General features: G+C 40.2%; 1 protein-coding gene across 1 annotated transcript; it reads left to right on the top strand.

Annotated features, from left to right (window-relative positions):
* Window positions 1-27,666: 27,666 nt before the first annotated feature.
* On the top strand, window positions 27,667-63,904 carry MMP20 (matrix metallopeptidase 20). Its single transcript, XM_040977224.1, has 10 exons — window positions 27,667-27,805; window positions 34,115-34,362; window positions 37,302-37,450; window positions 38,961-39,086; window positions 39,864-40,025; window positions 41,556-41,697; window positions 49,771-49,907; window positions 50,894-51,050; window positions 62,156-62,259; window positions 63,306-63,904. The coding sequence occupies exons 1-10, from the start codon at window positions 27,680-27,682 to the stop codon at window positions 63,404-63,406; spliced, it is 1,452 nt and encodes a 483-aa protein (XP_040833158.1). The 5' UTR covers window positions 27,667-27,679; the 3' UTR covers window positions 63,407-63,904.
* The last annotated feature ends 1,427 nt before the right edge of the window (window positions 63,905-65,331 follow it).

Genomic DNA, 65,331 nt, shown 5'->3' with positions numbered 1-65,331 from the left:
CCATTGTGATGCTGGAAGCTTGACATAACCTCATGTTCTCATCCTTGCAGCAATTCCAGGGGTTGGTATATATTTTTTGTTTCAGTCAGTGAAAAGGCCTCCGAGGTTAAGTCTCTCAAGCGAGGATTTGAACCCATCTGATGCTCTCCCGTGTTCACACTCTCCTAGCTTCAGTCAACTCTTACCACCGCTAAGGATTTTACCATGTGAACTCCTGCTGAGGAACCTTTGGCTTGGATCATTTTTCTCTAAACATAATATAAGTATAAACTTCCTTTCATGTTCACAGAAATTCTGTGCTAGCTAACTATCCTATTTCACAGTGAAGTTACAATTTTTAGAGCAAATGATTGTCCATATTTCACCATAGACTTACATAATTTCACAGTATTTGGTAAATATGGCTCTGCAACTGTTCTATTTACGAAAGTTTAACCTGTTTTTGTGTCCCTAGGGTTTTGTTTGTCTGTTTTTAATTATTTGTTAATTATTTGTTTTGGCGGCAGGGAGAGATTAACCATCCACTGCTTCATTTCCCAAGACACCCAGGGCCAAGGACTCAATCCTGGTCTCCCATGTTAGCGGCAGGGACCGATCTTTGAGTCACCACCTGTTGCGCATTAGCAGAAAGCCAGAACTCAAACCCCAGCACTTTGATTCAGACTGAAGCTTGCCTAGCAGCATTTTTAACCCCTGCACTAAACACCTACCCCTACTTATATAAATTCTACAAGAGAAACAAAAATCATTTACTCCAGGAACAAGTAAGCTTGCGTTTATAGACAATCTTGAGGAACTGGCAACAGCTGCCCAGATGTGTAGGGAACACAAGAAACAATGACACACTCTGTAAGCCATCGACCCGGGGGTTCAGCAAGAGCCTTGACCACACACCTGCCATTCTTCTTTTAGTACAATGTATGAACTTTGCAGAGAGAATGTCATCAGCTTTTCCTCCCCCAATCGCTCTCTTCCCTTATTGGAGAACCAGTAGAGTCATATTATCCCAAGTAGGAGTAAGCAGTGCAAGATGGAAAGTGTGGCCATTTTCTTGATACTCCAGTAATGGTGGCTCAGGAGACAAACAAGGACCCAGACTCTGGGAAAGGTGATTAGAAGGGCTGGCGGGCAATGCATGAACTGTGGCATTTAGGTGAAGGGAGGCAAACCTCCAGGAGCCCTGACAGCCAGACAATGGCATCCTGGCAGGTAAACACTGTTTAATGTGATGACTGTGTATTGAACCTGGAGTCAGCATTTAGCCCCCTTGGGCCAGCCAGCAGGATGCCTCTAAGTGCTTACTAGGGCTCTTGCATGTGTATATTTTCCTGCTCCAACACATACTTAAGGCAGATGCTGGGTTGTGGTGAGGCTTCTCTTTTATCTATTTACTTGGTCAACTTGTGTTGCCTGTGTGAACAAGCCTCTACTTATTTGATTCCATTTGAAGGATAAAAAAATCATCCTACTGCTCCTCCCTCTGTAATTGTTCCTATTTGCTCTGGAGCTGAAAGGCAGGACTGTTGCAGAGTGGTTAGGATCACTCCAAGAAGCTGCAACAGAGGGGTCCGAGGCCCTTTGCCAGCTGGCAACACAAGAACGACTTCTCCAAAAAGACCTAAGGTGCCCAGAGCAGGAAGAAGGAGACAGAGCAAGATCGAGGCTGCCTTTCCTTGGCCTGTTCCCAAGGCTGGCCTTCTGCCTCTGCAGGGAGACTCCAGAAGGGTCCCACCCCTAGCTGAGAGGAATGACTTTCTGTGCCTGAATCCTTCGTGCAACCACACAACTGGCTTCTGCCGAACCGCTGCTTGCCTTCTGGGAATCTGGAATTTGGCATGTGACAGGTGGAAGCAAGCCAGAGGGAGTGGGAAGGAGCGTGCCACCAGAACCCCGTAAAAACCCTAGGTGCTGGGGCTCAACCTGCAAGTGCCAGTATCCCATATGGGCACCAGTTCATATCCTGGCTGCTCCACTTCCAACCCAGATCCCTGCTTATGACCAGGGGAAGCAATGGTGGATTTTCTAAAGCCATGGGACCCTGCACCCAGATGGAGGATTCAGAAGAAACTCTTGGCTTTGGATCAGCTCAGCCCTGGCCATTGTGGCCATTTGGAAAGTGAACCAATGAATGAAAGATCTTTCTCTCTGTTTCTCCTTCTCTTGTGAATCTGATCAGCATTACAAATAAAAATAAATAAATATCCCTAGGTGCTCGCCCTCTGGTGAGCTTCCCTGATGGGTAACATTTCATGTCCTACATGGCGCATTAAGTACTACAACCAGATGAGGTTCTCTGGGCACTCGCACCTCCTCCCGCAGACTTGACCCCTGTGCTTTTTTCCTTGACTGATGTGGCTCTGCATTTTTCTACTGAAATAAACCATCGCTGTGAGGATGCCTGTGTGCCAAGTCCTGGTGTCCTCCTGGGGAAGCGCAGAGCCTAGAAGTGAGGGGAGGGAATCTTAAGGGCTCTCCTACTCCCCAGATACAAGCCCCGGCACCCAGGACTGGACCACAGTAACTCCACAAACCTAGAACTCAACCCAGATATCCCACATGGATGGCAGGGACCAGACTTCCTGAGCCAACACCTGCCAAGGAAGGAATCCCAGGGTGTGCATTAGCAGGAAGCTGGGATGGGAAGTGAAGCAGGGACTCAAGTGCAGGCACGGAGATACGAAGTGCAAATGTCCCAAAGGCACTTTGCGCACAGACCTAATGCCTGCCCTGATTAAAGAGAACGATAACAACAACACATAGCATAATAGGCTGCACTTAAGGAAAAAAATAAGAAAGAAAAAAATGGAAATTACAATTTCAATGGAAGGAAGTGCCTGAAATCTAACTTTGACTAGAGAACCTAGAAGTGAGAGAGACAGAAAATTAGACATAATAACCGTGCTTGCATTTTAAAACATACCTTACCAGTAAGGATCCAAATGCTTCAGATATAATATGGCAAAGTTGGAGTCCAGAAAACTGAAGAAAGACTGCTCATTTATTCACGTTGATTCTTCGTTAATATAAGGTTAGAAATCGATATACCCTTTAGTTATACTTGCTCAGCAGCTGTCAGCAGAACAATTGTACTGGTTAATAGCAATGTTGGGAACTTAGTTTATATATATATATACTACATCCATGACGTAGGGAACCCACTGGGTCCCATAAGAAAAATAGCCATGCCTACCTTAAAAAAAAGTAAAGTTTGGGGCTAGTGCTATGATGAAGGGGTACAACCAATGTCTGCATTAGTAACATCCAATTTGTGTACCAGTTTGATTCCCAATGGATCCACTTCTGAACCGGCTTCCTGATAATATACTGGGAAGCAGTGAAGGCTGACCTAAGTACTTGGGCCCCTGTACCCATGTGGGAGACCTGGAGGAAGCTCTGCTGGCTTCAGATCAACACAACTCTGGCCATTGTAGCCATTTTACGGAGTGAACAAGTGGATGGAAGATCTCTGTCTCTTTAACTCTGCCTTTCAAATAGATATTCTTTAATAAAAAAAAGATTAAAGTTTGAACATTTTGGAGTGCCTGGCTTGTAGTCATTACTGAGTAAGCCGTAGCTTAGAGGATTGTTATGCTGATAACATTTTAAAAACAGTATTATGAAAGCTCTTTGTGAACTGTTAACACCACTGGTTAGAACTAAAGATCACATTTTGTAAGGACCTCATAGACTTAAGACAAAGAGATTTCACCTGGAGGATAGTTCCACTGGGTGAGGAGCTACTGTCTCGAGTGAAACTCTGGTTCAGGTTCAAAGAGAAAAGTGTCTCAGGAGCTAGCCTTCTCACTGACAGATTCTCTGTCTCTGCCCCAGCTCCCTGGCCTGCAGCTGCTTCACTTCATGTTGCAAACAAACAGTTCATGGCCAAAAAGTGACCTCCGTGACCATCAGGCTTGTCAGGTCAAGCTGCTGGTGGATGCCTCCACCACGATGCCTCCATGTTTTCAAGGTTGTCTGCAAGCATCATCCCCAAATGCCAAGTGTCAGCAGAGGACAATGGAATCTTCCCAACCACAAGCCAAACACAGATATTGAACATCAGTTTCCACCACAGGGGAGAATAATTACAGTTGTACCTCATGGGGTTTTATGAGGCATAAATTAGATGAATTCAGAAAATACCAAACCAGATCCAGCCTATGGCATGCTCTTAATGATATTTAACTTTGAAGACTTGTTATTATATTTCATTTCAATAATTTATAATATGACTTGAGATTAGGTTATAAAATGAGTGCATAATAGCTTAAGTTGAATCAATTTAGTTTTGAGTAATCCTGAAATCATCAAGACCTGAAGAATTGAAAACTGCAAAGCAAAGAATAAATGACTTTAATCTGTCTTCATTTTTGGCCTGAAATTCCATTACCCAGAACAACAAAAACTACTCCTCCTGTTTGATCAAATAGCAAAAACAGAGTTAACAAAGGAGTTAGTTTGTGCAGTGGACAAAAAAAAGTTTTCTTTCTCATTTTGGCCATATGTTTACAATTGGTTTCAGCATCTATTTTTATTGGAAAGAAAGATTTACACAGTAAGAAGGGCAGAGAGAGACAGATCGTCCATCCACTGGTTCACTCTCCAAAGGACTATAATGGCCAACGCTGAGCTGATCCAAAGCCAGGCACCAGAAGCTTCTTCTGGGTTTCTCACATAGGGGCAAGGTCCCAAGGCTTTGGGCCATCCTCTACTGCTTTCCCAGGCCACAAACAGAGAGCAGGAAGGGAAGTGGAGCATCTGGGACATGAACCTGGTGCCCATATGGGATGCCAATGATTCAAGGCAGAGGATTAGCCAACTGAGTCATTATGCTTGTCCCTACTATTGGTTTCATTTCAGTTAATAGTGTGTGTGATACAAGTCCATTTACAGTTTACCCTAGGCATTAATTCTGATTGTGTTCAAAGGTCTTAAAATCAAGCTGTTTTCTCTGCTCCAGTCTTGACAACTCAGGGAGCACTACCATAGAAAATTTACTTGAAGTTTTTTAGGACTCAATTTTATTTTTCTAAATAGTATGCATAAGTCCTGATCTATCTGTTTTACACATTATCCCAAAACTTCTAACATAAGAATAGTTTTATTATGCTGCCTGTCTTTACCACTTTTCCTTCCCAGCTCCCTTTATACTACCATGGAGTCTGCCACAATACTTTTACATTCTAATTATATAAAGCACTTTACTTCTAATTCAACCCTCTTCCTATGATGAAATTTTCATTTACATACAAATTTCTGGTTTTCTTAAAAAGTTTTTTTTTTTTCTCTATGTGGGGAAAAAGGAACACAACTCCACTGCTGGTGAGATTTCAGGCTGGCGCAGCTTCTATGGAAATCAGTATGGAGAACACTCAGGCAACTGAAATCCACCTACCATCTGACCCGGCAATACCGCTCCTAAGAAAATATCCAAAAGACCTGTTGCACGAGAAAGCAACATGCACCCCTATGTTCATAGCAGCACAATCAATAATCACAAAAAGATGGAAACAACCGAAATGCCCATCAACAGATGACTGGATAAGGAAACAATGTTTCATCTAGTCTGTGGAATCCTACTCAGCTATTAAAAAAAAAAAATACATTTCTTCCTGTCCAAATGGGCCCAACTGGAAACTATTGTGCAAAGGAAAATGAGCCAATCCAAAAAGGTCAAATATCATGTTTGCCTTAATATAAGAGAATACAATGTCAAATCTAAAACTTACACCTGTAAATTGTATCTTATCGCACTTTCTAGCTGTCTGCACAACATGCAACAAGCTCTTGCGATGTTACCTATTAATCAATAATTCATGAGAGACTGCATGTGATCATCTAAGAATGTTAATATCCCTCTTATCACTGTTATTTCTACTACCCATGGGTAACGATGATCCAGTTCGCACCGTACTCCCATTTGAACCACATAGGTCATATGCTAGCATTAATTTCTGCAGGAAGATACTGGACACTCTTTTGCACCACCATAGTGTCACATTGATACCCCTGCTATGAGTTTGACAACACACCAGGGAGATGAATACTCACTATTTTATTTTATTTTATTTTTATTCCTTTTTTTTTTGTCTTTCTTGCTTCTCCAGGGTAGACTGTACCTAAGAGAAGGTATAATGGAAGCACAGTGAGAATAAATATGCCCATACGCAGAAACAGAGAGAAGTATATCCCTGTACTTGCAATACAAGGATGATCTCATGGCGAAATGACAGATAAGCCCCTGTGTTGTTGGAAGACACCTCGAAGTGGTCTCAATGATGGACTTCTGAGGGCACTTGAAAGACACCTATTGAAAGACTGGAGAGGAGAACAATGGGGAGGGGTAGCGAAGGGGATGGGAAACCTCAATGCCTATTAAACTGTGTCATAAAATAAAGGATTTTTTACAATTTTTTTTCCCTAAAAGTTAGTGACTGCTTAATTTATCATTGTTTAACTTTCTATGTGCTCATTCCACATTGGTGAGTGGGTGGCAAATGATGCCATTCAAATGCTAACCAATCATTTGAGTTAGAGCTTTCCCTTTTCCACTTGAGAGTAAAACTGCATCTAACTATAATCTAACCAGAAACTTTCTCATCATGCAGTTATATGTCTTACCCTGAGCTAAGCCAAGCAAAAGCCAGGAGCCAGGAGATGCCTATGGGTCTTCCACTTGGGTACAGGGGCCCAAGGACTTGGGTCATCCTCTGCTGCTTTTCCAGGCCACAAGTAGTGAGCTGGATCAAACGTGGAGTAATTGGGACACTAACTAGCATCTGTATGGGATGCCAGCACTGGTGATTAATGCTGCAACAGCTCTGCAATAGAACACCTTTTAAGTACATGTTGTTGACTGTTCATAGCCAGAAGAGTTACAACTCCTCACCTCAACATGCTGACAGATCCTGAAGAAAAGTACTTTTAAAAAAATGGCATAATCCAGATGTCCCCTCAGTTGACCAAATTTAGATATGTAGAAGGACATATATATCCAGAGTAAGCCACATGAAACTCATTACTTGATCAATTTCTGAAATAAATCCTCAGGACGACATGATTTAATCAATAGCAAATTGTTTCTTTATCTATTTTGCCTTGCTTATATTTTTTAAATCTAGCAACTTTTCTAATATCTTTAGAATCAGGCCATCATCTTTCCTTTTGGATTATTACTACACCAGCTACTGGAGTTGTGTTTTTCATACCAAGGCAAGTAAGACTTCTAAATTCCACTAATAATGTCATTCCCTCTCTTAATAGCTTTAAATGTTTTGCATCATTCAGTCTTCTTGAGCATTACCTACAAGGTCCAGCATAACACAAGACTATGACATGCCTCCTTTCATCCTTCACTTACCTGGCTTTGGGTCAAATGCTTAATCCATGCCAAACGTAAAGGAGTTTTCCAGAATGTGGCCACATTCTCTTTCATCTTAAGGCTTTCACATATTTTTTCCTGAATCATCTCCTTGTATCATCCTTGTCTTTATACCCAGCCTTCGAGTTCCCAGACTTCAGGATGCCACCTAGGGCTCCCCTTCTCTCATTGCACATGGTCCCTTCCCAGATTCCTACCCATGTTCCCTCAGCATCTGTCATCACACTTGGGTGGATGACATCTCAGGAAGCCCACACCAACAGTTGAAGTTGATACAATCCATAGGCTTTGTGGCCAAAGAGAATCTGTCGGTCAGACAACCATTGTATACACTATATGAACTCTTTCCTTAAAGAGTAAAGAAGGAGAGATGCGAGGAGAATAATAGATTGGGGTACAAAACCTTGAAATCTAATGAATGACGAAAGTTCAAAGTTAAAAATCGTGATGGTAACCAAACATAGCTTGCAAGAAACACAGCGGTATTTGGAAAACTCCAGGAACTGAGTCACCAACATTTTCAACAACCCATCAATGCTACAATCTGGAGTGTTCTAGCCCTTTTTAGAACCCTGTAATCAGCTCTGGGTCTAACTCGGGATGATGGCTGTTGACCCGTGCACAGGATCCAAAAGAGAGAAAACAGTTGTGCTTTATTTTTGGAAAGTAAGCACTGTGTACAAGAATGAAAGAAAGGAGTTGTTTATTTAGAAACAGAGTACATGAGAATGTAATGCGTTAAAGAAAACTCTCATTCACCAAAATCCCTGTTAGAGCACTGGAATAAACCTCTTGATTAAGCACACTGGGCAAGATTGAGAATTGCCCACATACTGCAGGTGCATGCTCAAGAAAGACTTTCGAACCTACTCCTCAAGGTAGAGCAATGAGAAGTTTACAGCTGTTTTTGAGAAAAAAATGATAGAGATCAGAGTTCAGAGAAAAAAAAAACTCCCAAAAATGACTTAAAAAAAAAAAGGTAAAGAAAGACAGAAAGAAAATTATAGGGCAGATGATAAAGCCACTTCCAGAAAAAGCTTAAGTAATAATATTCATTATTATTAAGTAAAAATATTAAATATTTTTTAGAAAGTTTGGGCTTTTGTGTATCCTTCCTTTCTTGCTTATCTTAAAAGAAACTGTAGGCTGAGCAAACGCTTGCAAAACTTAAACTCACGTCTCTTTAAAAACAGACACTGAAAGACCTTTTGAGACCTTCTGAGTCCTGTGATTCTATGACATTCCGTGGAATCAAGAGCATGATTAAACTCAAAGAACTATAATAAAAACAAACCTTACATGTAATTATAATACCCCAAAGTGCCTGCTTCATCTGTTTTGCTGCTGCTTCTTGTATTTTTTCACCTAAACAGCTTCAAACTGCAAATTAGCATTTTAAAAAGATCCTAGGTTCTCAACAAAAAAAAAAAAAAAAGAAAGAGAGAAAGAAATACTTCTGAATTCAGAACAAGATCCCAAGGGACTACTCTACTCCTGCTACAACTTCTTTGATAAAACAAAAATGTTCTAAATTCTCAGCGTTTCATGTTACATTTTAAGTATGAGGAATCAAAGCTGAGTCAGATTTTATTTCTGCTTTCGGTGAGCTTGTATCTCATTCAGGACAAAAACACACAAGAAAAATGACTGCTAAAATGGAGTTTTCTGTGAAATGTTAGGTAATAAGAAATTCTTGTTTAGGACATAAGAAAGTCTACTGCAAAGCAAAGGCATCATCCTTTGCGGGCTGTTGCATCTGGCTCCTTCATATCTTATCGTATTAGTGTTGGGCAGACAATGCTTTGACCAACAATGGTAAGGTCAAGTGAAAGAAAGAGAAAGGCTCTGGGCCCAGGAGTTGGACTCAGCAGGGCTCCCAGCTGGGTCGGGTTATCTCACACGTGAGGCAGCCAAAGTCAGAGCTCATCATTCAAGATACCTGTGGATGACTTTAAACAGCTCCTACTACCAAAAGATTCTAAAACCAACCAGCTATTTGCAGGTAAATAAGCCACATCCTTTATCATTAACATGTGAAAGGAAAAACTGGAATCATTTAATAATCTGAGTATACAGGTCAATTTTGCTTCCTAGTTAGAACTGCGTTGTAATTAGTGGGTGAGACTGCATTAAACAGAAATTACTCATGGTGCCCTTTCTCTGTCCGTTCAAAATATACTTCTCTCTCTCTAACAGAAAATAGGAGTGGAGGATCCAAGTTGTTAAATTTAAATATCATGCTGGAAGTGTTTAAATTCTATTCTCGAAGGGAATGGTATGTATTTATTTTATAAGTCATGTTTTTAAAATTGCTGTATAATTGTAAAATATCTGCACACCAAAGGTACAGGTTACAAAAGAGAACACTGCCAGCATAATACGAACTCCACATATCCCCTGCCCCTCGTCCACAATGCTATCATGGTTAGCCAGATACTTACGAGTTCATTTTCATTGTTACGGAGTATTTTAGTATCTGATCAAGCCATGATATAGTTATACATTTTAACTATTGGTCATTTGGCTGTTTCCAGTCTCCTAACTCTTTCCATCCAGTTATATTAGCTTTGATCAAAAAAATAATAATAATTTTCTTCCTTTAAAAAAATGGAACTGTTAGGAAAAATTGGCAATTACATGTGACGATTGAAAACCATGTTTTGAAGGGAAACAAAACCAATTACAAAGACAACATGACAAGTAAAAGCTTTAGCTAAGGTTAAGTTTTCCCTGAGTTCAAATTCAAATAAATTCATCAAGTGAGCATACATAACAAGCCGAAGTCCAAGTGCACTGCTGTTGCTGCTGAAAAAAATCAGGTAAGTGCTTGTAATAAATAAATATTTCAAATTGTTGTCTCCTTTAACAATAGAATCATTTTTAATGCTTTATTTTATTTTTGAAAGGCAGATTTTAAAGGTACAGAAGAAGAGACAGAAAGCTTTAAGACTTTTCATTTTATTTTATTCATTTGAAAGGCAGAGTTACAAAGAAACCTATTTTTCCATCTTCTGGTTTGTTTCCCAGATGGTTACAGCTGCCAGAGCTGAGCTGACCTGAAGCCAGGCGCCAGTGGCTTCTTCTAGATCCATCACCTGGATGCAGCGGCCTATTTCTCTATCCCAGAATTTCAACCACTGGAGTCAAAATTCTATTCAACACTCAAGGTAAGGAGGCAGATCAATACAAATAACAGAAGCCAAAAAGCTGAAGGTGAAGAGCAGCCAGGGTCACAGACTCCCAGTACCTGCACAAGCAAAGGCCTGGATCTCAGTGTGGCACGGAAGACCCTTGATGCCCTGTCCCCCACCCACAGCATCCGCATCCTTTGCCACTCCATCTCACCCTTTGGGATTCAGAAGCACTAGCCTGTCAGGTTCTTGCACAAAGCAGGCCAATGTATACTCTCCACCTTCTAAACAACCACTGCTTTCCCTTTTGCCCAGTTCTCTGCTGCCCATCCTAGTGTGTGCTCCAAAAGGAAGGGTGGGAGGAAGGAAGGACTGTCCAAAGTTAACTGGGGTAGGGAAGATAAAGTTTAGATGTTTAAAGATGGATAGGAAGCAAAGTATAAAAGAAGAGAAAACAGAGAGAGCACTCTTAGGATTGCTCCCGAATCTGGATGCATTTGCTCAACAGAACTGAGTACGTTTAAGCAGATTTAAGTCAAAGGGGAGTGATATTGAGAAACTTTGCAGATAGATTCTCTTATGATGTAATCACTAGCAACGTTACACACGTAGACATAATGCATAACGCCACTTAGTGAAGGCAATGGTTCATCTGGCAGTATCTGCTCTCCAGACCTTGTGCTGAGGTTTACTCACACTAGCTCTTTTAATTTACACACACAATATGGTAGGTGTTAATAAACTCATTTCACAAATGCTTCTCAAGCCACATGGGCCTGGCGACTATTTTGAAGTATATACTCACAGATAATTCAAGAGAAAGAAGTAACCTGACCCAATTTCCTACCACTATGTATAAACAGACTCAGAGGATTATAGGTGTTTAGAAAGAGCTGGCCAGGATTCTAGTCTGCAAAAATACTTCTTACATCTCAAACATGCCAGTAATTCCTCCCACCAAATAGAATATTACACTTGTTTAGATTCTGGTTAATCATAAATAAATCATTAACTAGTGAACTATTTACATTTGTTCCAAATGATTAGAAAAAGGTTTGTAAACAAAACTAACATTTTATGTGGGATTTTTAAAAAAGATTTACTTTTATTGGACAGTCAAATATACGGAGAGGAAGAGAGACAGAGAGGATGATCTTGTATCCATTGATTCATTTCCTAAGTGACCACAGTAACTGGAGCTGAGCCAATCCGAAGTCAGGAGTTCAGATCCTCTTCCAGGTCTCCCACGTGGGTGCAGGGTCCCAAGACTTTGGGCCATCCTCCACTGCTTTCCCAGGCCCCAAGCAGGGAGCTTGATGGGAATCAGGGCTACCGGGATTAGAATCAGTGCCCATATGGCATCCTGGCACGTGCAAGGGTAGGACTTTAGCCACTAGGCTACCGTGCCAGGCCCTGTGGGATTTTTTTTAAAGCTCATGGACAATGTATGCTATGAAAAAAAACTACATGGCTTTAAATTCTTCACCAAAATAATTTTATTTATAACTTTCCAAGAGCTTTTTAAAGTACTCTCATGTTTAAATATCAGTGGAGTGCTAAGAAGGCATGTATTGCCATAAGTACTTAGGGAGTACAGCATGGAGAGCTCTGCGGCTTTGCCCTCATGAGGATTAAAATGGCTTAAGAACGTGGTGGCTGCACCATGTCCCTGGGCTTGAGAGGAGCACTGAGCAGGAAGCCCTGTAGTTGCTCCTTGTGCGTTCCTGTGTTCCTGTGACTCCATGGCACTGGGCAATTACCTCAACCTAGGTACGCTCCTTTCAAACCACTGATAACTACATGGCATTCTATTCAAGAGTTTTCTTATCCGAAAGGGCAAACAATTATATTTTATGCTTTCTTAATTCTGTTAGAATCATATCTAAAGATATCAAGTGATTTTTGTAGAACTTAGTCTTGAAACTCTTTTTTATTCTTTGAATAGCACCTTCAAACGTGATCATGAGCACCGATGAACAGCAAAACTGAAAACTTCGAGTCTAATTATTTGAAGTCATTATTATCCCATTTCTCCTCCTCTCCGTATGCATTGTAGGTTTCCTTGAATTCCGCTCCGTTCTCTCATAGCAACTGTGTCCAATGATCCTGCCCCCATGTGATCCTGCTCCCTTCTGTCTTCCTTATTATACTTTCCCTCTTGAAAACTTTTTAAGTTAACTGCTAGTTTCCAGTAACTGCCTTCTTTGCCATCTTGAAGAAACAGAGGACGAGTCCACCTGACTCCAAATGGAATGTTGTAGTACGTCTCCAGAGCTCAATAGCTCAATAGAAAGATTGAATCGTGCCTCTAGCTGCCATCACTATATTATATGACCTTCTTTTCAATTATTTCTAAAAATTATTTATTGACAAATCACATCTGTAAATGTTTATGAGGTACAAATCGATGCTATGATTTTTAGTAAAGTGTGGAATGACCAAATTAAACCCAATTTGGAGCCCATTCATCAGCTCCAATTTTTGATACGTGATGAGAACGATCAAGATCCACTCTGCCACCAATGTGGAAACATAGGTGCCCAGTTATTAGCTGTATTCACCATGCTGTGCAACAGATCTCAAAAGAAATCAGACTTGCTCCTCTTCTAGAGTGGAATAGTGGCTGTCTTGGACTCCCTATTATGTCTACCACAGTCTGTGAGGCACAGCACCACCATCCACTCCTACCAACTACTGCACACACCAAAAATGAGATTAAACCACTTGCATAATAGTCATTATCAGTTGATGGCCACCTTGATGCAATGTCCAGATGCTTCCCACCTTAGCTACAGGATTTATTCCCCTCTCCTTTGGATTGCTGTAACTGTAGACATTCACGTTTCCCCCAGGCCATGTTCCCTTTCTAAGGTAGATCACTTCTGAAGTCTGGTCTGTGGTGGGTGAGAAAATTTACCAAAGACCCTCCAATTCAGGACAACCCTGAAGGACCGTGTTGGATCCACAGCTGCACAGAGGGTTCCAAGACAGTCCTGAATTACAATGCAGCTGAGCTTCCTCCTTGGCAAAAGCCTGATTCCTTCCTGTGCCTTCCCTAAGTGATGGCGCCAACAGGACTCCCCAGTAGCTTCTCACTGTCATTTCCTTCTCATTCTCTGGGACCCCAATCTATGACAAGAGTAAATTGTACTTTAACAAATACATCACAAAAATTAATTTCCTAAGTATTTCAATTTTATTCCACATCATGTTTAACCTGGAATTTTAAAAAACTACCATGTGATATTATTCTTCCATCCTGAATCTTCTTATGGTTCTAGTTTCATCAAGTAATTTTCATTCATTTCAGCAAATACATTTTTGTTAACTTATTAAAATTTTTCAATCCATTCAGAAAATACATTTACTCTATTCCAAATTCCTTGAGGATCTCAATGCATAAGAGCAAGAGACACAATTTGTCCAAGAGTGTGAAAAGTTTTAAATTATAGGTGATATCTAACGTGAGTCCAAATGGACAGGCTAAGGATACTGTTGGAGATGAATGTCCCCAGGAATGATGACAAACTACGACAGGTAGAACAGGATTGGAATCTGTGGCCCATTCAGAGTTGACAAGAAGTTCATCAGAGTTATAACAAGGGTTGCGGCAAGGGGAATGGAAAAAGAGGCTGAATATGGCAAGGCCAGAACGGGAATAATATTGTTCCTTCTCCCTCCCTCAGCCTCATCATCCTTTCCCTCTGCCTCTCTTTATCTCTCTTCTTCTCCATCTCTCCTCTCCCTCTCTTTCCCTCTCTCTCTCTCATCTTCTCCCTCCCTCCGCCTCTCTCCCTCTCTGCTTCATCTTTTTCTGTTGCCACCTGGATTTCCACTCAAAAAGGGCTATGGCCAGAAGCGATCCAAGAACCTTTCCTTTCAAATTCAATAATCATGGAAAAACTAGTCTGATTATTCTGGTTGACACTGGGTGACCCATTACCGAACCAATTAAAAGTGATCAGGTCATTGAGGAATGGGGATTGGTGCCGCACATGTGAGCAGCCTGACTTACATCAAGAAGTTCCCTCTCTTCCAAACAGACCAGGCCAACAGACAGTTTTATTTACATTACATGCTTGAAAGGAGAGTTTCTGAGAGCAGTACAGAGGCTACCAACGACACAGTCTATGTGGGGACAGATTTAAGAAGAGATTCTAGAACCCCATTAGAAATAGCATAAAAGAAAATCTGGGGTTGCAAACGAATGTTTAGGCTTTGTCAGCATAAATGAGATCTTTTTTAAAAAAATTGTGATTGGGGGCATGGCAGCGTGGCCTAGCGGATAAAGTCCTCACCTTGAACGCACCCGGGATCCCATATGGACGCCGGTTCTAATCCTGGCAGCTCCACTTCCCATCCAGCTCCCTGCCTGTGGCCTGGAAAAGCAGTTAAGGACGGCCCAAAGCTTTGGGACCCTGCACCCGCATGGGAGATCCAGAAGAGCTCCTGGTTCCTGGCTTCAGATCGGCACAGCACCGGCCGTTGCGGTCACTTGGGGAGTGAATCATCCAATGGAAGATCTTCCTCTCTGCCTCTCCTCCTCTCTGCATATCTGACTTTGTAATAAAAAATAAATAAATCTTTAAAAAAATTGTGGTAGGAACACTTAACAGGTTTACCATCTTAACAAAATCTCATGTGTACAGGTTTACAAAGCACTGGATAATTATACTTGTTAGATGGCAAATCTCCATCGAAGGAGTTGCTTTCTCCCGCAGCTGCTGACGGTCATCATTGTGTTCTGTTTTAACAGGCTTAACTAGCTTAGATGCTTGATATGGAATCATGCAGTACACAGATCTGGTTTTTTTATACTAGGCTTATTTCCTTCATTTCCACAATGTCCCCCAGAGTACATGCTCCTGTATCTTCTTGATCTACTGTAACTAAGGAGTTACAAAAGAGAACACATACAAGATAAAAGTATACAGAACAAAGTATTAAAAGAAAGTGGTCAGGGAGCTGGCTTTGTGACCCAGCATATCAAGCTGCTGCTTGTGCTAACCATAGAGTGGTTAGCGCCATAAAGGAGAGTGTCTTTGTGTCTCAGCTGCTCCACTTCTAACTTAGTTTCTGATTACTGCCTTTGGGAAGGAAATGGAAGATGGCCCAATTATCTGGGGCCTAGCCACCCATGTGAAAGAAAAGAAGGCATTCGTGGCTTCAAGCTTCAGCCTGGTCTAAACCTGACTGGTGTGGGCATTTACAGAATGAAAGTTTGGGCTCAGTGTGAATGCCTAGTGGCTAAAGTCCATGCACCTAGGTGCTATATGGGTGCCAGATTGTGTCCCAGCTGCTCTGCTTCCCATCCGGCTCCCTGCTTGTGGCCTGGGAAAGCAGTGGAAGACCGTGCAACTGTGTGGGGGACCCGACAGAAGAAACTCTTGGCTCCTGGCTTCGGATCCACTCAGTTCAGCCCTTGTGGCCACCTGGAGAGTGAACCAGTGGACAGAAGATATTTCTCTCTGTTTAAATCTGCCTTTAAAATAAAATAAAATAGGAAGTCTCTCTCCTTCCTTCTTTTTCTCTTCTTCCCTCTCAACTTCCCTTTCCCCTGTCTCCCTCTCCCACTCTCCCCACTCCAACTACGCTCTCCCATCACCCTGCCTTTCCAAGAAATAAACCTTTTTCGAAAAATGATCAGGAATGTGCCCTGGAGAGAGCCAACACCTAAAGGACTAGGTGAAGAAAGTAAACTAAGGAGATTCCAAGAATCAAGTGCAAAATGGATAATATATTGGGATAATATATTGGGATACATTAACTCAGCATATTAATTATAAATTTTTATAAAATGCATTATTCAGTTTTTTTTCATTTAGGATACTTTTTTCCATCTAAACTTAAAATGATATCACATTTCAGATCATTGTAATTTTTTCAGGGGGGTTGAGAGATAGTATAATCCTTACACATTCAGGGATTCAATATGGCTGATATTTTCTCTGAAAATTTGCACCCCTTCAGGTCTACATCCTTTAATTCTTTCTTAAAGTGGATCGAAAAAATATCCTTTTATTCTATTAACAAAAATCTAGCTTTTATGTATAAAATGAGATTTATTATAGACATTTAACAAAGCTCAGCATTTTTTAACTCATTTGGACTTAAATTATTTTGGTTCCTTCCTTTATGGAATTAAACAAAGCCAGAGTTAATTTGCATGAGTATGATTTTATAGGCTGTTTGTATTTTTTTTCAAAAAGTTTTATAAATTTAAAATTTTCAGAATAGTTTCTAATTCTCTTGAGTTTTCGTGTTCTGTTTATTTGACTCTTCCAGCATAGATTGAGCATGAATTCTTTAATCATTTTAGGCATCTACTTTAGTACATATTTACTTAATATGGACACAGCTTCAAAATTAAATAAAAGTTGTACTAATAGCACAAACTTTCACGTAGGAACCCTATTCGGTTTTGCCACTTGTACCAGTCACGGCCTCCATGTAAACCAGCGGTCTATGTGGTCCCCAATTATCCTGGCTTGCCTGTTTCTCTGCCTCTGGAACAGCTCTTCAGTCTTTCTTCAGCTTTCAGGGCTCTGCTATCTTAAAGTCAGAGGCTCATTATTTTGTAAAATATCTCTCAATTTAGATCAGTCTGATACACCATCACCAGCCTCTGGTTATGCAGTTTTTTTCCCAGAACCGTCAAGAAGCTTTGTTTCTTTCCAACATGTCGGTTCCTTACACAATGTCTATTTTTCTGATTACAGGTGATGCTAGGCTTCTTTTGGTGATGAATATGAACTCTGTGAGCTGATACTTTGGAACTTACTGAAAATATCTTTCTTTAGCCATTCATTTTAGCATCTTTTGTCTTTCTTGTCTGAATTACTAAGATGATTTTTAAATGCCGCTTCTTCTTAGTTTATGTTGGATATGTTCACTTTATATTTAATTCATTTTCATTTTATTTGAGAGAGAGAGACAGAGACAGACAGAAAGAAAGAAGCAGAGAGCTCTTCCATTTGCTGGTTCATTTGCCAAATGCCCAAAATAACCAGGACCAAGTCAGGCTGAAACCAGGAGCCCCGAGCTCCATGCAGGTCTCTCTGACATGAGTGAGGGACCCATGTATTAAGTTGTCATCTGTTGGATCCCAAAGTGCACATCAGAAGGATGCTGGATCAAAAGTGGGACTCATGTACCTAGCAGCATCTTAACCCCTAAACCAGATACCCAGTTCAAAATGCTTACTTTCTAAAGCCATCATTTTTTTTATACATGTATATATGGCTTACTTCTGGGAGGAAGAACTGTCTCTTCTCCCCATTATTGGCTTGTTCATTCAGAACTGTACAGACTCATGAGTTCCTGTGTATTCAGTGGATTGCAACCATTACTCTCACATATTTTGATGTTTAAGGTGTCCCACATTAGACCACAAGGGCCCTGACAATCGGGCTAATGTCTTCTAAACACCCTCCATCAGTCTTGGAATACTTCTTTACAACCTGGCACCACAAGTTTGTCTTTACCTATGTGGACTGTTGAAGCAAAATACCACAAGCAAGATAGCTCATAGACAACAGAAATTTATATCTCATGAATCTGTGGCCTGGGAAGTTCAAGATCAAGTGTCTGCTAACTAACAGATGGCAGCATCTTGCTGTGTGTCCCTGTGGTGGAAGGGGCAAGTTAGCTCTTTGGGGTGCCTTTTATCATCCCATTTGCAAGAGCTTCCTTCTAATAACTTAATCAACTCCCAAAGGTCCCCACCTCCTAATACTATCACCGTAAGGGTAAAAAAATTGGCGACAAAAACACTAGTGATGGGGGTAGATCCTTCAAACAGTTAAATTGACTTCACATGTCAACCAAAACTTCACTTTTAAAAAAAAAAAAAAACAGAGTTTCAAACTGCTGGGCAAACTATCAACTTTCAGAAATTGCTGATTCTTACACAGAAAGCAAGTCTATAATTTAGCAAACTGACTTACTGAAAAGATTGGGCAAGTGGAATGTGCTCTAATGGGACTTTTGACATCCTGCTGGCTACACAGGCAGCTATAAACACATTCACTGTTCAACCTCAAAAGCTGACGCTGGTGATCCTTGCATTATAGGCCATGGATTTTTACTGGGATAAACAAGATGCTAACTATTTATACTGACATGCTCGTCTGTCAAGGTTCATGATCTGAGATAAACATAGCTGTCAGTTCTCTGACCAGGCCTCCTCCAACCCTCCCCTCTGTGGCCCCTCGCCTCTACCTATTCCAGTCCAACCTATGCTGCAAGCTCCCTTCAGAGCAGACTCTGTAAATGCAAACCAATCATGTCATTCCTGGAAAAGAAACCTTCCAGTGGTTTCCCATCACAAGTCCCTAATGTCTACGTGCCTTGATCCAGCACACGAGGCGCCCATGACGTTGTTCAGTCCATCCCTCACAGGGCCCTTTAAATAACCTGAGAAAGCCCTCAAAAGCCCTTGTTGCTCCTGCAGCTGCATCAGATAGGTTCTGCCTGATTCTACTCTTCCATCATTTTTGTTCCGCTGACCATTTTCCAGTGCTGCCCTTGGAGCTGCAGTCTGGGTCGGAAGTTGCTCTCCCAACCACTACCTTTGGCCACATCTCATCCAGCAGGAGACTCCTGACTTCTACCCTCCTATCTCAGACACCAGAACTATGGGTAAGCAGGAGCCTCCACCAGATAGGTCTCGGCCTTCCTTTTCTGTCCCATCTCCTGTCATTACCACCCCTCCCCCCCATACACACACACACTTAAGAATGTCCCATCTCGGGCCCGGCGCGGTGGCGCAAGTGGTTAAGGTCCTCACCTTGCACGCCCGGGATCCCATATGGGTGCCGGTTCTAATCCCAGCGGCCCGCTTCCCATCCAGGTCCCTGCCTGTGGCCTGGGAAAGCAGTCGAGGACGGCCCAAAGCTTTGGGACCCTGCATCCGCGTGGGAGACCCGGAAGAGGCTCCTGGCTTCTGCCGTTGCGCTCACTTGGGGAGTGAATCATCGGACGGAAGATCTTCCTCTCTGTCTCTCCTCTCTGTTTATCCGCTTTCCAATAAAAATAAAATAAATCTTTAAAAAAAGAATGTCCCATCTCCTGTCAGTGCCCCCAAAATACCCACTTAAGAACATGTGCTCTTTGATATCTTCTCACCACATACACCCTCGGCTTGGAATGCCTCCCTCCCTACTTCTATTGCAATCCCTCTCCTCACCTCCACCATCTTGCTGGTGAATTCTAACTCTTGGCAATCAGTGCTCAACTACAGCCCCACTCCCATGGAAGGCCCATCCTGACTCCTTTCTCCATTTTACTCCCAGCCTCAGCTGCCCAGGTAGAGATAAGCTTTCCCTCTTCCTCCTGTGTTTGAACCTCTAAATACCTCTATTATTCCGCTAATTATATGCTAGGATAATTTGAGTTCAGATCTTGAATCTCTCCCTGGAGAATCTAAGGGCCTGATAGATAAAGATAGGACTTAGCCATCTGTACCTCCAGCACTGAGCGCAGTGCCAACACGGAGAATAAATGCAAGACCACAGAAGATGAAGAAAGACTGAACAAATGAGTGCGTAAAACAGGACACTACATTGATCCTTGTGCACCTGTTTTTTTCCATTACAAATTTAAAGTGTGCATTGATATAGTCTTCCAAAAACTCACTTACTGTTTTTAAAAAAATATGTTTGGTGGTACTTTAAAAATGTACTGCTATAAGATATTAGTAGGGGAAATGAGGTGAGCTATATAGGAATTCTTTGTATTACTACCTCAGTTCTTGTTTTATGAATTTAAAGCCATTCTGAAATAATATGTTTAAAAAAAGAATTTGAAAAAAGAATTATCAGGCAAAAGACCCTACATCTTTCACACTCATGTTTCTTTTCTCCAAATTTTCTCCCAACTTTCTTGCTTATACACTTTTCTTTGATATATAATAAAAATTTTTTGTAACTATGTATTTGATTTTTGCATGAAGTTTATTCCTTTAATATTTTATGCAATGATAGAAAATCTTTACTAATTATATGTCCATAGGTTGTCACAAATAATGTGACTACTTCCTTATAGGTTATTTCCCATCTTTTGCTCTTATAACTAAACATAAAAGAAACCTTTTGCTTCAATTTTTTACATTTGTTCTCGGTGAAAATTCTTAGCAGTAGAACATGGCCCCAAAAAGTGAACATTTCTGTGACTCTCAATAAATGTTCCAGCATTGCTTTTTAAAAGGATTTTACCAATGTTGAAGTGCAGTCTTTATCACAAAGATCCAGTCAACTTTCATCTAAGATCTCACTATGAGAATAATAAATAGAGTTTTCAAACCATAAAACAAGTAGTGACCCAGCTGTCTGTGTGCCAAGTACCTGAGCATAATTCTTACCTAATAAGTATATATTGAGTATGTAAATAGGAAATGGGGAAATGGTATTTCCTTACTATCCATGGATTAGATACATAAACATTTGCAAACTGTATGTGTCAACAATACAAGAGTCACCTACACCAGTTCTTCCACATACGGGAAGAACCCCATCTAACCCAGTCCCATCTGACACCGTGATCCCCTGCCGGGTTCTCACAGACTTCTAAAACTACTCCACAAATGCCTTAACTAGCTCTTTTCATTGCTAACTGCTGAATCAAAGAGTCTCTTGCTTCCTTCTGTCTGCTCAAAACCACTGTTAATTCAGGGGTATTCTTTCCCCCACCTTTTTCTCTCTCTTCCTTTTTCTGCTAGTGAGAACAAACAAGTTGACTTCTGGAAATAAGTTTTCTGACCCTCTTTGAGTGCCTCATTCTCATACATAGGATAAAACTATTTGTTCTTTTCCTGGACAGGTTCCTGGGAGATTTCTTTGGTTTCAAATACAGTTTTTGTCTGTCTGTTTGTTTGTTTGTTTTTGTTTTTATCCTATCTTACTCTAATATAAATGCTCACCTGGAAATTCACAGTATCAGTTAATGGTGTACTGTATTCTCACCAAAAATTTATAAGCTTAAAAAATAGAATACCATTATAAATCATAATATGCTATAACTTACAGACTAAATAAATAAATGCATTGAGCACCCAGATTTTCAGAGTAAGCATTTGGGACAGTGGTTAGGCCACCAACCTGTGATGCCCACATTGTATGTTGTAGTGCCTGGGTTGAAGTTTCAACTCTGTTTCAAATTCCAGCTCCCTGCTGAGGTGTACCCTATGGTTCAAATAGTGACTTAGGTCCCTACCACCCAAATGGGAGCTCTGGTGTCATTATTGGATCCAGGCTTCAGCCCAGCCCAGCCTTTGCAGGCATTTGGAAAATGAACTAGCAGATAAAAGATACATATATGTTTATTTTTTGAGCACTGCTTGGGATGAACATCAATGAATGCCTCTGTAACCATTTGGAACACAGGTGCTGTGATTTGAACATGTGCCCCAAAGTTCTTGCATTGCAAATTTAATCCCACTGCAACCGGATTGAGGAAAGGAGCTTAGAAGAGGTGATTAGGTCGGGAGAGCTGTGCCATCACTAAAAGATGTATATTCTCCCTGTAGGAGTGGGATCCTTATAAAAGGATGAAGTTGACCAGATACTTCTGTCTGGTACCTGTGCTTCCTCATCACATGATTAATGCCATCTGCCACATAATGACTCAGCAAAAAGGCCTTTTACAAACTCAGCACTCTCTAGTCTGGGACTTCCAGCCTTCACGACTGTAAGAAATTGATTTCTTTTTTCTATAAATCAAAAGCCTGTTGTATTATACTATCACAGGGGAAAAAAATGACACCAACAGGCTTTTGGGTCTGACAGATTCAGATGAAAATCTTGGAAATAGGGCCCGGCGCGGTGGCGCAAGTGGTTAAAGGTCCTCGCCTTGCACGCCCGGGATCCCATATGGGCGCCGGTTCTAATCCTGGCAGCCCCGCTTCCCTTCCAGCTCCCTGCCTGTGGCCCGGGAAAGCAGTCGAGGACAGCCCAAAGCTTTGGGACCCTGCACCCGCGTGGGAGACCCGGAAGAGGCTCCTGGCTTCGGATCGGCATAGTATCGGCCCGTTGCGGCTCACTTGGGGAGTGAATCATCGGATGGAAGATCTTCCTCTCTGTCTCTCCTCTCTGTATATCCACCTTTCCAATGAAAAAAAATAAATAAATAAATCTTTAAAAAAAAAAAAGAAAATCTTGGAAATACCACTTACCATCAATGTGAACTTTAACGAAGGACTTACCTTCTGGAATCCAAGTTCCTTCATGTGAAAAACGCAGTGTTATACGTTGTGTGAAAACTGCCTGTAACGTGCTTTGAGTCACTGCCTGGTGAGTAACAAGAGCTTTGTGAAAGTGTTGGTACTAAGAGTGATGCTCCACCCCTCGGTTGGACCCAGTCTAAAGGTAAATTTAAATCCATTCCTTGGGGACAATCATGGTTTACCTAACCCTATATTTGCTGATTAATTATCACTTAATCAGTATTCATGCATTTACTTATTGGAGAAGTACTAATTGAATACCTATCGTGTGGGGGCACTATTGTATGCCCTAGGGATGCTGCTGTGAGCAGGGTAGACAGAGGCATATCCATTGGGAGCGCACATACTCATGGTGAAGCAGGAACGCTGAACATAAATGGCATCCAGCAGGTCAATGTATGCATTTAACAACAGAACGCTTTAGTTTTTTCCTTCATCACTTCTCGACCTTTTGGCTGAAATCAAATGTATTTTTTCCCCATAACTGTCACTTAATCAATGGTTGGCTTTATAACCAGTAATGTATTAGAGGTAAAAATGTCATGTCAATTTTTTAATAATCCATCACAATACTTACAGGAAATTTTTCCAAATCATGGTGAAATTTAATTCTGAAATCTCCCATTTACAAATGAGTTAGTTCTAAACATCCACTAGTCATTTTAATCCTCCCAGTTTACTGGCAGCATAAACATAACCATTCTGCATTTACAGAGCAGGAGAGAAAACTAACACAATTTACACACTGTGGTGAGCATTTTCTTAGTTGGGTTTTGATTGGTCCTCTCTGCAGGATTGGTCTTTGTTTCTTCAGCTCTTATCCCTGCTGGCTCTCCCAGCCAGGGGCACCAGGCTCCATAGAAATGTCTTCTTTGATAATTTTACTTTAAATTAGCCAGAACTCATTTCTGTACCTTAACATTGAACAACACTGAATGAGAATACCTCTAGAACATTTCCAAGTCAGTGTTTGACTCTAGGTCTAGCCTCACAGAAGGCCAAAGAGTTACTTAAGACAAATGGCCAATCAATCATTTATTTATTTATCAATCTGTCCTATCCTTAGTAGGCACAATCTCAGAAATGTAAATATTGAGGGGTTCTTAAAACTAGAATTCAATTCAGCCATGTTTAGCAAGGATCATTTCTCTGCAGTAATTGCTATTCTATAGAATTAAAGCCTTATCCCCTTGTAATGATGATTCCTGGAAACTTAGGTTCTGTTTAAAGTTTCTGAGAACTCTGTAAGATCTTTAAAGTATGAAATCCACATCATCAAATGTTTCCACTTTCCACTATGTTTTTGAAATTTCTCTGATGAGGTTTTATTTCCTTTTTAGCCATTGACTTGCTTTGATATAGCTTTAGGTTTGAATGATTTGGACTTAATGTGGATTTGATACAAAAATGAGAGGATGAAGGAAGACTTTTCTCTGATGAGAGAAAAATCAGAAAGAGCAAGATTCTGCTGAAAAAGTACCACATACAGCTTTCATTTTCTCTGGAAGAGTTGAAGGTGTTAACTAGCATTAACTCTAAAATGATATGGTTCATCTTAACATATAGGTGACTTATAGGCTAGTGGAATTTTTATTACTCATCAGGATTTTTGCACTTAAAAAGTGAAGGCTGCACTTGAGAACACTGGGATGGACTAGACCCATGCATTAGGATAAATAACGGACCTTCTTCAAGTATCTAGATCAAACTTTACAGGCCATGAGTCACTTTAGTCTGCTCCCCAAAATGGAGCAGAGTGTACTCTTTACAGTTCTACAAGTGAGACTATTTTCTCTCACTCACCCCAAAATTCTAACCATCATTCCCTAGCACTTGCCTTCTTGCAGAACTTCACACCAGGGCTGTGACCTTGAACTGAACAGTGTTTTAGAAAGAAAACAAGGGAACCAAATGAGTACTTGGAGCAATGTTCCAAGTTCTCAGTCCTTGACCTTCACGATCTGCAGCTGCTGGGAAGCTGTAGTAAGTTGTGGGGCTACAGAGGACAGGAGGGTTAGCGTCCACACACAAATTCTTCATGTTTATTGTAATAACGCTTTTCTTTCTTAAGACCAAAAAATGGCAATCAGGATTAATTCCATTCATTCATTCAACAAGCCTGATGAAGTTATTTGTCCTCATTTCATTGAGCAAGCCTTGTAGATCTGTAATTTCATTTCTTTCTCCTTGCAAGACACGTGGTTTCTGCACCTTGCCATTGATAATAGAGATGATGTTTACAGATGTAGCAAACTTTTGTTGAGTGCATGAGGCTATTCAATATACTCCACTCTTCAGCTGTAGCTCTGTTACTTTCTCTTTCACATGGAAAAGTATTTAAAATGTAACAGAGTAAAAGAGACACCACTAGAGGACTGACTTTGAATCTAAATGTGAAGGTAGTGAGGCTAACAGTGCAGTACGTGATAGCACAGTTGATGCTGGGATTCCATATTGAAACACCATGTCAAGCGCAAGTATTCAGTTTCTGATCCAGCTTCCTGATAACACACCCAAGAAGGCACCAAGTGAGTGCCCAAATATTTGCGTTCCTGCAACCAATGTGAGAAACTAGGTTGGAGTTCTGTCTCCTGGCTTCAACCTGGCTCAGTCCAGCATCCTATTGTCAAGACAAATTTTACAGTTTCATTGGGAGCCCATCTTTTGTTCCAGAGTAGGGATGTATACTGCGATGTATCTTCACTTTCCGCTATGTTATTCTCCATTATACAGTTCCTCTAGATGAGTATATGTATATGCATGCTTATCTATATGTCTATTCATCTTGCATTTTGTAGGAAAGTTGCCTTTTAGCAGAGAGAACATGTAATATTTGTCCTGTGGGGATTGGTTTTTCCACTGAGCATTAATGGTCTCTAGCCGGCATCATTTGGTTGCAAGTGATAGAATTTTATTCTTTGTAATGGCTAGGTAGTATTCCATAGAGTAGACATTTCATGGTTTCTCCATCCATTCCTCTTTTAACGGACATCTGGGTTGTTTCTATGTCTTCACAATTGTAGATTGTGCTGCTATAAATATAGAATTACAGGTCACTTTCTCATATGCAGATTTCATTTCCTTTGGATACATTTCCAGAAGTGGGATAGATGGGCCCTATGACAGGTCAATTTTTAGTTCTGTTAGCACTCTCCATACTGACTTCCAAAGTGGTTGTACTAGCCTACACTCTCACCAACAATGAAGGAGGATGCCTTTCTCCCCACATCCACGCCAGCAGGTGTTGTTAGTAGAATTCTGAATGCAGGCCAATCTCACAGGAGTTAGGTGGAACTTCAATGTGGTTTTCTTTGGTACTTCCCTGGCAGCCAGGGAACCTGACCATTTTTTCATATGTCTTTTTTTTTTTTTAATTAATGTCATTGTATAGTGTCAGATCACTATCAAGCAATGAAATATCTATAAGAAAAAATGGTTTTTACTACTAGGTATATCACTCCTAAAAAACAAGGCCTTGGATAGTAAAAGCAGTATTACATACTTTCTGTGACTTGGGGTGTCCTTGGTATATCTTACATGTCTTTTTCAATGTATTTCTGACCTCATAATTAGTGGTTTTGCAGCCTTAAAATGTGTCAGAATTCCCTGGAGGACTTGCTGAAACACAAGTAAATGTGTTTCATTCCCAGGGTAAATCTGGGTGGGACCTGACATTTTGTGTTTCCAGGTGATAGTGACACTGTTGGTTGGGCTAGGACCCCCAGTTAGAGAATTACTGGTGCAAGCATCCATACAGCCACTCAAAAAATATTCTTACAGCCTGAAGCCTACCAGATCCCTGGCACCAAAATAAAAAGATAAGCAGAGCATTATTTTGCAAGAGCTAATGTCTAATGAGCATTTTGCTAAGGGCTTTGTTATGACATGGTTTACTTCAAATCTACCAAATAGCCAATTCCCCCTTATTTTACAACAACAACAAAAAAATTCCACACCTGAAAGCAATGAATGTGTTTGCTCGAAGTCATATACACAATTGTCAGGATCGGAATTTGAACCCAGGTCTCACAGATGCAAATGGTGCTAGCAGATACCACACTAAAATTCTATGCTACATGACATCTAGGAGTTTGCACAGGCCAGTGTTTATTATCCAAAAATTCATGTTCACGGGAAATAAATGAGTAATTCGCCCAAGGTTTCACAGCTAGGAAAAATTTCAAATAAAATCTAATCTCAATTGGTCTAACCTCAAAGCACTCTTCCCACCATCTAATACCATTTCCCCAGACCATCTCCAAGACAAAACTAGTCTTAATCAGAGTCAAGAAAAAGAAATGACCACATGAATCAGAGGTCACTGCGATGGACTGTCCTCTTTAGGAACCCATTGAAAAGTGCTGTAACTGTACACCAGTTACTTTCCACTCAAAGTCAGCGCAGTATAGTGTAGCATGACCTTGATGGTTCAGGATCTTAGTGTCTCAGAATTGTCACTGTGAACTGCATTTGTTACTGGCAAATGTTGAAGTGGATGCAAAGGATATAGGAGATTGGGTTGAATGTGTGCAGAACCCAGTATTACTGTGAGGACAAGTTTAGTGAGGACCTGATCATTTTCCTTTTCTGTCATCAGAATGGACAAAGACCCCCACACTGAGACAAATCCAGTGTCTTGGTTGAGTTGCATTCAGATCGATCAAGTTTACTCCAATGAATACACATAGCTGATAAACTTTAGGAAACGTGACTGTTCCTTTTCTAAGGTAAATCATAAAGGATGAAGCATTCCTGACTCCTGTGGCAGCCTGGTGTTACCCCATCATCAGGGGGAGAAATGGGCTGTGTAATTACCATTTGAGACATGAATCATCCTTGCACGGAGGATCCAGACCTGCTTGACTCTATATAAGGAGCCCAAGGTCGAAGTGCAAATGTGCACTGTCTGCCATCCCCGAGCTGATATAATTACCAAGCTACCTTAAGGAGATGAAGGTGTTCCCTGCATCTGGCCTCGCTGTCTTCCTCATCATGGCTTTGAAGTTTTCCACTGCAGCCCCTTCCCTGTTCACAGCCACCCCCAGGACCTGGAGAAACAACTTCCACCTTGCACAGGTTTGTGAATCTTTACCCAATTCACTCTTCCTCCTTCTGCCCCCAAAAACCTAAAAGGGGAAATTGAGAGAAGCAGTAAAAAAAAATCTGTTATTCCTTGTAAGTCACCTGCTAGGTCCATTGAGGTCTCTGCGATGCTCTCTCCCACTCTTTGAAGAGTGGTGTCTGGTACATATTTAGATGCACATGCTGCATGAATGATAAATAAATGAATAACTCTTGTGATAAATCTGTCATAAATTTGAAGTGGTTTCCAAAAAGCACATAATTAAAAAAAAAAAAAAACAGAAAAGCATTGGAGGAATTACATAGGAGGAAAAACAGGAGCAGACAAGTAAACACTGAGCTGGAAGGTTCTCCTGGAAGTGAGTTTGTGCATGTGACTTAGCAGTCACAGCTGGCAGATTTCCTGTGCTCCTAGGAATGGCCCTCATATTCTGGGTCATCGTGATCAAAATGTAAAGCTGACCTTGTGTTTCCTGGGTGCTGAGCCACTTCCCATTTGAGGGCCTTTCCTTTTCAATACACATGCCCAGTCTACCCTTACTTTCTTATATTTTCTTTCTTTTAAAATATTTGTTGTATTATTTATTTGAGAGTCATATAAACAGGGAGGCAGAAAGTTCCCATCTGTTATGTGTGTGACAGCAACCCCAGTAATATTTTGCCTTGCCAGATCTATGTTAACAGGAAGCTGAGATCCAGAAGTGGAGCCAGGAGTTGAACCCAGGCACTCCAATATAGAACTCAAGCCTTTTAACTCAGAGGCTAAATACCCGCTCCATCTAATTTCTTCTTTTACCAGCTCTCTAATCTGACAAAGAAAGAACCTGCTCTAGATAATCCATGTATACATTTTACAAAGACCACATGACTCAAAATTATCTCAAATGTTCTGTGTTCTGAAAGAAGATGGCAATGTTTATTCTTTAAAGAAAAAAGGCATTTCTAGGGATAGAATTTCAAACATTAGTGAAATATGTGTGAAAGAGATAGTTTTGCATGCAGGCTTCTTTTTCTAGAGTCTGTCAAAATAACAGCACGTCCGTGATTCCCAGCTCTAGCTCGGGGTGGTTCTCTGCTGGCCAGGCTGCACCAGAGACCCGTGCACTGTGGAGGCAGAGAGCATAGCCGAGCTGAGGCTCACCTGTACACACCATCCTACTCCCACCAACTGGTCATACTACTTGTCTTTCTAATTGGCCAGTTCCCCTGTCATTCCAGCCCTTCAACATTTTTACACCAGCCTGTGTGTGAAGTTCATTGGAAATCTACATGCCTGTAGAGTTATATTTGCTTGGACTTGAGCTTACTCTTAGATGAATTCTAAAATCTCTCGGGATCCATTGAAAATGTGTATTTTATTGGTGCTTCCTAGTTTCGATTCGGTTGTCCCCACATGTAATTCTTCCCACCGACTCTGATTCGGTAGTTGTACTACATGAAGAAGGAGAGGACAGAGCAGGTCTGAGGTGCCTGAGACCTGGGTTCTAGCCCTTGCTTCAGGTGACCTGCAGTCCATGGCCAGAGCTGGATGTCCCGCTGACGACTGCACTGACTGAGCCCCCTTTGCGGCCACAGTGGCAGCACAGAGCCTGCCATGGCAGAAATACTGATGGTCAGCTCTCTAGAAGGTGTCTTGCCCTAGAATGTAGCAAGAAATTCAGAAAGCTTTCCTTGCTAGCCTAACCAGTCACAGACTGGCAAGGAGTATTCTTTCTAGCTCAATCTCTGAGAACATTCATGCCTGGATATAGCAAGGCAGGCCAGATTTGTAACGCTCCGTTCTCCCTCTAAGATTCATGGGCTGCAGCATCTATATCTGGAGAGAAAAAAAGGTCCTTAGTTAATTGGCTTCACACCCTCTGACCCCTCTGACAACCTTACATTCTGATTTGACAATTTGCTTAAAGGTTTTGAAAATGATGGAATAACAATGCCTACCTCCTCTCCTAATCCAGGGCTTCATTCCAGGATTGTTAAAAAAAAAAAAAAAAAAGTTCACATTTTCCATGGCTCAGAATGGGGCCATGTCCTAAAAAAGAATATTATTATAGAATGAATATTCATCACCCATCAAACACCGCAGCCTAGTACCTGCTACCACCCAGCTTCAGGAGACAAAATTGTGCCCGATCGCTAGCCTGGGCAAAGGTCACAATCCCAAGTTTAAACTATGGTTTCTACTGAACAGATATTGCTTTTGGCACTGTGAAAAACTCAAGAAATCATTATGTAATATCCGTGGGAAGGGACTCTCTGCAGCATCATATGACGTTTCAATGTTGGTTTCTTTAACAATGTCTTTAAAAATAACATACATTTTACCACAGCATTATAAAGTATTTATAACCAAAGAAACAGAACATGCAAATAATTCCTTCTAAATACCAACTGCTATGTTCAGATGTGCCTCTACTACTTTATTTTCTATTATAAAAACATTTTTCAGCTGATACGTTCTTCAGAGCACAGGTTCTGTTTTTCTCACTGTCTATTCTGTCTTATGAGAATTTTTATGTATTTTCATAAACTAAAGAGGCAAAATATTCCAAAACACATGTAAATTATAATTTAATTTGCTATTTTCTTTGTTGGGTACATCCTTTCCTTAAAAATAATGTTCCCTTGAGCATCATTGTATATTAGCCTATTCTAAAAGATTTTTTTTTCTGAAGAGTTTCTAGAAATAGAATAAAGGGTAAGAAAGCATCTTAACTTATTTTCATGCACTTAAAAACAGGTTGAGGACCTCCTGGTATGGTAGAAATAAACCCCATTTTATAGATGGGAAAGCTGACACAGGAGTAATATCTGTGCTTATTAGCGACCCGCCTGGATTATACTTCAGGATTTTTCGGATAGGATCCAAAGTGATCACAAATCTATTGCTGTGACTTAACCAAAGAGAGATGTTGAATAACTGTACCTCAAACTTCACCTTGTCTTGAAACATACTGTTAATTTTAAACTCCTAACCTTCACAAAGAACATTGCAGACATGCACTTAATACTTTGTGCTCTCTTTTTTTAAGTTGGGAATCATTTCTATTTTTATTTTTACTTCATTAGAAGGTGCTGTTTTACTCCTATCTTCTATGACCAGCCTGGTCTAATAGCGGATGCATACAATAAAGAAAGAAAGCATTTAGTTATAAAAATGCATATGCTGATAGTCGATACATTGTAAAAACTCAATCATTTAAAAAAAAAGACATTTGTGGGAGCAGCTGATGTGGCACTAGTGATTAAACCCCTGCTTGAGGTACCCACGTACCACATTGGACTGCCTGGTCCCAACTCAGACTGCTCTGTACTTTTAAACGTTTTTACCTATTTATTTGTTTGTTTATTTAAAAGAAAGAGTGAGAGAAAAAGAGATGCTAACAGAGATCTTCCCTCTGCTGGATCTTTCTCTAAATGGTCACAACAGACAGGACAGAGTCTGTCTGAAGCCAGGAGTCAGGAACTTCCTCTCGGCGTCTCACCCACCTGACAGCTGCTGCTGCTTTCCCAAGAAAATTAACAGAGCTGGGTGGGAAACAGAGGTGCTGGCAACCAAACCAGTGCTCTTTATGGGATGTTAGCATCGCGGGCAGTGGCTTAGCCCTCTACAGCACAACACCATCCCCTGCTCCACATTGCTGATCCAGTTTCTGGTTAATGCATTGGGAGATCGTATATGATGGCCAAGGCACTCATGGGAGCACCAGATGGGATTTCGGGCTCCTGGCCCAGCTCCAGGTATTGCAGGCATTGGGGGAGTGAATCAACAGATCAAAGGTGTCTCTATCACTCCTTCTCTTACTCTGCCTAAGAGAAAAGGAGAAGGAAGAAAGGAAGGAAGAGGAGAAATAAACGAACCTGGGGCAGATGCGGTGGCAGATGCTATGCTGCTTGGGACACCCGCATCCCATATCAGAGTGTTTAGGTTCAAGTTTCAGCTTTGCTTCTCATCTAGCTTCCCACTGAGGCTCATCTCAAGTACTTGAGTCTCTGTCATCCATATGAGAGGCTCTCATGGAGTCTCAGCATCCTCGCTTCGGCTTCCTCCAGCCCTGGTTATTGCCAGCATTTGAGAAGTGAATAAGTAGAATGAAAGATCTCTCTACTACATTGTAAATGTGGCAAATATATTTTCCACTTAGCTTGCTTGCCCATCTTCCATTATATCACTATATTAGGTAAAACAAAAATTAGAAGTGCAACACATAACCTAACAAGGGAATGAAAATACTTATGATCATAGCTGTCTCCAGATGTGGAGTGGGAACATCACCGTCATTCCTGTGTTATCACAGCATCGATCTGCCCAACAGGATACAATGCTTCCTAATCAGAGCTGGAAATGCGACCACATCATCACATGCTTTCTCAGGGTGTCTAGGTTTCAGGGCCTCTCCTTTTTCCTCCCCCCTGGGTTCTCATCTCACCTGAGCCTTTAAGGGATGATCAGTGGGAAGCTGAGCTCTGACACCCACAGGTCACAGGGTGAGGTGAAGGATCGGTTGGCCCCACAGTAAGGAAATGGAGCTCCCATTACAGACAAGTGAGTAAGCCTCAGTCTGTTGCCTTTTTCCTGAACAATAACAGCACATTTTCATTTTAGAAATCTGCAGCACACCTAAAAAGATAAAGAAAAATTAATTGGCACCCATAATTTCACCTCACAGAGATGACCAATACTATCAGTCAGATACACCTCATTTCATTATTTACTATAGGTGTTTTGTTTATTTACAGAATTTTAATTATCACCTGTATAAAGATTTCCCCCTTCTGTTTCTCAGTACATTATCACTACATTAATAGCATTCTTCCATGGCATTAAATATCACTTTTCATACATGTGACCTTATTTAAGGCTTAGTATCATAGCACATGAATATACAAGGGTACATTTAAAAGTTCTTACAAAATATAATTTAAAATTTTCGATTTTGTGTGAAAAGTGAAATCAATGCATAATTTTTTCAGAATACACAATTGTCATAAACTTTTTGAAGACTCTCTTGTAAGAACATAATCTAGCAAATCCCTCTTAAAAAGCTTACTTTCACTTCTTTATTATTTGTATATGTATTATATACAAAACAATAATATGCATGCACCTAGTACATGTAATATATTAAAATGTGCATATTGTCAACATATAGAGAAGAAATAAAATTTATATTAAATAAAACTATGCTAATATAAATATGAGACTATATTAAAAAAAACAGATCTGAATCAATTTTTAATTTCTCTGTATTTTCTTGAACTAAGTTGGGTAGGTGAAATCACTGGGCTGAAGGCAAGTCTTCACCTTGCATTTGCAGAACCCCGCCCCAATCACCAGCCCAGCCCAGACTCTTGGTATCTTAAACACTGTATACTAAGGGGTTTTGAGCCTTCATGCACAGATGAAAACCATGTGATTTATGGTTCATCTTATTTCCCTCAGAGGGCACAAAGCTTGCCCTAGGAAGCCTACCCCATGGAAACAAACTCCAGCCCACTTGCTGACTCACCTGAGTTGATTTCAAGCTCAGCTGAGAAGCAGGATGACCTCTGCCTTTTTAGAGGACAAGAAGCTAGAATTCCATTCCTCTGTAGGTCACAAACATACTTCTCTTCCATTATGTATAGGGATAATATGACACCCTTCACCTGCTACCAAAGGATCCAGCTAACTGCGTTCATGCTGGGGAAAGAGCCTCAACAACAAATAACCAAACTATTGGAATGATGTCCACTTTCTCTTCCTTCCATTATTGTTCTCTTTTAAAAGCAATATTACTACAGAAAGATCATAAATGCATATAACTACAGAAAGATCATAAACTGCAAATGTATAAAAAGAGAAAGACTAAAACCTCCAGTATGCAAAGCAAATATGTCTAATGTTTTTTAGATGTGGAAATATATTCTTTGTGCTTTTTTTTCCCACTTTTTTATTTGTTTATTTGAGAGGGAAACAGACAGACAAAAGTGCCCATAATGGATAGGACTGGGCCAGGCTGAAGCCAGGAACTGAATCTACATCCCATGTAGGTATTAGGGAGCCAACCACTTGAACCACCATCTGCTGTTTCTCGGGCTGTATATTAATTAGCAGGAAGTTGGAATGGAAATCAAAGCAGAGACTCAAAGCCAGACACTCTGAAATGGGATGCAGCATCTAAACCACTAGGCTGAGCACTCACATACATGCACACACACTCCGTACTGTTCTTAGTAGATGAAGGCTGTTGTCTCCTGTCTTATCTGGCCATGACTATTTCTCATAATGCACCTTAGACATGTCAACCCACCTCTCCATTTCAGGCTTATCTTGACAAGTATTACACAAAGAAAGGAGGAACCCAGGTTGGTGAGATGGTTGCAAGAGGAGGCAATGCCATGGTTAAGAAGATAAAGGAGCTACAAGCTTTCTTTGGCCTCCAAATCACAGGCAAGCTAGACCAGAACACAATGGATGTGATCAAGAAGCCTCGCTGTGGAGTTCCTGATGTGGCAAACTACCGCCTCTTCCCAGGTGAACCCAAATGGAAAAAAAATACTTTGACATACAGGTAATGAGATGGAGTCTCCAAAATTCAGAGAGAAATACCCCTTCTCTTGACTTCTCTTCTTAAAACAAACAAAAAACAACAACAACAACAAACTTCCTTCTGAACTGCATAAAAATCTTGAGTGCCCATGACCGTAAGAAAAGAGCTTCTTTAAGTCTAACCATTAGTGACACTGGGCAATCCACAGAACGGGTGGCACCTGCGCCATACGGTCTTCAAGCATCATGCCTGCGGATGCAGCGCTGAAGACTGCCCCCTATGTAGTCTTGGTCCAGGCCTTGTAAATGTTAGCGGTCTTCCAGACAGCAGAGCAGAGCCAGCAGATGGCAGCAGAGAGCAGACAGAGCTGGTGCGCGGCGGCATTCCCACAGCCACAGCCCTCCACTCCACGTGTACTGCAGTGCGAGAAGGACTGGTAGGAACTGAGTCCGAAAAGACAGCCTCAGGGGCAATTAGCATGTAACTTCAGGAGTTCTGATTTTTTCCCTGGACAGTGGAGAGCAGGGATCAGGATCGGGTTGCATTTTTGAATGAGCACATCCATATGATATCCCGAAACAGGAAAGGTCAGATGGTGCCACAGTCCAGGCAGTGGGTGCGCATGCTTCATGTGCTGGAACTGGCACCTAACAGCTCGCAAGAGCCAAACGTCAGGAATTTCGAGCAGCTTGAGCTGCCACCTGCAATGCCAAATGCCAGCTGCTCGCCTTCTGATCCAGTTCCCTGCTACTCTACCTGCGAAAGCAGCAGGAGATGATCCAAGTGTGGGTGTCCCTGCCACACAGGAGGGAGACTCAGACTGGCTCCTGCTTTCAGCCTAATCCAGCCCCGAGGCTTTTCAGGGAATGAACCAGCAATTGCAAGATAATCTTTCTGTGCCTGTCAGTCTCTCTCTGTCTTTCATATAAATTAAGAAATCATTTTTTGAAAAGTCAGGAATTTAGCAGCCAGCTAAGTTGCCAAGAGTTTTATGAGCTGCTGCCAAACAGACATTATTAAATTCTATGAAGTCTCAATTAAATAAATCACATTTTAAAAAAAAACAAAAGCAATCAAAACATATATCATCCTGCTTGGCTACATGCTATTGTTATCTATGTTCATCAGACTACCCACGTTGATTTTATCTGGATGCTGGAAACCCAGTGCGGTAGCACACTCCTGTTCATCTTTTTGACAGCTTGAAATTAACCACAATGAGAGTGCTTACACCACAGAAGGCAGCGAATCATACAAATCAAAAGAGGTTCCCCGCCACACCATCAAGGGCAAGCAGCCGGACTAGATCTGGAGAGGCAAGCACGGAGTAGGTGTGCTCAAATGAAGTTGTGAACAAAGGGAGGCACCAGAGGATTAAGCTAGGCGACTTACTGCTTGCTGTGAGCCTACAAAACCTAGAGGAGGCGCCCTAAGCAAAAAAAAAAAAAAATAGTCAAAACCATTTGAGTTCTTCTCTTCCTCCCCACCCCAAACAAAAAGAAAGAGTAGGCAATTACATATAAGTCCACAACATCTTTTCACATTTTCTTAAAATAAACTGCCTTACAAAGTCTGTGACTATACAGATTTACACAGCCTATACACAGGCAAACACCAATGGAATTGATCAAAATCAGGTGGGACTTTGGAACTGTAACATTCTGTAATAAATGGGGCACCTGCAAGAGCCCAGCCCACTCATGGTGCCTATCTGCTCCTGCTCCCCAGTAGCTCCCGTGGGCTCTCCCTCAGAAAGACATCAGAAGCTAACCCTGACCAGATCTCAGATACTTGCTATAATTCAGAGTACTAAAATGTAGATACACATGTGATATAGTTCTTTTTAATATTTATTTATTTTTATTGGAAAGGCAGATTTACAGAGAGAAGGACAGACAGAGAGAAAGATCTTCCATCCACTGGTTCACTCTCCAAGTGGCTGCAATGACCAAACTGAGCCAATCCAGGAGCTTCTTCTGGGTCTCCCATGCAGGTCACTTGCCTTAGAATAACCTGGGATACATGTTAAAATACAGGTCGCTGGACCGCTCCTGTGCATTTTACAAACTTCCAAAGTAGTTATTACAGACCTAAAGTCTGAGAGCCACTAAGCCGACTCCCTAGCAACTAGATGGCATGCTCTTTGATGCATCCATTTATCAGGCATTTGCTGAGCAGCCACTGTAAGAGGCCACTGGGGAGAGAGGGGACGAGCTCACAGACCCTCCTAAAGTTGGCCCTCACACACCTCACTTCTCACTTCGGCTCCATTATTCCTCTCCAGCTCACGGTCCCGGTTGGGAGTTCCTGGGTCCTCTTCATGCTTTGCTTGCTGCCAGAAATCCCAGCCCTATGAGAGAACCGTTAACTTGGCTCCACTCAGTTTGCCTTTTGTAGTGGTTTAGTGCCTCTAGATGTCATTGCCACACTAGGACGTGCTGAGAGGCCCAGCCTTGTGCAGCCCCAGTGAACATCCTGTGGATTCGCTGGCATTTCCCCTTTAAGATACAGCATTCCCCAACAGCCCTGGGGAAATCCTGATGCTTTGGAATGGAGGTTTGCACAGCCTCAAAATAACATATCTATATGATTTTTTTTTAACCATTGAAAACTTTTAGTCCCTTTGGGGATAAGAGTTTCCTTCCATGTTTAGGAAAATAGACCCCTTAGTTTTATTCTTTAAAATTACTTGTAGTGCAGTAATATTGGAAGCTACACGATTTCAGTGCCAAATTAACTCAACTGTTCCTGTTCCTCAGTCATTCACCCGGTTGTTTCAACATGCAGCATTTCAACATATACGGAAGCAAAATAAAAAATGTTATTACATCGCAAAATCTAAATTGCAGATTTCTGTATAACATTATTTTTTTTTTTAAATACAACCTAGGACGTAATGCCCACCTTCCTCCCTTTGGAGCAGCGACTGAAAGGAAAACCAGTGTCCTCTCTTTTCGCAGGGTTTCCAAATACACATCTTCCATGGCTCCTGTGGAGGTGGACAAAGCGGTAGAGATGGCCTTGCAGGCCTGGAGTAGCGCCGTCCCGCTGAACTTTGTTAGAGTCAACGCGGGGGAAGCGGATATTATGATATCGTTTGAAACTGGAGGTACCGTGCGACTTCTAGCTGCCACTCCAGGGAGCATTGTCCCAGTGCCCGTCCTCCACACTGGATCCGAGGGATCACACGATCCTCCGCTCCGGGCTGGGAGGGAGGGGCGGAGGGCCAGCCATGATCTTCACCTGACCTCCCCCCCACGGTGTCCAGGGAAGCCAGTCCAGTCCTCGTTAGACTCGGCTGCAGGGTGGACGCCCTGTGACAAGCTCTCTCCTGTCTAGCTCCCCTAGGAGACAATTGTACCAAATTCAGTGGACCCTTTGAAAGCGTTAACTGCTTTCACCGGGGATTGGCGGAGCGCTCAGAGCCCTTCTTGGAGAAACTTACGTAGGAGGGAAAGGCGGTGAGCCAAGAAACCCCTAAAATGACTTGTCCCTCCCCCAACCTCGCAACAGCCACTGTGAGAGCCGCAGCCTCTCCCCCTCCACAGATGGTAATTCTGAGTGTCCGTGTCATTTCAGGTCGTGATCATAGTTTTAGTCTGGTATCACTGGAGGAGCGGGAGGGGCAATGCTTGCGAGCTCAGAGGGCGCAAGTGTCGAGTGTAGACCCTCTGCGGGTCACCTGGCGCTAGGTAGATGTCTCCTCCTGGAAGACCAGTGCCAGCCTGGGGAAGCGGCAGGCAGCAGGCCACATGGCAGTTTCCAGGCTCTGGAGCAAAGCGCAGACTCTGCCCTGCTCTTTCACTCTGTTTTATACTGCCCCTAATCCACGCTGCCTTGCATTAGGTCCCAGCCTGCAACCTGGTTAACACCCAGTGCACTGAAACCTGAGTCGTGACACATCAGAGCTCTCATTGCATTTTTCTTAATTCTTATCTCCTCACTGAGATTCTGAGAAATTGTGACATGTGGCATCTACTCTAACCTTCCTCTCATTCTTCCTCCTCCTCTATCACTGCTAACTAAAATAAAGACAGGGAAAGAAAAACACAAAAACCTATCAGAATTTAGACTTTTAGAAATACCTCTGTGACTTCCCCGAACTTTACAAATGAAAGCATACTAAAATTATAGAGAAATGTTCTCTTTTTTTATACTTTCTTAAATTGTATTGTATTATGGACAGCAAGCACATATCTGCTTATGCTAATAGAGTCTCAGCTGCTTCGTATTTTGAAAGCTCGTTCTGCCAGCAGGTCACAATCCCTTCCGGGGACAGGCACATTGTCAGGGCCCCTCTATTCTTCCTCTTGCTGGGACCAAGGATCTCAGCATTGTTTATAGTGGGCTGTGATTCAGTTGACAGATGTCGCAATAAAATTAGTAACAAAAAAAGGGGTATTTAAGTGCTTACTATCTTTGAAGCACAAAATAACCAGCATTCAACAGGCAGCTAGGAACTTATTTAAATGACATGAAAACTTATGCTTAAAAATTAAATATTGAAAAATACACTTAGGAGTTTATGTTCTTCAGAATGTGCTGCGTTCAGAATAATGGGCTCCTCACCATTGTTAGAAGGACTGAAGCCTGCCGGTGTTTTCTCTCCACTTGTTTAGATCACGGGGATTCCTATCCATTTGATGGGCCTCGCGGGACTCTAGCCCATGCATTTGCACCTGGAGAGGGCCTGGGAGGAGATACTCATTTCGACAATGCTGAGAAGTGGACTATGGGAACGAATGGTATATATGCACAATTCACCATAACCTGGAAAATATTGTACCTTCTTCTGGGCCTCCATCATGAAACCTTGAGGTTCAACGTCCCAAGCCACCCTTTAATTAGGGGGGCTGGCTAGGAAAAACAAGTAAGCCAACAATCTAAAAGGGAACACCATAAGGGAAAAGCTCCACCCTCAGTTATGCTGTAGGCTTGTCTGATTTGTGTATCATGCATATTGTCTCCAGAACCAGCCAGCCCCTCCTCCACACACAGCTGTTTTCAGTTACATGGCATCTGCTGATTCTGCTTGTACTTGGAAATAGACTCCAGAAATGGCCTGAAGGAATCAGTCCTCCCCTGAGAAGTGTGATGAGGATGGGTGTAGGCTGTCACGCAGGTCACCTGCAATTCCTCAGTGTGGAGTATGTGTGGATAAAAAGGAGTAGCTGGTATTAGTAGGGCAATATTGGGGCATTTGTGGCCTATATTTATGCTTGACCAAATAGCTCTGCCACTGAGAGCTCCCATGCCTTTTTTTTTTAATCTGTCCACCAAGAATTTCTGACAATGAGCAAAGAGATTGACTTACATTTCCATCCCCGCAACCCCTTTCTAATCAAGGGTGAAGGAATTGGATTAGTCAGAAAAGTCTCAGAATAATCTACCTATCTTTGAATAAGACAGTCAAGAAAATGACATGAATTGATTGTAATTGGGGTATAGATTGCCCTGTAGAGACAGGAGAACAAAACAAAAACCCATGTTGATGCTGTCTATTTCTCTCTTGTATTGTTTAGGTTTCAATTTATTCACAGTTGCGGCTCATGAATTTGGTCATGCTCTGGGCCTGGCCCATTCCACAGATCCATCAGCACTGATGTATCCAACTTATAAGTACCAGAATCCTTACGGATTCCACCTCCCCAAGGATGATGTGAGAGGGATCCAGGCACTGTACGGTATGATTGCTGCATTTCTTTGATCACTAACCCTGGCGGTGACAGGCATTCAGTCTCCAGTTTAGACAGTATGTTTTGTCAGTGAAAGATTAAGCTGGAAATGACTGCCTCAACAATGCCCCTTAGTGAAAAGCTTATTTGCCGGCTACCACTACTGCTTCCTTCTCCAAAAGTCTGCGGTGAAATTTTATGCCTTACCCCCAGAGTATGTTGGTACTTTGATATGGGTACACATCTGCCGATCATCAGCTTTCATCTGAGGCAGCAAAGTTGTATCCAAACAAGACCTCTGCCTTCTCTATTTCTGCAGAGGAAAGTTGCCATTTCTGTCTGTCTTGACAGACAGGAAAACGTTGAAAATGACTCCGCTTCATAGACAAGCCCCTAATGGTAGGACTCCAGTGGAGAGCAATTCCCATTAGCTTCCCAGAAGGGCCAGATCCAAACACTTGCTGTTGTAGGTTCTTATGCACTGCAAAGTCCCTGCCACTCTGATGGCCACTGTCACTCATTCAGGAGCCAAAGGACAGATTTGAACACAGCCATTTTTACACAGGTGAACAAAATGTAAAAACATGGGTTCATGTTACTAGGGAGCAAGCCCACCCATCTGTTACTACTTGACCACACGGAACCTCACCACATTTCTAATCTCACCAATGTCTGGTATCTGGTCTTCTGCAGAAGCTTGACCCCGCCTCTGACCCACATCCCACGTTAGTTGCTGTTGCCTCCTTGGTCTAAAATGATCTCCTATGTTGGCCCTGTGCCTGTCTCCTCCCCTGACCCTCTGGCTACAACAGGCCTCACTAAAGACAGGCTCGATCTTCTGTACCTAGTGGGAAGTCCTACGAGAGACCAAGTAGGAGACAAGCTCACTGCATGCAGCTCTCCCATGGAGTGGGTCTCCACCAGATGAGCCCTTTAAGAAGAAAATAAATGACTTTAATGAACTTCAGTTCCACAAGAATTCACTCCAGCTCTCCTGGATGCCTAAAGACAGGTTTAAATGTGGTGCAGAAAGCTAAGCAGCATATAAAAACGGCAGAGCAGCAACCAAGAAAGTTACAAGCTCATTCAGATAAAAGATTTTCTTTACTAAGCATTACTCAAGGGCAAGACTTAACCGGTATTTCTAATTCAGAACACTTATAGCTATAGGAGGTTAGATATAATAATAAAATAATAGCAACATTTTGGGGGTACATTTATAGTGAACCATGCACCTCACTAAGTGCTTTATAGGATTGCTTTTCAGAATTTTCTAAAATAGACACTATTATTACCCTTACCATTTTATAGCTGAGGAAACTGAGCCTCAAAAATACTAAATAATTTGCTTCAAGTCACATAACTCAGCAACTGGGGAAGTCAGGATTCAAGCCCAGGTCTACCTCCCATCAACAGCCTTCTCCTTATGACACGGCCACATACAGAGTGACCGTGGACAAACTACCCTGATCTTGACAACTGAAATGCAGTATGTCCAAATTCCCAGCACCATTCTAACCAAATCACTTTTGATCCTAGGACCTCGGAAACCCTTCCTGGGAAAACCCACCATGCCCCACATCCCTCCTCATAAACCCGTCCTCCCTGACCTCTGTGATTCCAGCTCTTCCTTTGATGCTGTGACGATGCTGGGGAAGGAACTCCTGTTCTTCAGGGACCGGTAAGCCAAAGCCACTGGCTCTCACCCAGCCCTAGCTCCCCCTCCAGATGAGCCCCACTCCAGAGGGCCTGTGGTTGCCCTGTGTGCAGAGAAGGCAGAGACAGAGTCCTGTGTGGTGGTACAATGGCAGGCAGGGGCTCCGTGGTGAAGCAGAACTCCAGAATTACTGTTTGTGGAGCAACTGCTATAGCCTTAGTGCTGTGTTTTCCACACATGTGCACCGTTTCTTCAAGATTTCTTCAAGATTAGAGTCCTCAACTTACAGACAAAACACCTCAAGGGAGAAAATAAACTTCCCAAGGCAATACCTAAGTGGTAGTACTAAGACACAGTCCATATTTATTTCATGTCTGTTTTCTCACTACTGTATCCCTAGTGTAAGCACATGTTCAATAAATATTTGGTGAATGAGTGTTGGCTAGCTGAACAGATGGACAAAGAGGAGGTTGGATGGATGATAAATGAGTGCATGGAAGGGCAAATAAATGAGTTGATGGATAGATAGACAAGTGGATGGTTCCAAGGTCAGCATTCTTCTAAACTCATCTTTTTCAAGGCCTGCTTTCTTCTCACCTGTCATTCAGCTGTTAGCACAGGGAGGCCAGATGTCTTGTTCTGCCTACACTCCAGTTTCTCAAGGCTAGCTCCATGACAGTGGTTACTGCAATTGCTTCCTTCCTTGGAGGAAAAGAGAAACTCATTTGTATTCCTCCCTTTCTTAGAGACAGAATCCAATCCAACCAGAAGAGGTAGAGGTAGCTCAGGCTTGAGCAAGGGTGACATTACTGATTTCCTTAGTTGAAAAAGTATTCATTGAGCCCACATTAGATGCCATGCACTGTTGTGGTGGCTGGGGCAATAGAGATGGACCACTGCTCCTGCTACCCCTCAAAGTTGCATGAAGGAGAAAAATAGTCCACAAAGCATTGTAAGAAGTAAGCCCTTATCGGAGTAGTTGAGACACTTTTACCTCACACTGAAAAGCCTGGGTTCAATTCCTGACTCTGGCTCTTGACTCCAACTTCCTGCCTATGCAGACCCTGGGTGGCAGTGGTGATGGTTCAAGATATACAGTCCCTGCCACCCACATGAATGACCTGGATTGCATTCCTGGCTCCCAGCTCCAGTCCCAAGCTTTTGCCTTTGACTAAGTGAGTTTAAACTCTAGTCCTGCCTCTTACTGATGAGGCAGCTGTCTTGACAGACCCTGGCATTACATGTTACCGCACACAGTAAATGTCTGAATAAATGGCAGTGTGTGTCTTTACAAGTAGGAATTTAAAAATATATATATTGACGGTCATAAGACATAAAAAAGACACAACTTAAAGAATTTGGAGATTCCAAAGGATTCTTTTTTATATTTATCTTTATGGATGATTTTTTAAGACTTGCTAGTGACTGATATTATTTTTACTATTATTACTGTCAACTTAAAATAACAACAGAAAAAAGAGCTCTCTTAAAGAGACAATGAATTTACTGAGGACTGAACCAGGGACGTCAGTCCATGGTACATGTGCAGGGACCAACCACAGAGGTATCTAAGGTGCTTCAGTGCAGGAGAAGCCTAAAGGGCAACAAGGGAAAGTTCACAGGGGCCGTCCAGAAACAGTGTTCATCACAGAGGCTCACCACATTTCCTGGCTGTACACACTGATAACCCTGGTTGTCGTCACAGAGGTATCTTCATGGAAGCAGCTTAACCGTGACAGGGTTCCTGTAAAGGCTCTCAGAACAGGCCTGTGTACACAAGCTTCAGAGAAATCTGTAATCGTCTGATCACAGACATTCAAGCGTGAGAGCCCTTGCTCATGACCTTTCAGTGCCGCTTTGGTTTTGTTCTGAATTATGTTCGTATCAGCAGCATTCACGTTAGCAGAGAAAAAAAAGCAGAGGAAAAACAGGATTGTTTTGTGGGCAATGACTCAAGAGTAGAAGGCAAGGTGCAGGCTGGGGGGTGCCTGGAATGCAGCACTGAGTAACATCAGCTTCCAGTATCAAGGTGCACACTGACCGGACACTGCAGTGCCATGCAATTCTCCTGAAGGGACTAAAAATACAGAAAGCAGTGAGATGTGGCCTTTGTGTAGAGAGTCCCCTGTTCTTTTAGTAATAGGGTCATAATAGGGACAAAGGAGACACTGAAACAAAGATCATACAGCATTTTATTTCATTGTAATTCCTTTGTTAAAAGGACAAATTATTTTTTTGAAAGTTCTGCATCTCTCAAGCTCTAAACATTCAACAATTGCAAGGGTTGTTTGAGGAGAATCCATCTTTCATTCACAGCTATAAAAATTGAGGGTAGCAACAGAAAGGGAGGCACAGGTGCAGGCCATCCATAAACTGACCATTAGGAGCTAGCTGACTACCATGTATTTCCTTAATCATCATTTTCTCCACTTTTCCCAATCAGATTTGAAGCATGCTGAAGGAGTGCTTTAAAAAAAAAAAAAAAAAACACTGGAAACTGGAATGAAAAGATAAGCTTTTTATAGTGCCTTGGATTTTAATCAATGTGTGGTTTTTCCATAATGTGTCCTTCCATGAACATTTTAATCTATTATATGGTAGGCAAGTAAATTCAAAGAACTCTTCCATGAGCCCTTCCTAGCCCTGGATCTACAGCTATCTGTCTTCCTCCCTGCCAAATGGGATTGAAGGATAATTACAGGGCTTGAAGGTGTTCAGTACTGATTATGGCAAGCCTTTCATTATCAAATCCTTATGATACCCCTGTGAGCTATAAATTATTTTTTCCAGGACATGGAAAGATAAGCACCTTGTTTGAGAGCACAGAGCTAGAATAGGATCTGAACCCACACTATCACACCCCAGGGCCCATGCTCCTACATGTCTTGCTCTCTTACTTTCTAAAGTGCCCTCCAGAGCTAAAATTCCATGACTCTGCAGTTCCATCCCCCTCCGGCCCCGCCACTAAAGCCCCAGCATGCTTGCCTCACCAAGCTTAGTCAAAGAACAAAGAATTCTTTCAAGCCATAATTATAATGCCAACCAGGGAGCCAATGAAGATTAAAGAGCTCCTAGTCTACTTTCTCCCACTCACCAGCCTGGAATTCCCCCCTCACTGACAATAATCTGTCAATGGGACATTCCCTGCTATGGATATAATAGCACTATGGTTTGTTTCCAAAGCAAGTTGGGATGTAATGACTTTTAAAATCCCAGACGGAGCAGCATTAGATATTCTCCACTGTGTGTTATGTATTCAAATGCTCTGTTTGGAGAGAAGTCACCTTCAGATACTGTAAGTTAACAGTAAAGGAAGTTTGATAATAACTGGAAGAGGTAGCAGAGTCAAGAATATTTCAAAAATGAAAAATGTTCTACTCTCAAGACATGAAAAGGAGCCACTAGAGGAAAAGAAAGGCAAGGTGCTACTGCAAGAAGGGGCAGTGAAATCAGGAACCTCTGCTCTTATATGGCACATCTGGAATCAGCACTTCCAGAATTCTACGGGCTTAAGGAAAATCTCAATCTCTCTCTCTCTCTCTCTCTCTCTCTCTCTCGGGCTGAGTCTTTTCTGCCTATAAGCCTGCATCATTGAAAATCAGCGAATGGCATTGTATTCCCCTAGACTGGTTCTCTCTGATGTATGAAGTATCCGGACAAAGAGGCAGAGGATGGACTACGATTCCTGGCTCACTGTAATTTCTTCTGAACTCTCTCTTTCTAAGGTGAAGGGGCCCCTCTCCAATCTCGCAGTGGAAGATTTATGAATATGCATCAGCATTACTCTTGGATGGGGCCAAATATTCTCAATTGTAAGACGCACTGCTCAGCTTTGACTGTGTTTAACCCACAGCACTGTACATACAACAGGTTCTTAATTTAAAAAAGCTTAATTTAACAGGTTCTTTAATTTAATGGTGGATTTTTTTTTTTACCTCTGAATCAGCCCTGGTTAATGAACCCCACCAAAACTAAAGATTTGTCAACCAGTGGTGTAATAGCTCGTGCTTGACCTTTTCTAGTGAACTAAATTTAGAAGAAAATTTCACTATATCGATAAGCTCTGCATTTAAATTTTATATATCACCCACTAGTAAATTTGTAGCATGAAAACATGTCTTTGGAAGATATCTACAAAGAATCGTCAGAGTTGGTAAGGCACCTGCATATATATTGCTTCATTTGATCCTTTGAAGTATTTGTGCAGGTGTTATTCTCACTCTTACTGGAAATAGAGAAATGAGTCCCAGAACAGTAAGTGATTCATGGAGTCACACAGCCAGTAACAAAACAAGGCTTCAAACATCCCTTGTTTCTTTCCCGGGGATGCATTGACTAACTGCAGGGTGCACGCAGCAATTAGATTAAGATCATAAAAAAAATTTTTTTTGAAACAAGGGCAGGTTGCTTAGCACAACAGCTGCGACCCACTTGGGCTAGCTACATCCTGTAGCAGTGTCTGAATTCAAGTCCGAGCTCCAGCCTCAATTCCAGCTTCCCTTTGATGGGCAAGCTGGGTGACAGCAACCAAGTTTCATGCAGTTCAGAAACTGCCATCTATGAGAGACCATGATAGAATTCTCCATTTCCCATGCAAGGGGCGGGGTAGACCAGTTGGGCGGAGCTCTCCATCTATCTGTGTGTCTGCCTCTGTGTGTGTCTGTCACTCAAATAAATAAAATTTTAGAAATTGAGAAAATTAGAAGGCCAGCAGGACACCTCTTCCCAAATGTAGAAAACAAGATAATAGAGAAAATCATAGTCTGTCAGTGTCTGGGGGTTGAGAGAATAGAAAATAAAGTTGTTCGTGCAGTTCATGTGAATTACCTTCATTTTTCAGCAAACAAGTAAAGGTTCCTCCTAAAAAGGAAATGCTTGGGTAGCTTAGGTGGTGGGGAGGGAAGATGATTGCATATAACAAAAAAGAACAAAGATTCAAAATGATGGATCAGGTCCCTAGATGCATTAGGTATGATGCTAAGCCCTCAGATAAACGATGAATAGCACCTGTTTTTCCTGTAATTCTATCCTTGAGAAATGCCTGGTGAATGTTGTAGGTGATCTAGTCTCAGATATGATGAACTGGTTATGTTCATTATGAAAAAGAAATGAAAATGTCAGAGAACATGCAATTTAGTGGTCAAATAGAGGAACATTCTAGGCAAAACCTGTGGTGCCTATTTACTCAGCCAATAAATACTTACTGAGCCCTGATCATATGCCAGACAAGCTTAAGTTACTGACTACACAAAGATAAATAGTGCAGCTAAATGTGTAATCAGCAGGTCTATAAATCAATAAACTCCATGTTTTGTCTTCTTTAACAAGGATCAGAGTATGAACTATTCACATCATGTTTGTCGATTTTCATTGCCAAGTTTCAATATATTCTACAGCTGTACTTTTCTAACAGACACATGGATTTCAGGGGCCAGGGTGGAATTTATATTTTAAATCTGTTTTCAAACATGTCAGGAGGAATTTTCTTTCCTTTTGGTCAGGTTAAACTCATTCATGACCATAATCTGTAGCTCAAAGGTTTCAGATCCTCTGGGTAGTCATTTGTTGCTTAATTACCTATCAGACATATTTTTTCTTCATTAGTTTATGGAAAGTATTAAACTACAGATTCCTTTTGCAGATTGTGGTAATTTACATAAGTAATGAAAGCATTTATTTCAATTTTATATGAGCTTTGTATATATCATAATTTGACACAGTGATGTGTAAACCAAGGTTTCTGAGGTTTGGCACAGCTGATACTGTGAGGCAAGCCAATCTTTGTTGTGTAGAGCTGTCCTTTGCACTGTAGGCTGTTTCCTGGCAGCGCTGACCCCTACCCAATAGCCACCCCCACCCCAGACAAAAGTCACCAAGAACACAGAATCACACTTGATTTAGAACCACCACACTATTTCAGTTTAGGCCTCAGAATACACACAGTGTCCTACACCACGTTGGGTTTAGTAAGAAATGTAAGATTCTAACAACTGTGACAGATTGAAAAGCATGTTTTTCTGTTGCCTTTCCTTTTACCCTCTGCATTTCACTAACTTTTATGTTGAGTCATTTGGGATGTCCGAATGCCACAATTTCACAAAGATAAAGTTCTATTTTGCCTAAAATCACTTGTTGATTTTTAAATGAGAAATAAAAGGAAATATATCTCAGCTTTAACGTCCCCAAGGAGAAAGCAATTGGTAGTCAACAATATCTCTTTAGAAATATAATTCAGGAAGAGTCTATTTATGGGAGGATGTGTCTGCTCCTCTACCATCTTCCCCACATCTTCACCCAAGTCATGCACACTTCAGCCCAACATGCAGTTTGAGTCCCAGCCCAGCCACTTGGCCCGTGTCAGCATTCCAAAGCTGGCATTACTTTGAATTAATTGGGAAACACCAGCATTTCCGGTTTCTTCCCAGGTTCCCGGTAAGTCCAAGAGCTAGTTGCTGGACTCTTCCACACACCCAGAACTGTAACTGTAGTAAGGTGAAGAAAAGAAAAAGAAGGAGAAAGTAGTGCTTTGTGCTTTCAGAAAAGGGTCAGTCTAATGAGATAAAGGGTCAAATTGTAAACAGTGAAAAGCCAGGAATCACAAGGCTGAGAATGAGCAGGTGGGTGGGGCAGGTGTGTGATAACAATCGGGAAAGCTGAGTCCGTTCTAGCCTCTGTCTACCCTCAGTCAGCAGCTGACCTTTGGCCCTTCTGCCTTTTGGATCTCAGAGTTTCACTTATTAGGACATCTGTTGTAAATGAATCTGTGAGGTATTGGGCCAAGGTTAAAATACTGTTGTTCCCTAAGTGAAGGCTTATCTACAGTGCATGTGCAATTAGTGCAATGAAGCCTAAGAAAATAATATTTTTAAATAGATAGCATCTATTCACATAGCATTTTATATTTTATACGCACTTTGATTTGCTTTCTCTCATTCATCTTCATCATCATGATCTCATAATATTGGCCAAGGAGCCATTGCCAAGAGGAAAGATAAAACTCCAGCTTACCGCTTGTGAAACAATGAGATGTGCTTTTTCTTCTGCAGTATCATGCTTATTAGAAAATGTGAACAAGTATTTCTCTCTGCTCAATGTATCTCCCAAGGCTTTGTGAGATTATTTTGTGGCATAATTACTCACTTACCAGTCTCTACTTCTAGACCGTAAACAACTTGAAGACAGGGCCTGGGGCTTGTACAGTGTTTTAGCCTTGATTCTAGCACAGTGGTTGGTGACAGATGCTCCATAAATAAGTGCTAGCTTAACTGAAACTCAGTGAAACTCCACATGACGCTTGGGAAGTTCCTAAACCACACAGAAAATTACTCGTCAAAATTTTCTCTGTTTTTCCTGCCTAAAAAATAATCTTATACATTGATTTTTGAATTTTAAGTAGCCAAACACAAACTGCTTGTGTTCTAGAAAAATTCTTTTCATCTCCAAAATGCAAAATGGACCACATTTACATTGGAAGTTTCAATTCAGCATATACTGCCACAACTTTGTGAAAAATACTGTTGGAAAAGTGGATGCATTAAGTTGTTAAACCTGAAAGTAATGTGATTGTGCTATAATTTCTAGTGATTAGTTGCAGGGTAAAAGATACAAAAATGTAAGCAACACCATAGTTTATGAATATTAATGTTTTCTATATTTCTACAAGGAATAATTAGCATCTTCCAACTATAAACTTTTGGTTCATTTATATAATAATGTTCTTCTGGATCACATTTATCTTTTTAATATTTTGATTTTTAAATTATCGAAATAGGAAAGAGAAATGTATATCAAGTGATATTTACAGTAAGTCGATACATAGTAAAAATGTATAAATTGTTTATTATTATTTCTTTCATGTTTTGAACATCCTCAACTAACCGAAAGAAAAGAGATTACAAAGATGCTAAGGCAATGAAGAGAGAGAAGAAAGTATTTGCTAAGATTAAAAACAATTGTGTTTTTTTAAAAACAAGGCAAAAGGCAAAGGGTAGTTGGGCAAAGACCCCTGAAGTGTGGTCTGCTGTTCATTACCATCCAGGCACAATTTAAAATCCGAACCAACCTTTGTTCTTGATTTCTTTCGGAACACCACTGTAGGATCTTCTGGCGACGGCAGCTTCACTTGCCAACAGGTGTTCAGCCCAGCACTATCACCAGCTCCTTCCCCCAGCTCATGTCCAATGTGGATGCAGCGTACGAAGTGGCTGAGAGAGGCACTGCTTACTTCTTCAAAGGTACCTTACAGATTCCTCAAATAAATGGCAGGGGCACATAACCATCTCTTTGGAAAAATCTAGAACTGACAGCATTTATTTGATGATTGTGGGGCATGTTTTAAGAGTTGCTTGTCCTCAAGCTTGGTACTCCACCATGTCATAGCAATGATAGGAGTGGCATTGCTGTCAAACTATTTTTCAGAAGCAAACCTGTTAGCCTAGTGAGACAATGATGCATACCTCCAGAACAGGTAACCTGTTCCCTGTCACCTAGAAGCTCTGCCCAGAGTGACTCCACTGAGGGTCTTTAACTGACAATAGCCAACATGGAGCCTCCCATGATGAAAACAGTGTCCTCACTATTATGTCATATTCATAAACAGTCAAGGAATGGGGGTTGTTTGGGACATCAGGAAGGGGACATGTACAATCCCAGCCTCTGGCTGTAGCCCTTCACTGGCTGAGAGACTTTAGGAAGTTAAATAACTATTCTGAGTCTGTTTCCTTCTTGCAGAAAAGTCATAATAATATCAACTTTGAAGCTATATCCAGCAATGACTAACAAATAAAGTTACCCAATAAGTGATAGCTGTCATTTGGGCCTATATTTTTCTGATGCTAAAAGACAAGGTTGGAAGACAGGTGCCAACTTAGATAAGAATCTTAGCATTTGCATAGCATTTGCCACTTCTTGCTCATAGATATATAAAGATGGAACAAGATTACAAACAAAAATGACATTGAAAATTCTGTGTCAAAATAGACACTATTGTATCAATATTTTTACTTTACTTTCTTAAGACATAACTAGAGATTTTTGCCATCAATAAAAATTGAAAATTTTACTAAATTGAATATTTTCAGCGCTGTATCTTATACTGACTTAGATCATGGCCAGTAGTCCGTGAATGAACCCCATTTATAATCCTTCATAACAATCTTCCAAAGTGAGGGGCATCACTAGGAAATACAGAGTTTTGGTAAACTTCAATTTCTGCTTTCAGGCCCCCACTACTGGGTCACAAGAGGATTCCAAATGCAAGGTTCTCCCCGAACTATTTATGACTTTGGCTTCCCAAGGTACGTGCAGCGAATAGATGCTGCTGTCTACCTCAAGGAGCCTCAGAAGACACTTTTCTTTGTGGGAGATGAATACTACAGGTATGGCCTTTCTTCATTTCATTCTCTAGATGAATTAATTCATGAGGCAAAGGAAAAATATGTTTTTGTGGAGCAGAAACCAAGGTGAGATTGCAGTAAGCCAATGGATTCACAATGGCTATTTACAGATGGTTAATTATCTTCAAGATATGGAACTATTCAAGTGATAAGTGAGCACTCATTCAATAATTCCATTGCTTGATCTCTAGCATATCAAAATTTTATCTCTTCATGCACTCATTAAATGAATCTCCATCCTCACACACCTAATGACCCTGTGGAAATACCTGGGGAAGAGAGGTATGTAAGCATAAAACGCATTCTACGGTACACCGTGCTTTGGGGCAAAAGAAGATGGACATGATTGTGGAACTCTTGGAAGGAAAGTTCCACCGAAAACAAGTGGTCATAGTGCTGCACCCTATTGTCTAGTTTAGAGCATGGCAATTCTTCTTATTGAATGAAACTATATATAATTCCCATGCCATGGCTGGGATTTACACTATTTTTTATAAGTTATTTATTTATTTGAGAGACTGAGAGAAACAGATAGGGAAAGAAGGAGTATATGCTCCCATCAGTTAATTCATCCCCAAATGTTCTCAGTAGCCAGGGCTGGCTCAGACTGAAGCTGTGAGCCAGAAACTCAATCCATCCCACAAGTGTGGAAAGAATCAGAGTATATAAGCCTCCCAGAGTGGAGACCCCTGACATTATATATAAATCATTGTTGTTTTTTTTTTTAATCAAAGCATGCAAGGAGATTCTCCATTGACAACAGTGTGAGGCACACTTGATTAAGCACTCAGGAATCAGAAAATGACCCTGACCTATAGCTCAGAAGTTCATTCAGAGCTATTGTATAAGCCTTATTGATAAGCTCCCTGAATTGACAATTTTTTGTGCTTTGCAGGGCCTAATATGTATGGCATCCTAGTGTCATGGGAAGCTGTTAGTTTTAAAAGTCACATTCAGCTGCTAATGACAGAGATCCCAAAACAGTTGTCACTTACACAGAGAAAGATTTTGTCATTGTCTTGTATATAGAACCTGAAGTTTAAAAAATTGAGTCAGTACAGTGGGTCTGTCAGTCAATGAAAACCCACATTCCTCTTAATATTATACTACCGTTCTTACCACCTGGCTTCCATTCTCCTGGTTGCCACATGATCTGAGGCAACCCAGGGAGCTTCAGTCACTATATCCCTGGTTGAGAAGGAAGAAGCTGGAAGAAAACAATTAAAGGAGAGAGGTAAAGCTCTATAGGTAAGTACACAGCCACGCTGAGAAATGAAAGAGGCCTCCACCGTCGGCGATTGCCTCAGCTCACCATGCACTGTCAGGACATTCGGTCCTTCCCCTTTGCGTCATTTCTCAAGTTCTTCCTTTGCCCTCATGTTAGTTCACAAATGAGTTAAGTGCCAAGAGAAAAAAAGTCTTTCTATATTCATCCTAAGCAAAGTTGAGGTAGAAATAGTACATACTTTATATTGTTGCAGGAGTGGATGTGAAAAAATATGAAATGCTTTTCATGTCATCGTGCTTTTCATGTTGAGTGCTATTTATGCCTTCAGTGAGTCTCTCCAGTTGAGAATAAATACATAGAAAAGCATTCAACAAAACCTCAAGTGCCCAAAGTGCCATGATAGAAGATTGCACTGGGATCATTGGAGTAAAACAGAGAGAAAAAAAATGGCCCATTCTAGCAGAGATTCCAGGAAAGAATCCTTAGAGGAAGTGATATCTGAGCTCCACTTTGAGGATTACAGAGAAATTTCCCAGACGAGAGTGGGGTGAGGGTGGGTGGCTTCCAGGCACAGAGAACAGTTACAGCAAAGGCACTCATGCACAAAATAGCCTGTGACTGTGAGGAACACCTCAGGTAAGTCAGCCCGACTAGAGCGTGGGCTGAAATGAGAAACACGGCCTGAGAAAAGCAGGGCCCAGGCCATGGAGGTCAGTACCTTTCCAGCTAGCCCAGTGCTTACTCTGCAGGGGAAAAGATTGGATCAAAGTCTCTTAAATGAGGGAATCACTCAGTAAGGTTTGCATTGTAAAGTACCTCTGGCAGACTTGTCTTACAAGAAATATTAAAGGGAATTCACTAGGACAAAAGCAACTGACTCCAGACAGAAATCTAAACTCAGTATAAAACTACGCATTACTCGTAAGTTTAATTCCATAAGTATAAAAATCAGTGTTAAGTACTTATTTCTTCTTTCTTTTCTTAGCTGGCTTAAAACTGAATTGTGCAATGCAGTTTATAAACAATCCTGTTGTAGGATCTATAACACATAGAAATGTATTTGCCAACAGCACAAAAGGTGTGGCTGAAAACAAAACTGTGTTAGGTTAAAGAAATGGTGCCAAACGGTAAATCCCTAAAGCAAAGAAAACAAGCAGAAATGTAATTAAGACGTTTACTGTAATGAAAGCTACAGATATGCACTTGCTCACTCTGCTTCTTTAGAGGACATTATATAAAAATCATTGTATAATTATTTGGGGGCTTGCAAAATAAAGACATGAAATATACAACGGAAGTATTGTGAAAATGGAGGGAGGAGAAAATAGAGAAATTTAGGAGTGATATTTCTTTGTCTCATTAGAATTAAGTTAGTATAAACCTTAGGCAGATTTTTTAAAGTGATATTTTCATGGTGAGCCCAAAGCAATGAGAAAGGAAATAACTTAAGAGAACATTGTGGAAAAGTGATAAAATGTTACACTGGATAATTTTCACTAACACAAGACAAAACAGTAAGGAGGAATAAAGGAACCAACAGATGTGAGAGACAAAGAAACAAGAAGTACAATGCTGTGCATAAGTCCAACTTAATCAATGACATTAAAAAGTAAATAGATGAATCAATGCAATTGAACAGCAGAGATTCCTAGAATGGATTTTAGAAAGAAGTTCAAGCTATGTGCTATGCTGTCTACTGCAGACACAATTTGAACTCAAAGTTATAAATAGATTGAAAGTAAAAGAAAGGAAGTGAATATCATGCAAACAGCAAGAATGCTTGAGTGACTCAATAGATGATCAGGCAAAGCAGGGTTTGATAGTTTTAAAAATATTATTAATTTTAAAATGACATTTTATGATAATTAAAAGGTCACTGTGTGTGATAAAATAGCATGACATGTATTAATTTAATGACAGAGCTCAAAAATGTATGAAGCAAAATTGATTGAAATGAAGAGAGAAATTAACAATGAAGAAATAATTGTGGGAAAGCTCAAGACCTCATTTGCAACAATGGATACAATAGACGGGCAAGTCAACCAAAAAAAGAAAACCCGAATAGCATTAGACCCAGAATATCTAAACAATTCTCCACCCAAAAAATAATATGTATTTTCCTCAAATGTATATGGAACATTCCTCAGGATCTATGTTAGGCATAACACAAATCTCAACAAATTTAAAATAATTTAAATATTTTCTCTAATCACAGTATAATAAAAGTGGGAATAAATACCAAAGGCAAACTCGAAAAATTTACAACTATGATTATTAAACAGGATGACAAAGAAGAAATCACAAGAGAACTTAGCAAACACATAAAAATTTTAAAGTAAATGAAAATTAAAATACAAAATACCCAAACTTACAGGATATTAGGAAAGCAACGCATGAGGAGTATGGAGGGGGTCTATAGCTGTAAATGCCTACATTAAGTGAAAATGTCCCAGTCGAAAAACTTAACCTTTACTTTAAAGGTTGGAAAATCAAGAGGGAATGAAATGAAAATCAAGCAGAAAGAAAGAATAAAGATTACAACGGAAATAAAAATGAAATAGAAAATAAATAAGCAACTTGAAAAATCAACAAGATGAAAAATTGGATTTTTGAAATGCTAAAAAAATAAATTACAAATATTTCACTTGACTGACCACAATGAAAAAGAAAAGTTTCAAATTACTAAAATCAGAAATGGAAGAGATGATATTACTACTGTACTTGTGGGAGGAAAAGATTATAAAGAAAAATCATAAGAAATTCTCTATCAACATGTTAGGTAATTTCAATGAAAAATTCCTAAAAAAATGCAAACTAGTGAAACTTTCTCAAGAAAACTGGTCAGAATGTATGTCTAATAAATGATGACATTGAATTAGTAATCAAAAACAACCCGCAAAAAAATGCCTTCCCTGGTGAGATCTACCACTACTTTTAAAAGATAATTGCAACTAAGTTTTCATGAGTCCTTCCAGATCATAGAGGACAACACTACCTAAGTCATTGAGGCCAGCATTACTCTGAAAGCAAAGAAATATTATCAGACTATGAAACTTCAAAGCAATATTTATTGTGATCATCGATATCAAAATGCTCCAAAAATACTAACAAACTTAATTCAGCAGCATGTAAAAAAGAATGATACACTAGGACCTTGTGGGATTTTTTTTTCCCCAGTTATGTAACATTAGCTTAATATTTAAATCCAATAGATGTAATGTACCATGTAATAAAACAAAAGTGAAACTATTTGATCATCTCAATAGATGCAAGAAAGCCTTTGGCAGAATTCATTTCATGATTGGATGCATATGAACACATGGTATCAAAGATATACTTGTTCCATGGTGTTTATAGGAGTCCCATTCAACAGCTAAAATAAGGATTCAACCAAGGTGTCCATCAACAAATGAATGAATAAAAAATTCATACCTACCCACATACATGCAAATATTTAGGTGCACAGAATGGAACAGCATTCAGCTTTTAAAAAGAATGAAATTGTTTTTCATAGCAAAGTGGATGGAATTGGCAGACACAGAGAGGCAGATATCTCTCGTTGTTTCTCATATGTGAGAGCTAAAATTAAAGAAGAAATGCCTGTGGTACCAACATTGCCAATACAGTGTTTTGTCAAACTTTGTTCTGAATTACTGTCAAATAAATTGATAGCAATTATATATTACTATAATTTTAATAATTTTGTAACTATTTTAAAATTTCAATTCATTTGTATGAATGAAGTTGAACATCTCTTTTTGGTTATTGTTCCTAGTCCTCACCTACTTTCCTGCTGGACTATGGCCTTTTTTAAAGATTTATTTTTATTTATTGAACTCTTTTATTTAACCATATTGATTTAACTATAATATAAATTTTAAAATAGTAAAGCATTTAAAAAATAATACAATAATATTTTTCTTTAAAAAGTGACATAAGAGCTAAGAATTATTTAATCAAATAAAGCAGTTTGAAATGGGGGGGGACAAAGAAAATCTGTTTGCATTCAAGTTTCAGATTCACTCTATTTTTTAATGCCACTCTTTTAAAATATTATTTTTAATTGGAAAGTCAGATTTACAGAGAGAAAATGAAACAGAGAGAAACATCTTCCGTCTACTGGTTCACTCCCTAAGCAGCCACAATGGCTGGAGCTGAGACAATCTGAAGCCAGGAACTAGGAGCTTCTTCCCAGTCTCCCACATGGGTTCTGGGTCCCAAGGATTTGGGCCATCCTCAACTGCTTTCTGGGGCCACAAATAGGGAGCTGGAAGGAATGTGGAGCAGCCATGATACAACTGTTGCCCATATGGGATACTGGAGGATGCAAGAAAAGAGCTTTAGGGACCCCAGCATGGTGGCCTGGTGGCTGAAGTCCTTGCCTTGAACATGACAGGACCCCATATGGGTACTGGTTCTAATCCCAGCAGCTCTGCTTACCATCCTGCTCCCTACTTGTGACCTGAGAGGCAGTCAAGGATAGCCCAGAGCCTTAGGATCCTGCACCTAAGGAGGAGGATCTGAAAGCAGGAGACCTGAAAGAAGTTTCTGGCTCCTGACTTCAGATCAGTGCAGCTCCAGCCATTAAAGCTTCCTCTCTTTCTCTTCTCCTCTCCGTATATCTGACTTTGCAATAAAAATAAAATAATTTTTTTAAAAGGACTTTACCACTAGGCTATTGTGCTGGGCCCGGATCCACTCTTGACTCCAAGTTCTTATTAATGGCTACCTGGGAAGCAGCAGGCATGGATCAAGTGACTAGATGGATGCCATCCATGTGGGAGACCTGGATTGCTTTTCTACCTCCTTTTAGGCCTGGGCCAAGAAGACCTCTCTCTCTCTCTCTACCTCTTTCTGTCTTTCTCAAATAAATAATTTTTTTAATATAAAATACTTAGAATTAACCAAAGCCATGAAAAATTTACAGTCTTAAAATCATTAAACACCATGCTTACAAAGTAGATATGATCTAAATGAAAAGATTATCCATTTCATGGATCCATGTTCATGGATTGAAAGCCTCCATGTTTTAAGAATGAAACAGTCCCAAAATTGAGCTAGAGATTCAACACAGAACCTGCCAAATATAAGTGGCTTCTTAATAGAAACTGACAAGTTGATCTTAAAACTTATGTGGAAATTCATACAAAATAACCAAGTTGGAAAACACATAGTTCCTAATTTCAAATGTTACTCCAAAGAAACAGTAATCAAAACCATGTAATACTAGCATAAGCACATACATAAAAATCAATGGAATAAAATGTAGAGTCTAAAAATAAACCAATATATCTATGGTTAATTTTTAACAAGTTACTAAGGCTCTTCAGTAAAGAAAGGAAAAAAATCTTCATCAAATTACGCTAGGACATGCATAGCCATATATGGAACCATGGAGTTTGACCTCTCCCTCATAAATATGCAAAACAAATCAACATCAAGCATATTCAATATAAAAGCTCAAGCTATAAAACTTACAGAGAAAAGAGAATTCTCCATAACAATGTATTTAGCAATGTATGCTTCAATGTGACGCCAAAAGCATATTAGACAAATTGGACTTCACCAAAGCTAAAAGTTTTTTCACAACCAAAAACTTTATCAAAAAAAAAAAAAAAGAAGAAGAAGAAGAAGATAACCCAAAGAATGGGAAAAAATATTTGTAAGTCATATAGTTGGCAGAAGACTTACATGTGGAATAAAAAAGATTTTTAACTCAGTTTATCAAAAGATAATTGGCCCAGGCAAAATAAGGACAAAATATCTGAATAAACACTTCACCAAAGGAGATATATCAAATGGCCAATATGTACAAGAAAAGATGATCAATATCAATAAGCATTAATAGATCAACATCAAGATCAAAACTCCAAAGAAATATCACTCCATACCTACCAGTATGCTAAAATCAAAAATTCAGATAACAAAAAGTCTTGACAAGCATACAGAGAGGTTGAAATTCTTATATACCATTACTGAGAACATAAATTATTGCAGCTCCATCTGAAAGCAGGATTCTATTCCTCAGAAAGTTAAATATACCATTATCATTAATCCAGAGTGCTATGCTAGGTAGATACCCAAAAGAAATAAAAACACATGGCTGCACAAAAATTAAGCACAAATAGTCATAGCAGCATTACTTGAAATAACACAGTGGCAAAACAACCCAAATTTATGTTTTACTGAATGGATATGTAAAACATGACAAATTCATGTAATATTATTTAGCCACAGAAATGGATAAAGTTCTGGCAATACTACAATATACATGAATCCCAAAAGCATTTGCTAAGTGAAAGAAATAAGTTTGAAAACTAGCTATGATTTCATTCTTATGAAATGTCAAAACTAGATCATTCTATAGAGAAAGAAAGGAGATTAACAATACTCTAGAGCTGAATGGAATGGAGGAGGGAGAAATTAAGCACTGATAGTTAAAAGGGGAAAAAATGAGGTTTGATTTGGGGACAGTGACAGTGTATTTAAATGGATTGTGTTGATTTTATCTCAGTTCCATGAGTGTATCAAAAAGCACTGACTTATTAAACAGAGCATCCGCATGTGATTGAGACAGAACTATTGCCATAATCCTTCCAGAGCTGATGACTTCAGGGAGATGGTGTAAATCTGATTGCTGTTCATGCATTAGAATATTTAAAACTTGCTGGTTGGAAAGGTGTGGCTCATTTTATTTTGTCATTTACCAAAATAGTAAGCTTAAGAAGTGAGGCCAAATTAGGGGGATAAAGAGAAGTTCCATGTTGTACATATAGAGTTTGACATGCTGTTGAGACCCAAGATGCAGATGTTCAGAAGAAAGCTTATCTTCAGGTCTTGAGTAAAAGAAATTCAAGACTAGACAGGTAATTTTGGGATTGTTCATACATTCAGGTGGTAACAGCAGGCAAATGAAGATAGGAGACGATCCCAGCAGAGAGGAGTTAAGGACAGCAAATAGAAATAGGAAAGAAATTTCTTCAGTCACCAGCAATTGCAACATCTTTTCATAGTTTCATAATAGTTTCTCTCTCTCTCTCTCTCTCTCTCTCTCTTTCTCTCTCTTTCTCTCTCTCTCTCTTTCTCTCGGGAAGTTGTTTCATTTTAAAATAGTTAAAGGTACATCCTGAAACTTTTCTACTTCATTGTACACCATAAATAGTTTTCCATGCTGCTGCAGTTTTTTCATGCAATCTGTGTCCTGACTCTCCTCTGGAATGGCACATGGCAGCTTCTTGCTCCTCTTGGGACTCCCGATCACTATTCTCTATGTAAAACAAACTCCTTCCCTCCCAAGCTGTGTGGTTCCTGGTTAGGAGCTCTTAACATCAAAGGAATTCCAGTTCCCGAAAGTTCAGCTTCCAGAAGTATTTCATCAATAAGTTCCCCTCTTGCCATATTCCCTAACTTCCCTTGGAGCATTCTTTCGCAGACTCACCTCTCCTCTAAGTCCTTCGAAGGAGATAGAGTGGTGTCAGTTATGTCATTGATATGTAGTACAAATCATCCCGAACAAAATACCAAAAATGCCTAGAAAATCTAAGCTCTTAGCATGCATGTCTCAGTCTCCACGTCTTTAGACAACAAATGTAATAAATAAGATAGAACTGAAGGACCGTATCAGATATCTATGTTGATATGTTATCACAAGTTAAGTGTATTTATCAGCAATATTTTAGGTCTGTACCCTTTTGTCAGAATTAAATGATGATACAAATGCCTGTAAAGGTAGTAAGTTGAAGATCTTTATTTTTTATTTGACTGAGATCTCACAACTAAAACCTCATTGATGAGAAAACACTGGTGATGATTTGAGCAATTACCTATTTCTTAATAGATTCTGAATAAATTTTCCTTCTTTAATATTCAAATGATGTTAATATTTTTTGCTAGCTTACTGTGTGCCAGGAATCATGATGGGTATTTTCTCATTACTCTCATTCTCCCATGTGCCAGCTCTACAGTCTCAAGATGCAGGTACTTTTAATCTCCATTAGACAGTTAAAAACAGCATCAGAGAGGCTACAGGAGTAACTTATTTCTTATCTTCTGAATCCAAATCCAAAGACCTTCCTACCCACCGCATATATTCACCTCTCGATTGCCAAAAGTTTATTGTCAATTGAGATGTCCATGGTTCTCATCCTATTGTATCATTTCCTTTAATTGTATCCTCTTTGCAAAATCATCAACAAACCAGTAGACCTTTTTTCACTAACTCCAACATTCTCCAGTTCTCCTTTTCCCGCTACTTCTCAGCCATGCTTGTTCCACAAAAAATTGTTATCCTTTTAAAGTTTAAACTGCTTGTTAGCTTTGGGATCCCTGATCAAACCACACAGTTCACTCCCTGTCATGTTGAATCAGAGCTAATCTTCTTGCAGAAGAAAAGGAACACAAAAACTTGCAGCTTGGGCCTGCCTTGAGTACAACATATGCCAGGTTTCTATCCATCCATTTCTGTGTGTGTGTGTGTGTGTGTGTGTGTGTGTGTGTGTGTGTACGCGCGTGTGTGTGTTTAAATTGTCTTGTATCTTCATTGCCACTTTTTCCAGACCAGAGAATCAGGGTACAGAACTCAGGGCACAGTCTCCTGATCACAGAGCCAGCAGATAGCAGAGTCAAAAATGCAGTTAAAGCCATCTGATAGTGTATGTTGTGCTCTTTGCTTTATAACAGATATCTCCCAATATAGATCCACAGAGAGCTAGAGCATCACATTGTTGCCAGTGCACAACAAAATAATAACAGCAGTACAACATTATCAATGCTGGACGTGCAATTCATGTCCACATAAAAACAATTATCCATGAGAACTGCCTTCTATTCTTGATTTATGTCCTGCCTGCCTTGTTTATGTAAAGTTACTTTTCTTTGTGAAATAATTAAATCTTAAAATGATTTTTGATGATTTGATAGCAATTCTCTTTCTTGATAAAATGAAGTGAAAGGGGCCCATATCTACATAATATCCATTTAAGAGGTCAATATGAAATAATATTCTGGCATGGTTTATATGTTAATATGTTAGGAAAACCAGCTTTTGTCCCTACTCACCACACTCCACAAAGTAGCTCAACCATCCCATCAGTTCCTGCCTGAACACTGTTTCTCAATGTTTGGATTCTGCTCAATTTCATGTTCCCTGGCCTGTTTAGCCAGAGCCACATAAGACACACATCTCAGGCAATGGTGGGTATAGTCTGCTGCCACAGGCAATATATGCAGTAGCCCAGGCACCATACTTTGGTGGGAAAGAAATGCAGTGTCTACTCGATAATCCCTCATCCAGAGTTCTGTGCCAATAAACAAGGGACTTTCTTTACTTTAAATGAAGTCCTGCTGAAGAGGTGAGAGGCATGACTGCTGAACTCACAAAAATCATGCTGGCTCATACAAGTCACAGTCTTCTTCACAAGGAGAATTTAGACCACAGAGAGCGATATTAGCCAATCTCAAGATTACCATTGAAGGGTTGCTGGTCCAGAAAAAGAAACCAAATAAATAATTCAGTTAGTAGTATAATCTTTCCAGAAACCCAAAGAAATAAAATGCAATTAAATTGATTTAAAAGGCTGGTATTCAGTTATTAAATATTTTCCTGGTTTTCATTTGCTGATTATTCATGCATTCATTTATTCATTCAGTATATAGTATCTGCTCAGCCCTTTCTCCATGGAAATATAGCACTACACCCTTGGGTAAAAGCCACTATGAAAGACTGCCAATGTTTTGATTAGCCAAGAAATTTAGAGAGAATGAATATATTATAAGACATCTCTGACTAAATATATGTACATAATCTACAACCAATAAGAGCCACTTACCAGCATTATTTATGAAATAATACTTCTTTCAGCTTTGATGAACGAAAAAGGAAAATGGAAAAAGACTATCCAAAGAGTATTGAAGAAGAATTTTCAGGAGTAAATGGCCAAATCGATGCTGCTGTGGAATTAAATGGTGAGTGTTTCCACAAATAAATAAATAAGTAAATAAACCCCTTCCTTTGTGGACATTATAGCAAGAACTCTGGACTCTGGTTTTATGCAACAAGAAGTAGGTTTTCAAATGATTGTCATTAGTTTTTATTTTTTGTCCTGGGTCCTTTTTTAAGTTTAACTAACAAAATTATCCACCAGAAAGAAAAACTGTAAAAGATCTGCCATTATAGTTCTTAATAGAAATCTTTACAAATGTATCTCAGCCCATTTATCACCCAGATCATAAAGCTCACTCAGGTCTTTCTTTTTTTTTTTTTTTTTGTCTTCAAAATATTAATGATTTTAGCCTTTTACTCTATCACCCAATTCCTGAAATTTAACATATCCAGGAGTGCTTAGCTGAAACTATCTGGCTATATTTAAATATTTTGAGTCAGTGGGCCAACACATTTCTCCTGAATATTGAGCACAGAACTGGACAGGACACTGTTCAAAAATGCATAGACAGTTCTAGACATGAATTCTGCTCCAGTGGAATGATTGGCAGCTTTGAAGATGTGTCCATCCATCCAACACTACAAACGCTATGGGACAACAAGACGATTTATTTATTACTGAATCGCATGTTTGCAATAATTTCAAAAGGTGATTTCAGAAAGATTTGGAAGAAAATTTGGAAGCAGTAGTTGGAAATTTCATGGTGGAACATTAACTGAATTTTGAAGCCTGCTTAGAGATTTGGCCAGAGAAAGAAAAGTGGAGGAGCTCTCTGGGGGAGAAAAGCTCAGTAGAAGTGCTGAGTACAACTGAGAATGGCATGCTGGATGAACCCCAATGGCATATGCTACCCTGGCTGGAACAAAGAAAGATGAGAAATACCTGAAAGATTGGAGGACTTGGGGTCCAGTACATGATGGAGTAATACAGAAGACAAGTAAAATGTCCCCTGACTTTTCTCCAATTTCCCTTTGTTGCCACCTCAGAAAAGTTGCAATTATAAGTTCTCACATTTTTATATTTGCAAGTCATTTTCAGTAACCATGATTTCAACTTTATTTCTTTTAGGCTACATTTACTTCTTCTCAGGACCAAAAACATACAAATATGATACAGAGAAGGAAGATGTAGTTAGCGTGATGAAATCTAATTCCTGGATTGGCTGCTAAATATAAAGCTCTCGTCTATCCCAAGGAATGAAGACAACTACAAGCAGCTGGTAACTGGATCCTAAGGACTAAAGCATAATTTAGAAGAGGAATTCTTCCCAAAACTTTCCATTCCAAGGGAGTTTTGAAGTTCACTGAGACAAAAAAAAATGCTTTAAATGTTTTAACAGTTGTGTATTCAGAATTTCTAATTCAAATGAGAAATTTCCTATTCAACAAACTGTATGCAATTGGAACTAACAGAGCACTCTGTTCAATTAGATATGCATTGATTTTTTTCTTATGCAGCATACTAGAGCAAATTCATCAATTTGGTTTTTATTTCTGGAAAGAAACCTAGTTTTGCATTCCCTAATACATATTATAATTCTTTTCATAGGAAATGTCACTGCCATACAAATTATAATTTTTTTTATAAATGATGACTTGTGGCCTTCATTTGGCCATCATTTATTATGGTGAATATAGCTGTACCCAGATTTACTTTGAACATACCACGAAATATTATTTAAGTTTTATTTCTTATTTGACTCTAGGTTTACTTACTTTTCTCTGAAATAGTATATGGTAGAAAAACATATTCAAATGTATTTTCATACTATGCACAGATAGGCATGTTGTAACAGGAAAGCTTTCAACAAATGCCAGTTAAACATTATATTAAAACAGTTCCTCATTTTTATCTTAGAATTTACTAGCTTCCATAGACTTTGGCAACAAATTCTGATTATAGAAATTGTTCAACATCAGCTAGCATTGTGAATACACAGACCCAGAAGAATGACAGTGATACCCCACTCCAGTTCTGGCTTCCTGCTAGTACCTCTCTTTGCCCCATTTGAGGGAGTCTCTTCTGCATAGTTTCCATTTAGGGGATTCCACCTTTTTGCTTCAATTTTTCTTCAAGCTAAATCATTTTTCCTTCCTAGTCATCAGTATATACAGAATAGAATAATAACTATCCAACATTCCTTTTTTTTTTTTTTTTAGTCTCAACCTCTAGAGTGTAAGGATTCTAAAATAGTTCAATGGGTCTAAAACTGATGAAAATCATGTAATGTACTTTGTAGACTTCCTGGACCATCCACAGTGTTTAACAGATGTTAGCTATATTTGTTGTCCACACTTATTAAATTTGTCATATATGCTTACTACAAAAGACTTAAGCATGAAAAGGAATAAGCAGTTGCTCAAGATTACTCTAAGTTTCCTACCTGGTTTCTATTACTGTAAGTGGCTATTTACACTCTACAAAAAGTCACATACTGATTGAAGACATTGCCTGGTATTCTTGCTTTCCAATTTGAAGATGCTTCTATAGAGAAGAAAAGATGCTTTTAGAAAAGTACTCAGCGAAGGAAAACTCCTTACTATGAGCAAGCAAGGAAGAAAATAGGCATGTCATAAAAAAAGATTAAGCATAGACTTAGCACGTGACAGCAACTTCATTCCTAAGTATGTAGGGACTTCAAAAAGTCCTTGGAAAATAGAACTAAAAGATTAGTATATTGGGTAGGCATTCGGAGCAACAGTCAAGACCCTCACTGGGACACCACATCCTTTACCCTGATACCTGTCTTCATGACTCACCTCCACTTCTGACTGTAGCTTCCGGTAAATGCACATCCTCCAAGGCAATACAGTGGATAAGAGGAATGAAGTATTAACACGTGCTATGACATGGATGAAGCTTGAAAATATCATGCCAAGTAAAAGAAGCCAGATATAAATGTCTCATGGTGTATGATTCTATTTATATACAATGTTTATAATTGAGCACTCCATAGAGACAGAAAGCAAATGTGAGTTTGTCAGGAGTCCCTTGGAAAGAATAAAGGGAGCAATCTACTACTGGGTGTAGGATTTCTTTGGGGCACAGTGAAATTGTTCTGAAACTAATGATGTTGATGGTTATACAATTCTGT

The sequence above is a fragment of the Ochotona curzoniae genome, unplaced genomic scaffold (genome assembly GCF_017591425.1).
Source record: "Ochotona curzoniae isolate NIBS_2020 unplaced genomic scaffold, NIBS_Ocur_1.0 contig_2723, whole genome shotgun sequence".
NCBI lineage: Eukaryota > Metazoa > Chordata > Mammalia > Lagomorpha > Ochotonidae > Ochotona > Ochotona curzoniae.
Note: the sequence above shows the minus strand (reverse complement) of the source record. Positions and strands in the feature narration are given on the sequence as shown.

Excerpts from the sequence above, each read along its gene's own strand:
- MMP20 (XM_040977224.1), top strand. The coding sequence starts at position 27,680 with ATGAAGGTGTTCCCTGCATCTGGCCTCGCTGTCTTCCTCATCATGGCT. Across the intron at positions 34,363-37,301 it reads AAAAATACTTTGACATACAG|GGTTTCCAAATACACATCTT; the intron begins GTAATGAGATGG and ends CTCTTTTCGCAG. Across the intron at positions 62,260-63,305 it reads TGCTGCTGTGGAATTAAATG|GCTACATTTACTTCTTCTCA; the intron begins GTGAGTGTTTCC and ends TATTTCTTTTAG.